At 44.7% G+C, this 72,089-nt stretch overlaps 1 protein-coding gene across 1 annotated transcript; it reads left to right on the top strand.

Moving 5' to 3' along the window:
• The first annotated feature begins 48,897 nt into the window (after positions 1–48,897).
• LOC109760073 (GDSL esterase/lipase At5g33370) lies at positions 48,898–50,704 on the top strand. Its single transcript, XM_020318912.4, has 3 exons — positions 48,898–49,226; positions 49,341–49,468; positions 49,582–50,704. The coding sequence occupies exons 1-3, from the start codon at positions 48,986–48,988 to the stop codon at positions 50,329–50,331; spliced, it is 1,119 nt and encodes a 372-aa protein (XP_020174501.1). The 5' UTR covers positions 48,898–48,985; the 3' UTR covers positions 50,332–50,704.
• Positions 50,705–72,089: the final 21,385 nt, after the last annotated feature.

Here is a 72,089-nt window from a genome sequence, read left to right as displayed (position 1 = left end):
ACCGCAAGATCGAACCAACTACCAAGCACTCTCCCACTGAAACTAAATCGATCTAAGTGGCCCAAATAGGTAGATAGATCGGAGAGCATACAAGGCTACAAAAATCAGACATAATAAAGTTCAGAAAAGACTCAATTACTTTCGATGAATAATATGATCATAATCCCACAATTCATCGGATCCGAACAAACACACCGCAATAGTTTAACTTCGGATTGATCTAAGATGAGAACATGGTATTGAAGATCAAGAGAGAGAGAGAGAGAGAGAGAGATCGATCTAGCTACTCCTATTGACCCATAGGTCCTATGGGAAGTACTCACACATCAATGGGATGGCAGCAAGCGTGATGTAGATTTCCTCCATGATGGATTCCCCCTTCGGCAGAATACTGGAAAAGGCCTCCAAATGAGATCACGGAGGAACAGAGGCTTACGGCGGTTGAAGAATTATTTTGGGTGCTCCCCTAAGGGTTTCTGAATACTTGGGAACTTATAGCGCTGGAATTTGGTCAGACGGGGCAACAGAGGAGCCACAAGAGGGCAGGGTGCGCCTCCTGCCTTGTTGTCACCTCCTTGTTTGTCGTCTGGTCTCCCCCGAAGCTTCTAGGGTCTCTTTTGGTCGAGAAAAAAATCGTCAAAAAGTTTCATCGTGTTTGTACTTTGTTTGATAGGGATTTTCTGTAAAACAAAAAACAAGTAGAAAACAACAACTGCTACTTGGCACTGAGTTAATAGGTTAGTTCTCAAAAATAATATAAAATGGTATGTAAAATATACAAGATGATAATCTATTAGCATGAAACAATAGAAAATTCACACGTCCTAATGAGTTTTTCGCTGAATCGCATATTCTAGAATGGTAGCAATTATAGCATAAAATATAGACTCTTAATTATAAGCATGAAAATAAATAAATAAAATATTATTGCCTCTAAGGCATATTTCCAACATTTTTTTCATCAAATTCAAAATCTGTTAATCAAATACAAAAAAAGTTCATCATTAATAAAAAAATGCTTATAAATTTATTTTCATCAAAATATAAAAATATTCATTAAAATTTAAAAAAGTTCATTCCTCTTACCATGAACATCTTAAAGACTTGGATGTAAGGGTTACAATGGTGAAACGCGCGGCTCAGACCATGGATATTCTGTTTCTTTGGGTTAAGCGAAGCCCAACAAAAAAGCAAGCCGGCTGCAGATATTCCAATTTTAACATTACTATTTCCTGCTAATTAGGCCCAGCTAGTTTTTTCTAGAACAAATGGGAAGTACATGATGCATTGGACTTTGAACTGGGAAATATTTGTAGTACGAAATTTTCTTGCCATGCATGTACCTTGTATTCCTTCCTCTAGAAAGTGCATAGACGAGACAAATAAATTCTGAATAATTTATGTACTACTCGAATTCTTATATTTGCAAATTTCAGACTTGATGTCTGTAGTATCCAAGAAGTCATTGTATCTCGAGGTCTTTTAACAGCACTCTTTACTTGTTTGGTTCAATTGGACGAAAAGTAAACATAGGAATTTTGCGGCTCCGAGACGCTGGTCCTTAGGGGCATGTGCATGAAGACTTTCCGGCTGTCACCGACAAGATCAGACGGCTCCGGCATGGGAGCGGCGACAACGGCACATCGGCGGCTCATTCTAGCGGCGGCAATGGTCGTTCGGTGGTCCATGGACCTCGATGTAATTTTTATTATGTTTAAGGTGTTTTGTATTTCTGGTGAATCTTTATAATAGATCTGATCTTTTCACATAAAAAGAATTTTGCAATTTGTTTGGACCTCTTTTAGAATTCATATGCACAAAGTATGAGCCCGGAGTCTTTAGTGGTATATTGTTATCTTGCTGCCTGCGGTATGTAGCGTCGATACATTAGAGTCCAAGCTTTTTTTTGTTGTTGAAAGAACCCAAATATGTTATAAAGGTTCACCATAAGTAGAGAGCACTGCAAACATAATCACAATTACATTAAGGTCCCTAGAACACCAAACAACCCCTATTGCTGCCAGAACGAGCCGCTGACGTGTCGTTGTCGCCAATCCTTTATCGAAATTGTCCTCACCTTGTAGATAATAGTCAGGAAGTCTTCATGCATTTACCCCTAATTAAGAACCATTGTCCGAGAGCTGCAGCCATTGTGATTGCACCCACGTATTGACTTGAAGATGTTGACACCAAATCTCGTTGTCTTGCATTCATAACAGAAACCCCAACCTCACCACACAAAGACACGACATGAATCTACGTTAGAGATCGTCCCACTCTGTGCCGATGGACGAATTCGAGAAGGATCAAAGCCTGGAATACTACTTAAAAGATGAAGCATTGTTATTCGCCATAACACTACCCCACGAGGATAAAAAAACATAACCTAGACTGCTAGCCTGGCTGAGGCACCGGAACTCCCCTCCCCGCCGCCGGAGCAACAAATAGAGGGGATTAGGTGAGTCCATGGGCTCGCCAACGAAACCTGGAAGAAAGTAAGCTTCTCCCTAGTTGTCACCGCGGGAAAGGAAGGAATATATCGGTTTTCACAAAAAGCATTAGAATCAAAAGCTATATCATAGCTTGCCTGGAAGGTTATACTCCAGAATGGCGGGAGTACTAGCTTGCCTTGAATTGATCATCCCTCCCAATCATTATGGAAAGTGGAAACCCAAAGTTCGGAGGTCGTTGCTTATGTCAATACAAGAGTGTCCGGGATTAAGAAGTTCAATACTAGAAATATAGAGTTTAGCATTTTTAGCATTGTAGAGATAAGAGCAAAACAAGTCATATATTTACATACTTTTTTTGGAACGAAGGCTCAAGAAGAGCCGGCTTTGAACTAACAAGGCCATCAACCGGCCAGGATTACAAACTCGAAACCAATACAAAAAACATAAAAACGACAATATACAAAGGTGCTGGAAAGCAACTCATAAGCCTCACACACACCAAGCTAAATAAGATAAAAAATGGAGACACGCAGCTCGGAGACGTGAAGGTCCTCAATCGCGGACAGGTCACCAGGGGAGTAGGAGAATGTCAGCACAGGAGCAGCACTTCCGACGGCGAGGAAGGGCACGTCGTCGCCAAATCACTAGCGGCCCCGACATGCCATGTCCTCCCAGCTCCACTGTCAAAGAAGGCCCCTGCCTCCTCACCTGGCTCGAAGGCGCCGAACCATTGACAGTGTAGCAGTTCACCCTAGAACCTGGGAGGTTGGACACCGGCAGTGTAACATCCCAATTTTCAATTTGGATGTTATACATAGGTCATCATATGCATATCATATTTTATTTGCATTTTGTTGGTGATCCTAGAAATCTTAAGCAACTCAAGGACCCCAGGAGAGAGTTGGGGATTTCATAAATTTTCATATTTGAATTTTTCTCAAATATTGAAAAGAGGATCAATTTGGTTTTAATAATTTTTCTCTCCGAATATTTCAAATAAAAAAATAATAATAGAGAGAAGATAATATGACTTCTTCAGAAGAGAAATGTTGGGGGAAATTTTTTAAAATCAAATAAATATTCTATTTGGATTTTATTCGTGATTTTATTTGAATTAGAAAAATATGCATTTTTCAAAATTGCATTTTTAGGCCAAAAAAATGTTCAGTTTGTTCTAAATATTTTATTTAGACGGCGAAAATTGTTTTTGGAATTTTTAGAATATTTTATATTTTATTAGGATTTTTGTTTTATCGGCGGAATTTGTTTAAAAAAAAGTTTGGACCGACTGGGCCGCAGCCCAGCCGGCCCAGCAGCCCATCAGGCCGCGCCGCCAACCGCCTTCCGTCGCCGTAGCCGGCACGGACTCCTAGGAGTCCGGTGCGCCGCCGCCGCCGCCCGGCTTTGCCTCCAAGTCGGAGCCCCCCCCGAGGCCTTTATATACTCCCCGCCGCCGCCTCCTCTCCTTCACCCAGCCCCGCCGCCTCCGCTGCTTCGCAGTCGCCGCCGCCGCCGCGCCTGCTCGCCGTTGCCGCGCCGCCGCCCCGCGGAGCCCCGCCGGAGCCGCCGCCCTGCCGCCGTTCGGATCCGCCGCCTAAAAGAACATGCGGTGTCCCCATGTTTGGTTTTGGTAATTGATGACAATCTCTATGGACTAATGGTTTCCTTGAGTTATATTTGAAGGTTTTGTCCATAGGCTTTTCTTGGAATACATGTGTTGGTTTCAAGGAGAGTTTGTGTCGACCAAGGTGCTATTCAAGGAATTACCTTAAGATTGGTCTTGTGAGAGGTTGATCAAGACTAAGTCAAAGAGTGAATCAAGTTGATCAACACACAAAGCGTAGAAGATGTACCGAGAGGGATCAAGCGATCCCATGGTTTGATAAGCATTGTCAATTACGCTTTGTGTACTAACCCATGGTCTTCGTGAGAGTTCTTTGTGGGGTTAGGTTGCGGTGTGCAAGTTCAAGTGATGCATCACGAAGACATCAAGTGCTTGAAGCTTGCCATCCATTGTGGTGAGAATGGATTTGTGAAGATGTGCTGAAGAGTGGCTCACCCATAGTGGAGTATGGGGGAGCAACCTACAAGTCTTCACCGAGCCAACGCAATCAAGAAAGGTGGTCCAACTTGAGGAAGTCAAGATCGTCTTCTAGCTCAAGTGGACTTTGTGCAAGACAAAGGTTTGCCCTTGATAGGTTTTCTATTTTACCGGTCTCATGGTGGTAGTTGGGAGACCGGGTTATAGGATCGATTGCCGTACTATCAAGGGGGGCTCTTGATGAGTAGCTTGATCGTATCGTTCGCAGAGAGCTCAAACCATTGCATCCTTGCATCATCTTTCTTGGTTCTTGCTTGGTTCTCTTTGTGAGTCTTATGGCTTATGGTCATCTTCTTGACAAGCTCGAGTTCATCGAAAACGGGGTTCACATGCTTCCTCTATTGCGTTTTCGGTTGGAGCTTTTACCGGTCTTATTCGAGGAAGGGTTCTCACCATTTTATTATGGAAATTTTCTAATTTGCTTCTTATTGTTATTTCTATCAATATTGTGTTAGCCCTTGTCGCTAGCTTTCACAAACTTGGTTTCGTTGAATTCGGAGTCCGTTTGCAGAAGTTGTGTCAGTTATGGTGTCCTTATAAAGGCTACAGCGGTACTACCGCTCGTTGGAGCGGTACTACCGCTTGGAGGGGATGTAATTTTGTACTACCGCTCTTGGGAGCGGTACTACCGCGGTTACTTCCGTGGCTACTTCCGCTCCGGACCAAAAACTCGTCACAAGTCCAACGGTGGTAGGCACGGATGTATTTTTTTAGTACCGCTCGCAAGCAGTAGTACCACTACCCTTTGAGGTAGTACCGCTACCCTTTGAGGTAGTACCGCTACCCCTAGCGGTAGTACCGTGAGGACGAGCGGTAGTACTGCTCTGTGCGGGCTGTGAGCATAACGGTTGGATTTTTTCCCACCTATAAAAGGGGGTCTTCTTCCCCAATGAACCTTATCCTTTGAGCTCGTGTTCTTCCCCCATTGTTGACCATCTTCGAGCTTGCTAACTCTCAATCCCTCCATGGATTCTTGCTAGTTTTTGGGGGAAAAGAGAGAGGAGATCTAGATCCACATTTCCACCAATCACTTTCTCCTCTATGTGAGGGGAACCCTTTGGATCTAGATCTTGGAGTTCTTTGTGTTCTCTTCTTCGTTCTTCCTCTCATTTTCCTCCCTAGTATTAGTTGCTTCGGTGGGATTTGGGAGAGAAGGACTTGGGCACTCTGTGTGCCCTTGCCATTGCATTTGGTGCATCGGTTTGAGTTCTCCACGGTGGTACGTGGAAGTTACAAGTTGAGAAGCTTATTACTCTTGGGTGCTTGGTACCCTTGAGCTTGTTCCTCTTGGGTGCTTGGGCGCCCTAGACGGTTGGTGGTGTTCAGAGCTCAATCATTGTGGTGTAAAGCTCCGGGAAAGCGTCGGGGTCTCCAATTAGGTTGTGGAGATCGCCTCGAGCAATTTGACGGGTACCGGTGACCGCCCCCAAGGGTTGCCATTTGTACGGGTTCAGTGACCGCCCTCAAGTGTCCCTTAGTGAAATCACGACATCTTGCATTGTGCGAGGGCGTGAGGAGATTACGGTGGCCCTAGTGGCTCTTCTTGGGGAGCATTGTGCCGCCACACCGCTCCAAACGGATATTAGCATCCGCAAGGGTGTGAACTTCGGGATACATCGCCGTCTCTGCGTGCCTTGGTTATCTCTTACCCGAGCCCTTTACTTATGCACTTTACTTTGTGATAGCGATATTGTTTCTTGTCATATGTCTTGCTTAGCATAAGTTGTTGGTGCACATAGGTGAGCCTAGTTGTTGTAGGTTTTGTGCTTGACAAATTAACCGCTAGGTTTATTCCGCATTTGTTCTAGCCTAAACCGTAATTATTTAAAGCGCCTATTCACCCCCCTCTAGGCGACATCCTCGATCTTTCAATTGGTATCAGAGCCTCGTCTCTCTTTATAGGGCTTAACCACCTAGAGAGTAAGGATGTCTACTAGGGGTTTAGGATGATTTGACACTCTTAGTTTCAATGGCACAAATTTTGATGTTTGGGTAATTAGCATTCTTAATCTCTTTAGGGTCATGGACCCAAAATTAGAGCGAATTGTAGATATGGGTTTTTCTCCTCCAAAGGATCCCCAAATATTATCTTTAGAGGATGGGAAAAACTCTTATCTCAATGCTCAAGCTTCTAATGTGCCTTTTGATGCTTTGAGCAATTTAGTTATATTTCAACTCATGTCGTTCCGGGATGCTCATGAGTTGTGGACAAAGCTTCAAGATAAATATGGCGTGTCCAAGTTTTGTGAGGATGATTGTTCTCCCTCCACCTCTGGCCGTGTTGCCTTCTCAACTTCTTCTACTTCACCTACATGTGGATTGCCACAAGGTAATGATATGGTGAGTAGTGGTGTTCATTGCAATGATGATAGTGGGCTTATCGTTGACGATTCCTCATCACTATCTTATTGCAATGCCCCATCTTTGGACTTCAACACTTCGAGCTCTCTAAATTTTTCACATGCTTGTGTTGATAGTCCTTGCATATCATGTAGAAATTGTTTTACTAAATCTCATGATGATATGCTTGCTATGTCTGGTTGCCATGATAAAAGTGCATCTATTTCCTCGAATTGTTGTGCTAACAATGTAGAGGAAACCCAACACCCCATGGAACAAGATGTGGTCTTGAAAGGTGCCTCAAGGGATCCTACATCATCATCGATTGCGTTTTGCCTTATGGCTAAGGCTTCAAAGGTATCTCCCACTTTGAATCCCAATATATTTTGTGATGATATTGATGATGACAAGAATGATGATGATGATGTTGATAGTGATGAAGAGAATGATAATGTTGCCTCCTTAAAAATTAAGGGGGAAATGATTTTTAAAGCTCTTCATAAGAATAAAATTGCTCGTTCCAACTTCATGGAAATCATGTCTAGTGCTATTGAGGGCAAGAAATATATTGATGAGTTGGAATCTCATCTTGAGGAGCATGATGTCACCATTGAGAAAATGGAAGGTCATGAGCGTGATTACGCTAATGAGATTGTAGACCTCTCCCAAGCTCTTGAACTTGAACAAACCACCAAGGAATCTCTTGAGGAGACTTTTGCTCTAGAATTATCTAGAGTGAAGGAATCTCATGATAGAGCTCTTGAGGTGGCCAATGTTTTTGAAACTAAAAATGCTAAGCTTGAAGTTTCTCATGCTAGACTCCTTGAGGATTTTGAGCACCTCGAAAATGGCTCAAGGGTCATCAAGGGTGAGCTCATCAAACTCACCGAGTCTCATGCTCAACTTAAAGCTTCATATTCAAAAGAGCTTGTAAAGTTTCCTTCTCCTCTTGCTTTTATTGATGATGCTTGTGCTACTAACTCTATTACTTGTGAAGCATCTATTTTGAAGGAGAATGTTGAGCTACGGGCTCAACTTGAGTTGCTATCTAGCAAATATGGGAAATTGGAAGAAAGTCATGAAAAGCTCTCAAACTCTCATGATGATCTTCTAGTATCCCATAATGTGCTAAAGATGGCCATGAGGTCATGCTTGCTAAGGTAACATCTAGTGAGCCTCATGTGGATACTAGCACTACTTCTAGTCAAAATGCTATATTGCTATGTGCTAGTCCTTGTAATTCATCTACTCACAATGTTGGTACATCTTGTGATGAATTGATTTCCTGCCTTGTTGCTCTAACGTTGAAGCTTATACTTCCTCTAGTACTTGTGTTGAGACTAACCATGTAGAGGAAATCAAAGAGCTCAAGGCCCAAGTCACTTCTTTGAAGAAAGACTTGGAAAAGTGTCATGAAGGGAAGGCCACACTCAACAATATCTTGAGTGTGCAAAAATCCCCCAATGACAAAGGTGGACTTGGATTCAACTCCAATAAGAAGAAGAAGTACAAGAGCAACAAGAAGAAGGGCCAAAAACAAGTCAAGAATTCGGCCAAGATCATTTGCTTCAAGTGCAAAATTGAAGGGAATCATGTTAGATCTTGGTCTTTGAAGAAGAAGGCCATTAGTGACAAGCAACAAGGGAAGCGGCCACAAGTTCATTCTCATGCTCAACCTCAAGTTGAAGAAAGGCCTCTTCCCAAGAAAACTCAAGCTAATGCTTCTCAAGTTGAGAAATCAAGTGAGAAGAAAGTGAAGAGTAGACGTTGCTACCTATGTCGTGAGAAAGGTAACCTTGCTTCCTCATGCACTAGTGGTAACTTATCCAACCCAATTATTATTGATGATATCTACTCTCTTGGGAAGGATAAGGTTGGCAATGTCTTTGCCAAAGTTGTTGGTACTCAAAGTGGTGTCAAGAAAAGAACCATTTGGGTAGCCAAGCCTATTGTGACTAACCTCTTAGGACTCAACTTGGTTGGGGACCAACTAGCTCAAACTTGATCAATAGGTGTTGATGGAGAGCATTGGAGATTTGTCTACATCATGAAGAATTAAGGGATCTTCATCATTCATATTGTCTCAAGCCAAGTCAATTGGGTTATCAAGTTTCTATCTTGTATCCAATGTGCCTCCTTGCGGTAACTTGTACTTAAATTGTTTACATTGAAAGTTACTTGCCCCTTTGCATGTTTTGGTTTTGTTCCTTGCATGTGGTTGTATATGTTGTGCCTCCAATTTGCTTATCTTGAGTAATCAAGTATGTGTGTGTTGGTTTGCACATCATGTACGTGTGTGTAGTGCGTTGAGCCTTTGCGCATCTTGTTTGTATGTTAGTTGGCTCTTGTGAGAGATTAATGGAACATCCCACTTTGGGGGAGTGATGTGCTTTGTGCACCTCACGGTCCCATAAATGTGTGTACATGAGGAATATCACCTGGTATTGATATTGCAAGCTTATCTAGTCACTATGTGGTATGTCTTCTCATGAGAAATTCAAATTCTAAATAGTCCATTAATTATCTCTTGTTGGATCCTCTTATTGCCTCTTGTTAAGTTTTCTTTAATTGGTATCACATTATGGGGGAGTAATATGCTATGTATATTACTAGCCTAGAAAATGTGTACATTTGAGATATTGTCACCTAGTGTTGATATTGTAGATTATCTTATTCCTAGGTGGCATATTAGCTCTACAAGTTGCAATTTGCTTGTGTTTGGTGTGAAGATGATGTTGGATATCCTTGCTATCTACCAACGGGAATTATTTCCAAATACTTCTTGTCTTATGACAATTGGTACTCACTTATGTGTGGTAGAAATTATTGATCATCTTTACATTGGCCTTTGCTTTTATTTGCCTTATCTCGTGCCTAGGATTGTGTCAACTCCCATTGTATTCCATACCACTTGTGGATCTTGTTATTTCCTTGAGCTTGTCTAGTGTTTGTATAGGTATAGTGAAAGTGGTGATCCCATCTTGTGCTTTTTGTATTCAAATGCAAATTCTCTATAATGCACAATGCTTGGGGGAGCTATCCTATGTTTCTTAGAACGCTCACCTTGTGATCCTTATCAAGTGTATGTTGGTGGAATGCAAACCGTTTCTTTTTGGTACTTTGTGCCATCATGAAACTTTGTAGAGCACTTGGTTTGTTTGGAACCATTCTCTCTTTTGGGAGTTTGACATCTTTCTTTTTCTGTGTATCATTGGATATCTCATTCCTTGATGTATCTTTCATTTGATATCCTCCAAGTGTTGATTTATTCATTTGGTATCTCTTCTTCACTTGGTATTTCTTTGTCAATTGGTATCAGTTCTTGAAAGTATTGAGCATGCATATTAACTTCATGTAGTTTCTTTGGCATGCTTTCCTTCTTTGACCCAATATATAGGGGAAACTCCACTAAGTCTCAAATTGGATGAGATGTGCATGAAATTCATTTCCTTATCTATATGCACATATTTATGTGGAGTTTGTCCTATGTATATTGGTCTTTCTAACTCTTTGGTCCCAATGAGTTTGGGTACCATTTTGTTTGTGTTGTTGTTCTAGGAACAATTGGAGATGCATTGGATGCTCGGCTCACTCACAAGGAAGGTGGTGTCACCATGTGCTTATTGGAGTCAAGCTAGGATGCTCAATGAACTACTATCTACTACCTTCAATTGGTTTCTTCTACATCCTTCCAATGATATCTCGGTAACAAGTATCTATTCATGCATTCTTTTCTTGCATTCAACCTTGTGTAGGTTGCATCTTGGCATGATATTCACTCCATCTTGTGATACTTGTTTCCTTTCTCAAAGCATCGCAACGATGATCTCATGTTGCTAGTTGTGATGTCTTTGATGGGTGTGTGGTAGGAATTCATTTATATACTATAAGACCATATCTAGCCATGTGCTATGCTTCCAAGCAAATATCTTATTGGTATATGTATGACTTCCTTTTGTATATCTTGTTCCTTTGTGTTGTAACTATTTCGGGTGTACATCCTTCTTTGTAGATATATATCATCATGATTTCGTCTACCTAGAACCTTATACACTTGAGAGAAATTACATCTCTAGATGATATCCTTTCTTTCACGTCCACCTTGTCCTTCTTATGTTATTTCTTTTGTGGCTCCGTGAAAGCTTTTGCCTTGAGTGCGTGTCTTATCTCGTTGCATCTTGATGCACTCTTGTGTGGTGAAGATAATTTTCCTCGTGCTTGTCTTTACGATGCTTTTGCCATCTTAATTGGTATCCCTCGTCTTGATGAGGCTTTCATCTTCTATGTTCACCATGGGTTGTCGCAAGCTTTGTTGTTATCTTTTTAGTGAGCTTGTGAACCCATTTGCTAGTTGGGTGTGTGTAGGGAGGACATGTCATGCACCGTGTATCTCATTTATCCAAGACTATGTTGATGCTTAATGCTCATCCTTATTTTAGTCTTATCAAGTGCTTTTCCATGACTCACACACATCATTTTGGTTGAGCCTATTCTTAAGTTGCCTCTTTTACATGTTGCTCAACCATGTGTTTGTTGCTTGTGCTAGGCTTTGTTTGCTACATGCTCACTTACACTTGTTGTGAGTTTCTATTGATTTTCGAGGAGTGGTGATCCTATTTTGTGCACTTGGTATCCTAATGAAAATATTCTAAGGAGTGCACAAATCATGGGGAGCTTCACTAGTGTCTTCAGAACACTCTGTTGCTCTCTTGCACTTGTCGTGAGGTTCTATTGATCTTGGGGAGTGACGATCCTATTTTGTGCTCGGTGCATCCAACATTAAAACTAAATTGTGCACAAATCATGGGGAGCTTCTCTAGTTTCTCTAGAACACTCATTTTCCCATATCATAATATCTTTTATTCATATGGCACGTAGGATCATTGGTCTAGTTGGTTCAATTGGTATCTTTTGATAGCTTGCTTTAATTGGTATCTTTTGATTGCTTGATTGCTTGTTTCTCTCTTTGTTATGTCTTTGTGGCATATCATTCTTTTGCAATCTTTGGGCCTCAATATAGTTTGTCTTCCTACAAGTATTTACCATTGGATATGTGTATTGCATTCCACTCTCTTGTGGAGAAATACACAATTTATGGAGAAACACAATTTATATTGGCCTTCTAAGCTTTTCTCCCATTTTGGCAATCAATGCCAATGGGGGAGAAGTTTCAGAGAGTTTTGTGGAGGAGTTTAGAGAGTCATCTTTTCTTGCTTTGGTTGTGTTCCTAAGCGTTTGCACCTCATATGCATGCATTATTGGTTGTTGCATTGCATGGTGATGCATAATTCCTTGTATAAACTCTCTTGAAAGTGATTGTCATCAATTACCAAAATGGGGGAGATTGAAAGAACATGTGGTGTCCCCATGTTTGGTTTTGGTAATTGATGACAATCTCTATGGACTAATGGTTTCCTTGAGTTATATTTGAAGGTTTTGTCCATAGGATTTTCTTGGAATACATGTGTTGGTTTCAAGGAGAGTTTGTGTCGACCAAGGTGATATTCAAGGAATTACCTTAAGATTGGTCTTGTGAGAGGTTGATCAATACTAAGTCAAAGAGTGAATCAAGTTGATCAACACACAAAGCGTAGAAGATGTACCGAGAGGGATCAAGCGATCCCATGGTATGGTAAGCATTGTCAATTATGCTTTGTGTACTAACCCATGGTCTTCGTGAGAGTTCTTTGTGGGGTTAGGTTGCGGTGTGCAAGTTCAAGTGATGCATCACTAAGACATCAAGTTCTTGAAGCTTGCCCTCCATTGTGGTGACAATAGATTTGTGAAGATGTGCCGAAGAGTGGCTCACCCATAGTGGAGTATGGGGGAGCAACCTACTAGTCTTCACCAAGCCAACGTAATCAAGAAAGGTGGTCCAACTTGAGGAAGTCAAGATCGTCTACATCTAGCTCAAGCGGACTTTCTGCAAGACAAAGGTTTGCCCTTGATAGGTTTTCTATTTTACCGGTCTCATGGTGGTAGTTGGGAGACCGGGTTATAGGATCGATTGCCGTACTATCAAGGGGGGCTCTTGATGAGTAGCTTGATCGTATCGTTCGCAGAGAGCTCAAACCATTGCATCCTTGCATCATCTTTCTTGGTTCTTGCTTGGTTCTCTTTGTGAGTCTTATGGCTTATGGTCATCTTCTTGACAAGCTCGAGTTCATCGAAAACGGAGTTCACATGCTTCCTCTATTGTGTTTTCGGTTGGAGCTTTTACCGGTCTTATTCGAGGAATGGTTCTCACCATTTTATTATGGGAATTTTCTAATTTGCTTCTTATTGTTATTTCTATCAACATTGTGTTAGCCCTTTTCGCTAGATTTCCAACAAACTTGGTTTCGTTGAACTCGGAGTCCGTTTGCAGAAGTTGTGTCCGTTTTCGTATCCTTATAAAAGCTGCAGTGGTACTACCGCTCGTGGGAGCGGTACTACCGCTTGGAGGGGATGTAATTTTTTACTACCGCTCTTGGAAGCGATACTACCGCTTGGAGCGGTACTACCGCGGCTACTTCCGTGGCTACTTCCGCTCCAGACCAAAAACTCGTCACAAGTCCAACGGTGGTAGGCACGGATGTATTTTTTTAGTACCGCTCGCAAGTAGTAGTACCGCTACCCTTTGAGGTAGTACCGCTACCACTAGCGGTAGTACCGTGAGGACGAGCGGTAGTACCGCTCTGTGCGGGCTGTGAGCATAACGGTTGGATTTTTTCCCACCTATAAAAGGGGGTCTTCTTCCCCAATGAACCTTATCCTTTGAGCTCGTGTTCTTCCCCCATTGTTGACCTTCTTCGAGCTTGCTAACTCTCAATCCCTCCATGGATTCTTGCTAGTTTTTGGGGGAAAAGAGAGAGGAGATCTAGATCCACATTTCCACCAATCACTTTCTCCTCTATGTGAGGGGAACCCTTTGGATCTAGATCTTGGAGTTCTTTGTGTTCTCTTCTTCGTTCTTCCTCTCATTTTCCTCCCTAGCATTAGTTGCTTTGGTGGGAATTGGGAGAGAAGGACTTGGGCACTCGGTGTGCCCTTGCCATTGCATTTGGTGCATCGGTTTGAGTTCTCCACGGTGGTACGTGGAAGTTACAAGTTGAGAAGCTTATTACTCTTGGGTGCTTGGTACCCTTGAGCTTGTTCCTCTTGGGTGCTTGGGCGCCCTAGACGGTTGGTGGTGTTCGGAGCTCAATCATTATGGTGTAAAGCTCCAGGCAAGCGTCGGGGTCTCCAATTAGGTTGTGGAGATCGCCCCGAGCAATTTGACGGGTACTGGAGACCGCCCCCAAGGGTTGCCAAAGTGTACGGGTTCGGTGACCGGCCCCAAGGGTTGCCATTTGTACGGGTTCGGTGACCGCCCTCAAGTGTCCCTTAGGGGAATCACGACATCTTGCATTTTGTGAGGGCGTGAGGAGATTATGGTGGCCCTAGTGGCTTCTTGGGGAGCATTGTGCCGCCACACCGCTCCAAACGGAGATCAGCATCCGCAAGGGTGTGAACTTCGGGATACATCGTCATCTCCGCGTGCCTCGGTTATCTCTTACCCGAGCCCTTTACTTATGCACTTTACTTTGTGATAGCCATATTGTTTCTTGTCATATGTCTTGCTATCACCTAGTAGTTTATCTTGCATAGCATAAGTTGTTGGTGCACATAGGTGAGCCTAGTTGTTGTAGGTTTTGTGCTTGACAAATTAACCGCTAGGTTTATTCCGCATTTGTTCAAGCCTAAACTGTAATTATTTAAAGCGCCTATTCAACCCCCCTCTAGGAGACATCCTCGATCTTTCACCGCCGCCAACCGGTTTTCGTCGGTTTATTTCGGTAAACCCTAGATCTAATTAGGTTTTTAGATCGGTTTTCTCGGTTTTTCTTCGATTTAGATCTATACTGCGAACGTTCATTTGTTTGGTTCTTATAACGAACGAATTCGTCCGTTTGTCTCTGTTAGCGGACGTTCGTCCGATAGATTTTTCTTTTTCCGTTTTTTTGCCAGGGACCTATCCACGATTATTTTATCGCAGATAAGCCCTAATCTTCGAACCCTCGCAACTTTTCAACCGTTCGTCCAAATCCAGTGAAACCAACGCCAAAATCTTCGTCTCGAACCCCTCTTTCAAGTTAATCAACTTGAGCATGGTTTTGACAATTTAAAATTTGGTTTCAAGCATATTTGAATTCGATCTTCTTTTGATCGTAGTTTGAGTTTCGTAGCTCTGATTCGAGTGATTCTTTTTGCAAATCGAAGCTCTTAAGTTGAACTTTTAGTTTGTACTTTCTTATCTGAGTTTTACCCTTGCATCTATGCTTGAGTGCTTATGTATGCTATTGTTTGTTTGCGATAGAATTTCCGGAGTGCGAAGCGTGCTACTACGAGTCTCTAGGGTTTGCAGATCGTCAGCAAGGCAAGTAACACTTTGATCATATCCCTTATTACCCAGTATTTATGCATTAGTTTCAATCCTCAAACATTGCATGAGTAGGATCTGTTTAACATGTGGGTATTGGGAAGTAGTTGATGAGGTAGTACCTATTGCCCTTTTATTTCAAACCCTGGGAGTTACTTCTACGTTATGCTTATACTGCTATGCTATCCTCGTAGACGTGGTTTGGTTTGAGTGATCCATGACAGATGTGAGAGATTAATGTTAACTAAGGGTTTATTTAAGGTGGCTACTTTAATACACATCTGGGTGGATTGTTTGTGGGCACCTGGGGAATCCAGTGTTGTGAACCCATGTGATCATCCTATGGTTCGCCACCCAGGCTCAAAGGGATCATAAGATTATTCATGCTAGAAACTTCCGTGTGCAGCCACAAGCCATTATGGGTTCTGGCATAGTTGAGTATGTTGTGTGACCTCTTTCAGTGGTAGGCTAGCAGATGTAGGGGATGTAGGTGGTACGGTCTACCCGTCAAAAGAGTTAATGCTTCTGAAAGACTGTGTCTTCGTCATCCGTTTCTCAAACATCATGTAGTGCGAGAAATCCAACGGAGGAGATCGAGTCTTGTGGGGAAAAGTGCGCAAACCTCTGCAGAGTGTATAAAGTAGTCATGATTAGCCGTGTCCCCCGGTTATGGACATCTTGAGTATCTGGTATTTGAATTATTGATTTGATCTCATCATGTTACTTAATAAATTTGCTGGGTTGTAATATTATTAATTGGGATTGAGATGGGGTTTCCATTCTCAATGTTTATCAACCACCATGATAGTTAAATAAAATATATTCCTATGTTGTAGGATAAAACTAGCTTTATGCAAAATAAACTTAGAGCCTCCACCAGCCATATATGCATGTAGTGTTAGCAGCTATATTGTTCATTGCTCTACAGTGTTATTTTGCCAGCATATTCCATGTGCTGACCCGTTTCGAGCTGCAACATATTATGCTGCAGACTTTTCAGACGAAGAGTAAGCTGTGCTAGGTCATTATCGTGCACTCAGCTATGCCGTTGGAGTTGATGGACTCATTTACCTTCGATGCTTCCACAGTTATCTTATTTAGATGGGAAAATTTTGTTTCTGCCACTCTAGATTTTGCCAATTTTCCTTATGCCACTCCAGATTTTGACATTTCACTTTTGCCACTCTTGGTTTTTGACAATTATCACAATTGCCATTCCTGTGGCAAAAACAAAATTTTAAGAGTGGCAATTGAGATAATTGTCAAAAGCTAAGAGTGGCAAAAATGAAATAAAATTATCTTGCTTTTGCCACATAATGGAAATTGTGATAATTGTCAAAAACTAAGAGTGGCAAAAGTGAAATGTCAAAATCTACAGTGGCATAAAGAAAATTGGCAAAATCTAGAGTGGCAAAAACAAAATTTTCCCTATTTAGATGGCCTTAAGCCATATTATTGTAATAAGTTCTCTTTTGAGACATTCGATGTAATAAGTATGTGATTGCACTCTGTTGTAAATCCTTCAAGTACTGTGTGTGTCAGCATTACCGATCCAGGGATGACACTTATGCACAGAGATTTGACCGTTTGAGGTTGGATCGCTACAAGATGGTATTAGAGCACACGTTGACTGTAGGACGCGACCACTAAGAAAAGCCATATGATTCTCTTCTCTACTCATTTCTGACTCCTCTCCATTTTCCACTCTATAGATGGCGGACCCAAGGAACAAGTTCACTCAATCGGATGAAGACACACCTTTTGAACGACACTTGAAGGAGGTCACTAGGTACCCGAACATCGGAATACCAAGCTACACCGGGACCTACACCGCCACTCTACCAGAAGAAGAGCACTGGGCGATTCGAGTACATGTTCCAGGAAGGACATTCACGCCAGTTACTGAGCCCATAGAGTTTTCTTTTGATGAACCAACCTGGATTCTGGGAAAGAGCATGGCAGCTCACATTGCCATGGGACGCATCGGCGAAGTCTACAACAAGGATCTTAAGGACACCATCTACCAGATATGTGGGCGCCGAGATGAGCAATGGGAGATGATCAGCACCAGGAGGGACAAGTCCATTGCAGCCTACATCTAGGAGTTAAACCAGCACATTCGACGTCAGGAGAACCAGATGTGCGCCAACATGATCGATCTGAAGAAGGAGATGACCAAGAACATGGAGCTTGAAGAGGACCTCAAGTCTACCTGCGATGGATATGAGGAGGAAATCGCAGTGCTACTAGAGAAGAATGAAGACCTGAAGAAGAAGCTAGGAGTATTCATGGGAGACCCCGCGCCAGGAGGAGATGATGATCATCCCGAGGACTACATCATCATCGACGACACCGACTCCGACCCCGACAGTAGTGATGATGCTTATGAAGACGAAGCTGGAGCGGATATCATGGAGTCTTCCACCGATCAAAATTTCTAGTTGACCACCATATTATCAGTAGTATTCCCCCATGTATATACTAGTAGTCCGAGCTTTTTGTAACGGTAGCTAGATCGATTGTATGCCCTTGTTTGAATTGAGTGATGTGATATGATGTGTTTGTCTCATGTGCATATGGGTAGTGCTTTCTCTTTAGACCTCATTCTATTCTAATCTCTTCCCTCTAAACCCATCAGATGCCTCCGAGACGTGACACCGGATTTGTCTTCCCACCGGAGCTCACTCAGTTGATCCAGCAGCAGAATGCCTTGATGCAGTTGCTAGTCCAGAACCAAGGCAACAACAACAACAACAACAATAACCCACCGCCACCACCTCCAATTGACAACTTAGCCCGTTTTCTGAGGTTGAATCCGCCGGTGTTTTCCAGTAGCACCGAGCCGATAGTTGCTGATGATTGGCTCCGCAGTATAGGAAGGGAGTTGACCACCGCAGGATGCACAGATGCTGAGAAGGTGTGTTTTGCCGCACACCAACTGGATGGACCCGCAGCCTCATGGTGGGAGAATTACACCACCACTTTCCCCATAGCCAATGTCACTTGGGATCAGTTTCAGCAAGCATTCTGCACAACACATGTCTCAGCTGGAGCAATGAGCATGAAGAAGTGTGAGTTTCGCAACTTACGCCAGGGAAACCATACTGTGGGGCAGTACGTGGATGAGTTCAGCAAGTTAGCTCGCTATGCCCCAGATGATGTGGCCACAGATGCCGCGAAGCAGGAGAAGTTTATGGCAGGACTGAATGATGAGCTGAGTATGCAGTTGATGGTGGCAACATTTGCTAACTACCAGGAGTTGGTAGACAGGGCTCTTATGATTGGAGGGAAGCAGCAGCAGATAGAGAGCCGCAAAAGGAAGTATGGACAAGGGAAGTACAATTCAGGAGCTCAGCAGAAGCCTCGCTTTACCCTGAACTCGGGAGGACATACCCATCATAACCATGGAGGCCACACCCACAATGGAGGAAGTTCACATAACCACAGTGGCCCCAAGAATGGAAATGGGAATGGAGCAAGTAGCAATCACAACCGTTCCAACCCAGCAACACCCGCTAAGAAGGATCTGATTCATGTCACCTGTTACAAGTGCGGGAAGACTGGACACTACGCCAATGATTGTTCTGAGTTGAAGAATGGAAACGGCAATGGAAGCGCTGGGAAGAAGCCCAATCCCTTCACTAGAGGTCAGGTGAACCACATCAACATGGAGGAAGTTGAGGATCAGCCTGACGCAGTGATTGGTAAGTTTTTGGTTAAGTCATTTACCGCTCTTGTTCTTTTTGATATTGATGCATCACATTCATACATATCAAGGGGATTTGTGGATAAGTTTAAGATACCCACCTTAGCCCTTAGGTCACTCATGTTAGTAAGCTCGCCAGGTGCAGAGTATATGGCCAGCTGATGGTGTGATCGGTTACCCTTAACCATTGGTAGCCACGTGTTTCCCTCGGATCTAATAATTTTGGAGTTACAAGGATTGGATATAATACTAGGCATGGATTGGCTATAGAAATATGGAGGAAACATTGACTGTGCTAGTAAGTCAATTCTGCTCACCACCCCGGAGGGTAAAAGGATCAAGTATGTATCCAGGCATGCACCCAGGAGGACTCAAGTAAATTCTCTCTCGGGAGTTGTTCAAGAGGAAGTGCCTGTTGTGAAAGATTACCCGAATGTATTTCCAGAGGAGTTACCAGGCATGCCACCAGATCGTGATATAGAGTTTCTGATAGAGCTGTTGCCAGGCACCGGACCAATATCAAAGAGGCCATACCGGGTGCCTGCAAATGATCTGTAGGAAATTAAGAAGCAGATTAAGGAGTTATTGGAGAAAGGTTACATTCGACGAAGTTCGTCACCATGGGGAGCCCCAGTGCTCTTAGTTGAGAAGAAGGATGGATCTTTGAGAATGGTTGTTGATTATCGTGCATTGAATGAAGTGACGATCAAGAGCAAGTACCCACTACCTATGATCAACGATTTGTTTGACCAGCTGCAAGGAGCTAAAGTATTCTCCAAGATCGATCGTCGATCAGGTTACCACCAGCTGAAGATCCGAGAACAGGATATACCTAAGACATCTTTTACCACCAGTTATGGGCTATATGAGTACACGGTTATGTCATTTGGATTGACTAATGCCCCTGCCTATTTCATGAGTATGATGAACAAAGTGTTCATGGAGTTCTTGGATAAGTTTGTTGTGGTGTTCATTGATGATATTTTGGTATACTCGAAGAATGAAGAGGAACACAAGGGACATTTGCGATTAGTTCTCGAGAAGCTCGGGGAACATCAGTTATATGCCAAGTTCAGCAAATGTGAGTTTTGGTTGAAGGAAGTTGGATTTTTTGGACATGTTATATCAGGAGAAGGTATAGCAGTAGACCCTACCAAGGTTCAGTCAGTCACTGAGTGGTTGGCACCCACCTTAGTAGGAGAGATCCGTAGTTTTCTAGGACTCGCGGGATATTACCGGAGATTCATTGAGAATTTTTCTAAGATTGCGAAACCCATGATGGAGTTATTGAAGAAGGACACCAAGTTTAAATGGACCAAAGATTGTGAAGCCAGTTTTCAGGAGTTGAAGAAACGTTTGGTTACAGCCCCAGTGCTGATTCTTACGGATATACGCAAGGATTTCCAAGTGTATTGCGACGCTTTTCGCTTAGGACTTGGAGGTGTACTTATGCAGGACGGGAGAGTCGTTTCATATGCCTCACGTCAGCTTTGACCGCACGAGTTGAATTATGCCACGCATGATTTGGAGTTAGCAGCCGTAGTGCATGCGCTCAAGATGTGGAGACATTTTCTTATTGGAAACCGTTGCGATGTGTACACGGATCATAAGAGTTTGAAGTACATTTTCACTCAGAAGGAGCTAAATCTCAGGCAGAGGAGATGGTTGGAGCTCATAAAGGATTATGATATGAAGTTGCATTATCATCCAGGAAAGGCCAATGTCGTAGCAGATGCCTTGAGTCGGGAGAGTTATATCAATACCCTTGCCAGCGGAGGATTACCGCAGGAGTTAGTTGATGATCTCAAGGAACTTCATTTGGAGATAGTTCCAAGAGATTTTGTCGCAGCCATGGAAGTTCAGTCTATGTTATTGGGAAGGATTCGAGAAGCTCAGAAGGATGACGAAGAAATTGCTGAGATAAAGGAGAAAATGAGCAAGGGAAAAGCCAAAGGTTTTCGTGAGGATGAGCACGAGACTTTGTGGTTTGAGGATCGTGTTTATGTGCCCAATAATGCGGAGATCAGGAAGTTAATACTACAAGAAGCTCATGACTCGCCATACTCGATTCACCCAGGAAACACCAAGATGTATTTGGGTTTGAAGGAGCGTTTCTGGTGGACAGGTATGAAGAAGGATATTGCCGAGTATGTAGCAGTATGTGATGTATGTCAGAGAGTGAAGGCAGAACATCAGAAGCCAGAAGGATTACTGCAGCCTATGCCGATACCCGAATGGAAGTGGGACAAGCTTGGCATGGATTTCATCATCGGGTTACCCAGGACACGATCAGGATATGATTCTATCTGGGTAGTAGTTGATCGCTTGACCAAAGTGGCTCACTTTATCCCAGTGAAAACCACCTATACAAGTGCAAAGTTGGCCAAGATATATATGGGCAGGATCGTATGTCTGCATGGAGTTCCGAGGACCATCTTATCAGATAGAGGAACACAGTTTACTTCGAAGTTTTGGAATCAGTTGCACCAGACTTTGGGTACCAGGATAGGGTTCAGTACAGCCTTTCATCCGCAGACAGATGGACAGACCGAGAGAGTCAATCAGATTCTGTAGGACATGTTGAGAGCTTGTGCGCTAGATTATGGATCAAGTTGGGATGATAACTTACCTTATGCAGAGTTCTCATACAATAACAGTTATCAAGCTAGTTTGAAGATGGCACCTTTCGAAGCTTTGTATGGAAGGAGGTGCAGGACACCGTTAATGTGGGATGAAGTTGGAGACCGCCAGTTGTTTGGACCAGATTTGATCAAGGAATCTGAAGAGAAGGTTAAGTTGATTCGGGATAGACTGAAGGTAGCTCAGTCCAGGTAGAAGAGTTATGCCGATACTAAACGCAAGGAGGTAGTCTATGAAATCGGAGACAGAGCATATCTTCGTGTGTCACCGCTCCGAGGAGTTAAACGATTTGGAGTTAAGGGAAAGTTAGCCCCGAGATTTGTAGGACCATACCGAGTTTTGGAACGTATGGGAGAAGTGGCCTACAAGGTGGAGTTACCCGAAGGATTGTCAGGAGTTCACGATGTGTTTCACGTTTCCCAGTTGAAGAAGTGTCATGCAAAGATGGCCGATATTCCTCTGAGAGATACAGTGCCCCTGGAAGCAATTCAGTTGGATAGTGATCTGACCTAGGAGGAGAAACCAGTCAGGATTCTCGAGTTTGCCAGCCGAGTTACACGCAACAAGGTTATCAAGTTTTGCAAAGTTCAGTGGAGCCACCATACCGAGGATGAAGCCACCTGGGAACGAGAGGAAGACCTACGGAAAGACCACCCACACCTATTTTCTAGCCAACCCGAATCTCGAGGGCGAGATTCATCTTAAGGGGGGTAAGTTTGTAACGTCCCAATTTTCAATTTGGATGTTATACATACGTCATCATATACATATCGTATTTTATTTGCATTTTGTTGGTGATCCTAGAAATCTTAATCAACTCAAGGACCCCAGGATAGAGTTGGGGATTTCATAAATTTTCATATTTGAATTTTCTCAAATATTGAAAAGAGGATCAATTTGGTTTTCATAATTTTTCTCTCCGAATATTTCAAATAAAAAATAATAATAGAGAGAAGATAATATGACTTCTTCAAAAGAGACATATTGGGGGAAGATTTTTAAAATCAAATAAGTATTTTATTTGGATTTTATTCGTGATTTTATTTGAATTAGAAAAATATGCATTTTTCAAAATTGCATTCTTAGGCCAGAAAAATGTTCACTTTGTTCTAAATATTTTATTTAGACTGTGAAAATTGTTTTTGGCATTTTTAGAATATTTTATATTTTATTAGGATTTTTGTTTTTTGGCGGAATTTGTTTAAAAAAAGTTCGGACCGACTGGGCCGCAGCCCAGCTGGCCCAGCAGCCCATCAGGCCGCGCCGCCAACGGCCTTACATCGCCGTAGCCGGCACGAACTCCTAGGAGTCCGGTGCGCCGCCGCCGCCGCCCGGCTTCGCCTCCAAGTCGGAGCCCCCCCGAGGCCTTTATATACTCCCCGCCGCCGCCTCTTCTCCTCCACCAAGCCCCGCCGCCTCCGCCGCTTTGCCGCCGCCGCCGCGCCTGCTGCCGCCGCCGCCGCTGCTCGCCGCTGCCGCGCCGCCGCCTTGCGGAGCCCCGCCAGCCCGCCGGAGCCGCCGCCGCTCGGATCCGCCGCCGCCGCCGACCCATTTTCGTCGGTTTATTTCGGTAAACCCTAGATCTAATTAGGTTTTTTTATAGATCGGTTTTCTCGGTTTTTCTTCTGTTTAGATCTATACTGCGAACGTTCGTTCGTTTGGTTCTTATAACGAACGAATTCATTAGTTTGTCTCTGTTAGCGGACGTTCGTTCGATAGATTTTCTTTTTTTGTTTTTTTGCCAGGGACCTATCCGCGATTATTTTATCGCATATTAGCCCTAATCTTCAAACCCTCGCAACTTTTCAACCGTTCATCCAAATCCAGTGAAACCAACGCCAAAATCTTTGTCTCGAACCCCTCTTTCCAGTTAACCAACTTGAACATGGTTTTGACAATTTAAAAGTTGGTTTCAAGCAGATTTGAATTCGATCTTCTTTTGATCGTAGTTTGAGTTTCGTAGCTCCGACTCGAGTGATTCTTTTTGCAAATCGAAGCTCTTAAGTTGACATTTCAGTTTGGAATTTCTATCTGAGTTTTACCCTTGCATCTATGCTTGAGTGCTTATGTATGCTATTGTTTGTTTGCGATAGAATTTCCGGAGTGTGAAGCGTGCTACTAAGAGTCTCTAGGGTTTGCAGATCGTCAGCAAGGCAAGTAACACTTTGATCATATCCCTTTTTACCCAGTTTTTATGCATTAGTTTCAATCCTCAAACATTGCATGAGTAGGATCTGTTTAACATGTGGGTATTGGGAAGTAGTTGATGAGGTAGTACCTATTGCCCTTTTATTTCAAACACTGGGAGTTACTTCTACGTTATGCTTATACTGCTATGCTATGCTCGTAGACGTGGTTTGGTTTGAGTGATCCATGATAGATGTGAGAGATTAATGTTAACTAAGGGTTTATTTAAGGTGGCTACTTTAATACACATCTGGGTGGATTGTTTGTGGGCACCTGGGGAACCCAGTGGTGTCCAAGGAGATCCCGGGGAACCCGTGTGATCATCCTATGGTTCGCCACCCAGGATCAAAGGGATCATAAGATTATTCATGCTAGAAACTTCCGTGTGTAGCCACAAGCCATTATGGGCTCTGGCATAGTTGAGTATGTCGTGTGACCTCTTTCAGTGGTAGACTAGCAGATGTAGGGGATGTAGGTGGTACGGTCTACCCGTCGAAAGACTTAATGCTTCTGAAAGAGTGTGTCTCAGTCATTCGTTTCTCAAACATCATGTAGTGCGAGAAATCCAACGGGGGAGATCGAGTCTTGTGGGAAAAAGTGCGCAAACCTCTGCAGAGTGTATAAACTAATCATGATTAGCCATGTCCCCGGTTATGGACATCTTGAGTATCTGGTATTTGAATTATTGATTTGATCTCATCACGTTACTTAATTAATTTGCTGGGTTCACTACTGGAATCAGCTAATTTGCCATCTTCCAGCTCTTTGCCGTCTGCTAGCTGACGGCAAAGAAGCTCTTTGCCATCAGCTACCCAAAAGCAGACGACAAAGAAAGGGCAGACGGCAAAGAAGCTCTTTGCCATCTGCCAGCTCTTTGCTGTCTGCCAGCAGACGGCAAAGAATCTTTGCCGTCCGCTGGCGGACGGCAAAGAGTGAGGTGGCCCCCACCCCCCGCCCGTTTGGGAAAAACTTAACGGGCCACCTCTTTGCCGTCCGCTAGCAGACGGCAAAGAGGCAAAAAAGCGGACGGCAAAGAGGGGCGGACGGCAAAGAGCTCACTACCTAACGGCCCGTACCCCCCGCCCGTTACTCACTTCTTCTCTCCCTCGCCGTTTCTCTCCTCCCACCCCGCCGCCGCCCGCCGCGCGCCGCCGTCGCCCCGTCGCCCCCGCCGCCCCGGCTCGCCGCCGCCCCGGGGCCCCGTCGCCCCCACCGCCCCGTCGCCCCGCCCGCCCCGGCCCCCCGCCGCCCCGCGCCCCACCGCCCGGGCCCGGCCCCCCGCCGCCCCGTCGCCCCGGCTCGCCGCTGCCCCGGGGCCCCGTCGCCCCCACCGCCCCGTCGCCCGCCGCCCCGGCCCCCCGCCGCCCCGCGCCCCACCGCCAGGGCCCGGCCCCCCGCCGCCCCAGGCCTGGCCCCCCGCCGCCCCAGGCCGCCTCCTCCACCGCCCCGCCCCCCTCCTTCACCGGCCTCCTCCACCCCCCAGGTGAGCCCCCCTTTTTTTTTTTCTGTTTTTTCTATTTTTTTCCTTTTTAGTTTTAGTTTTAGTTTAGATTTAGTTTTAGTTGTAGTTTTAGGTTTAGTTTTAGTTTTAGGTTTAGTTTTAGGTTTAGTTTAGTTTGAGGAAAGAAGAAGAAGAAGAAAAAAGAGGAGAGGAGGAGAAGAAGAAGAGGAAAAAGGAAAGGAAGAAGAAGAAGAGGAGGAGGAGAAGAAAAAAGAAGAAGAGGAAGAAGAAGAAGAAAAAAGAGGAGAGGAGGAGAAGAAGAAGAGGAAAAAGGAAAGGAAGAAGAAGAAGAGGAGGAGGAGAAGAAAAAAAGAAGAAGAGGAAGAAGAAGAAGAAAAAAGAGGAGAGGAGGAGAAGAAGAAGAGGAAAAAGGAAAGGAAGAAGAAGAAGAGGAGGAGGAGAAGAAAAAAGAAGAAGAGGAAGAAGAAGAAGAAAAAAGAGGAGAGGAGGAGAAGAAGAAGAGGAAAAAGGAAAGGAAGAAGAAGAAGAGGAGGAGGAGAAGAAAAAAGAAGAAGAGGAAGAAAAGGAAGAATAGGAAGAAGAAGAAAAGGAAAAAAGAGGAAAAAACCCCGACCCGACACGGCACCCCGACCCCGACCCGGCACCCCGACACGACACCCCGAACCCTAGACCCCGACCCTGACACCCCGACCCCAACCCCGACCCCGACACCCCGACCCCGACCCGGCACCCCGACCCGACACCCCGACCCCGAGACGGCACCCCGACCCGGCACCCCGACCCGACACCCCGACCCCGAGACCCCGACCCCGAGCCTGACCCGACACCCCGACCCCGACACCGACACGGCACCCCGACCCGACACCCCGACCCCGAGACGGCACCCCGACCCGACACCCCGACCCCGAGACCCCGACCCCGAGCCTGACCCGACACTACTTCTGTTTTAATTTTTTTAAGAGAACAATTTCATTGTTTTTGATACTATTATTTATTGTCCACCTTTGTTTCGTTTTTTATTTCCTTTCCTAATTTTTAGAATTTTTTTATTTCTATGTTTAACTCATTTCTGTTTTTAAAATTTATTTTCATTCTATTTTGCTAATATTATTTAGCTGTCCTCTTTTTTTCTTTTTTATTTTCTATCCTAATTTTCAAACTTTTTTTGCAAACATAATAGTATTAATTCGAAAATTCAATTTGCAAACAATAATTTAAAACCACGCAAACACACTCGATATTTCATCATAGTTTTCATAAATATTTTACATAATACTAGAAATTAAACTTGACTAAACTAAACAACATTAGGAAAATAATTAAACATTACTAAACGTTATTTCGAAAATAACCTAAACTAAACTACTCGTCCTCGACGCCGCCAAAGTCCATCTCGTCGTAGAGCCCGTCGCTGTCGTCGCCGTTGTCGCAGCTGCTATCGTCCAGGTCCACCACCGGCGCAGCCATCGAGTCGGCCACAGCGGCGTGGTAGCCGGGGAAGTCCGGCGGGTCCTCTGGGTGGACGGCGACCGGGGCGAGCTGCATGTACTCCTGCACGAGGGGTGGCGGCATCGGCGCGTTCTCCGACTCCCGGATCGCCGTCAGGTAGCCCGGCATGTCCTCCGGGTCGCCGGCCTCCGCCGCCAGCCGCCTGTACTCGGCCAGCAACGCCGGCTCTGGCGGAGGGGCGCAGCTGGACGACCCGGCGCCGTCCCGAGCGCGTGTGCGACGGTCGCCGCTGCCGAGGCGGTCAGCGCCGCGGTCACCATCGAGGGGCCAGCACGGCGCCGGGCGCGGGCCGACGTTCATGCGCGCGCCGCCGGTTTCGCGGGTGGACCGAGCCTCGCCGCGGAGGAACAGCGCGTAGCCGTACCCCGGCGGAGCGGGCACGGCGCCAGCGGCCGCCTGCACGCGGTATGGCGCGACGACCTCCTCGAAGGTGCGCCCGTCCCAGAGCTAATGCCGCCGCGCGCGGTTGTGTTTCGTCGGCGGGCGCGGGCCGGCGTACGCGTGGAGGTGGCGCAGGTGGTCGTCGGCGAGGCGGTCCGCCCAGCCGGGGTTGTTGGGGGCGTACTGGGGGTCGGCGAGTTCCTCCGGCGAGAGGCGCGCCCTGTACAGGCCGACGGCGCGGGTGAAGAGGTGGGTGCCGACCTCGGGCACCGGCGCCACCGGCACGCCGTCGACGCTCAGGCGCCACCTCGCCGGGAGGCGCACGTCGGGAGCGGCGGGGATGACGAAGTGGGCGAGCTCCTCCGCCTCCTCGAGGGTCAAGGTGGAGCGGGCCATCGCCGGCGAGAGGGAGAGGTAGGGCGCAAGAGGGGCGATGCCGGCGGCAGGGGGAGAAGGAGAGGGAAGGCGAGGGGCGGTGTGAGGCGCTTTTTATAGGCGTGGTGGGCGGGGTGGGTGCCGGTGATCAATGCCGGGCCAGCCGAGCGGTCAAGGGCGCAGAAGGCCAGGCGGCGGCGTGCGAATCGGCGCCGGCGATTAATGCCGAGCTGTCAAGGGCGCAGGAGGCCAGGCGTCGGCGTGCGCGGGCAGTCAAGCGGTGGCGTGCGCAGGCGGGCGTCGGGCGGTGGCGTGTGAATCGGCGCCGCCCGCGGACCGCCGCCGCCGACGGGACATCTCACTGCGCCGGCGCCGACCAAGTGGAAAATTTATAGAAAATTCTAAAAGTGGCAAAAAGCCATCAGCGGCAGACGGCAAAGAACCTGCCATCTAGTGACGTGTAGATGACATCATACGGCGGACGGCAAAGACCATAGAAATTTTGCCGTCAGCGGCGGACGGCAAAGGCCTGCCGTTAGCCACTTAACGGACTGACAGCGCAATTATTGCCGTCCGCTCTCTTTGCCGTCCGCGGCAGACGGCAAAGAGCCTTTGCCGTCCGCCGCCAGGAAGCGGATGGCAAAGCAGCTGTTTACCGTAGCCTACTTTGCCGGAGCCTTTTGCCGTCCGCGGCTGACGGCAAAGGCCTTTGCCGTCCGCCGTGGCGGACGGCAAAATAGCTGTTTCCTGTAGTGGTTGTAATATTATTAATTAGGATTGAGATGGGGTTTCCATTCTCAATGTTTATCAACCACCATGATAGTTAAATAAAATATATTCCTTTGTTGTAGGATAAAACTAGGTTTATGCCAAATAAACTTAGAGCCTCCACTAGCCATATATGCATGTAGTGTTAGCAGCTATATTGTTCATTGCTCTACAGTGTTATTTTGCCAGCATATTCCATGTGCTGACCCGTTTCGGGCTGCAACATTTTATGTTGCAGACTTTTCAGACGAAGAGTAAGGTGTGCTAGGTCGTTGTCGTGCACTCAGCTATGCCGTTGGAGTTGATGGACTCATTTACCTTCGATGCTTCCGCAGTTATCTTATTTAGATGGCCCTAAGCCATATTATTGTAATAATTTCTCTTTTCAGACATTCGATGTAATAAGTGTGTGATTGCACTCTGTTATAAATCCATCAAGTACTGTGTGTGTCAGCATTACCGATCCAGGGTTGACACTTATGCACAGAGATTTGACCGTTTGAGGTTGGATCGCTACAGGCAGGCTGCATCTGGAAAGGAACCGAGCTCACCCGACTAGCCACGGAATGCTCACCTAGAGCAGAGCACCACCAAAGCCCACGGATTGGACACGGATGAGAAAGAGATGTCGGAACGGATGAAGAGGACCAACAATAGTGTCCCTGGAAGGCATTGAGAACCTAAGGCCTTGACTGAAAATGGAGCTTAAGCTCTCATGACCGCTGAGATGAGCCAACGGAGGGGAACCCACTACCCTCTCGCTCTGGAAGGCAAGGCACACTTCCTCTGCCAGGAGAGCTTCTGAATGCAAGGAGCCACTAAGGATCTCGCCGCAGTCTTAGAAAGACCAGCTACCGCCGCCGCTGCACACCCACCACATCACCGAGAAGCCCAATGCCCACCTAGCTCCCAAAAAACGACGCCTTCAGGAAGGACACGACACCAAGGGCGCCGCCGCCGCCCAACAGAGTTGTGGTTTTCCCGGGAGACTAGAGGGGGGCAGCAGATCTGACCTGAATGGCGCCTCCAAGGAGGGGAGTGGAATGCTCGAGCGTCGCCGTCGCCAAGACCGGCGAGGCCGGCCTGGAATTTCTCTCGTTCTTTGAATCCCCGCCCTCCATTACCCCAACGACGCGAGATCCGGCAGCCCGCAAAGAAGCAGGCCGGATCCAGCCAGGGCGGAGCTCTCCTAACAGGGGAGGCAGGGGCGGCCAGATCTGGTGCCGCCGACAACCAAAACTGCCGCTGTACCAAGGCTCTCGTCCTCCGATTCACCCACCGTCCACACGGCAAGGAGCGCCGGCCCACGCCCGCGCCACCGCCTGCCGCAGGCCCGGTGACACCGCTCTAACACTAGGGCTACCACCCCGTAGAACACGGCCCCCAGCAGCCGTGGCAGGGCAGCCAGGGCCCCGTCGCCACCTTCCTCGGCGGCGCCCCAGGCTTGCCCGCAGGCGGTCTCAGGCAGCGGCGAGGGAGGAAGGAAGGGGAAAGGGGGGGAGGCGTCAGAGCTAGGGTTTGGACCCCCCGAGTCGCCCTAGCAGAGGCGACGCGAGGGGGGGGGGGTTTAGCGGAAGGTTTACACTAGCTTGCCTTGCAGATCAATTTAAGAGAATTTGTGAGTTGAACAAAATATTTAGAGCATCTCCAGTAGAAGATGTAACTTTTGCATCTTTAAAGCCCAAAACCCCCTCTCCAACAGATGATGAAGATGCAAAAAAAATTACATCTCCGCATCTTGAAGATGTAAAATACAACACCTCGCGTTGCAAGTTTGCATCTTCGCCAACTTGAGATGTAGCTCTACGTTCACATACAATGGGTGCAAGACAGTTTTGCACATGTGGAATACTCAGGTTAAACTTGACGAGCCTAGCATGTACAGACATGGCCTCGGAACACTTGAGACCGAAAGGTCGAACATGAATCATATAGTAGATATGATCAACATAGAGATGTGCACCATTGATGACTACTCCATCTCACGTGATGATCGGACATGGTTTAGTTGATTTGGATCATGTATCATTTAGATGACTTGAGGGATGTCTATCTAAGTGGGAGTTCTTAAGTAATTTGATTAATCGAACTTCATTTATCATAAACTTAGTCCTGATAGTATTTGCAAATTATGTTGTAGATCAATAGCTCGCGATGTAGCTCCCTGTTTATTTTTGATATGTTCCTAGAGAAAAATAAATTGAAAGATGATAGTAGCAATGATGCGGACTGGGTCCGTGATCTGAGGATTATCCTCATTGCTGCACAGAAGAATTATGTCCTTGATGCACCGCTAGCTGACAGACCGATTGCAGGAGCAGATGCAGACGACGTTAGACAAGCTCGGTATGATGACTACTTGATAGTTTAGTGCCCCATGCTTTACGGCTTAGAACCGGGACTTCAAAAACATTTTGAACGCCACGGAGCATATGAGATGTTCCAAGAGATGAAATTGGTATTTCAGACTCATGCCCATGTTGAGAGGTATGAGACCTCTGACAAGTACTTTGCCTACAAGATGGAGGAGAATAGCTCAACCAGTGAGCATATGCTCAAAATGTCTGAGTACTACAATCACTTAAATCAAGTGGGAGTTAATCTTCCAGATAAGATAGTGATTGACAGAGTTATCTAGTCACTATCACCAAGTTACTGGAACTTCGTGATGAACTATAATATGCAAGGGATGACAAAAATGATTCCCGAGCTCTTCACGATGCTGAAATCGGCAAAGGTAGAAATCAAGAAAGAGCATCAAATGTTGATGGTTAACAAGACCACTAGTTTCAAGGAAAGGGCAAAGGGAAAGAAAGGGAACTTCAAAAAGAATGGCAAGCAAGTTGCCACTCCGTGAAGAAGCCCAAAGCTGGACCTAAGCCTGAGATTGAGTGCTTCTACTGCAAAGGGACTGGTCATTGGAAGCGGAACTGCCCCGAATACTTGGCGGATAAGAAGGATGGCAAAGTAAACAAAGGTATATTTGATATACATGTTATTGATGTGTACTTTACTAGTGTTCATAGTAACCCCGGGGTATTTGATACCGGTTCAGTTGCTAAGATTAGTAACTCGAAACATGAGTTGCAAAATGAACAAAGACTGGTTAAGGGCGAGGTGACGATGTGTGTTGGAAGTGATTCCAAGGTTGATAAGATCATCATCGCACACTCCCTCTACCTTCGGGATTAGTGTTGGACCTAAATAAATGTTATTTGGTATTTGCGTTGAGCATGAATATGATTGGATCATGTTTGTTGCGATACGGTTATTCATTTAATCAGAGAATAATTGTTGTTCCATTTACATGAATAAAACCTTCTAGGGTCATACACCCAATTTAAATGGTTTATTGAATCTCGATCTTAGTGATACACATATTCATAATGTTGATGCTAAAAGATGCAAAGTTGATAATGATAATATTTGTGGCACTACCGTTTAGGTCATATTGGTGTAAAGTGCATGAAGAAACTCCATACGGATGGATTTTTGGAATCACTTGATACTTGTGAACCATGCCTCATGGGCAAGATGACTAAAACTCCGTTCTTCGGAACAATGGAGCGAGCCAATGACTTATTGGAAATAATACATACCGATGTATGCGGTCCGATGAGTGTTGAGGCACGCGGCGGGTATCGTTATTTTCTGACCTTCACAGATGATTTGAGCAGATATGGGTATATCTACTTAATGAAACACATGTCTGAAACATTTGAAAAGTTCAAAGAATTTCAGAGTGAAGTGGAGAATCATCGTAACAAGAAAATAAGGTTTCTACAATCTAATCGCGGAGGCGAATATTTGAGTTACGAGTTTGGCCTTCATTTAAAACAATGTGGAATAGTTTCACAACTCACGCCACTTAGAACACCACAACGTAATGGTGTGTCCGAACGTCGTAACATCACTTTATTAGATATGGTGCGATCTATGATCACTACAAGGATACCCTCCATAAAGCAACACATATTCTACAACGTTTTAACTATATGTTGCAAAATTCACCACAGATACGCATATAAGCATTGCACCGTATGCGTTGTACAGTTGTACCTCGTGACCCCATTGTAGTACATGTAAAGCCCAGCGCACTATCCAGCCTCTTTCTTGTAATAGCCCAGCCCAAATTGGCTTTCACAAATAATCTAGGTCGTTCTCTCCCCACCCTCCCCTATTCCTTAGGCTCCCACGCCGGCCGCCGCCCCTCACGGTTGTGACCAACCCGCATCCTGGCGCGCGGCCCCTCTTCACTCCCCCGCGCTCCTCCTTCTCGGCGGCCGCCAGTACCACTCCCGTGTGACCCTACAGCCCGGTGCGCCGCCTCTCGTCACCACTCCCTGCATGTGGTCCTCTCCTCCGTCCCGACACGCCGCCAACACCTCTCCCCTGCGACTCTGCATCCCGGTGCGCCGCCCCTCGTCACCTCTCCCCTGTGACGATTGGCGAATCCAAGGTACGGCCATGAATCTGCTCAAGCCTGCCCCCCAAGTTTGATATTTTTTTTACCACAAGCCCATGAACGGCATGAACAAATGTTTGATCCCTAGGTACGTAGTGAAGGTGGCGGCCAAAGATTTTGATTTTTGTATCTGGTGTTCCTGCATGATGGTCTTGACTCTTGAGAGCTGAGAAGATCTGTTTTGCTTAAGAAAATTCTGTAGTTGTTTCTGCACCTGAGTTCATGGTCAAGGTCTCATGGAGGTAAGCTTCTATATGTTTGTTTGGTAGGCGATCCAATAAGTTACTTAAGCTTGTGATTTGTACCTTTTGTTCTTCATCCATTAGGTACATGACTTAAAACTAGAGACTCATACATGATTGTTGTAGTATTCAGTGCCCACATATTGCTTAGTTGTAGTATCCTGGATAAAGTGGACATGTTATGTTAGAGATCAAAGGTTGTCATTGTCGGAAAATATGTCGTGGCCATTGAAATTCAAATAGACAGTGCACCAATACAACACATAAGTTTAATTGCCATGGATGGTCACCTCAATCAGCATACCTTATAATCTTTTTTTTTTCTCGGCACCAAGTGTGTTGTTCAGTCCAATGGAATATTGAGAATCTTATTTCCTGTGCAGTCCAATGGAATAATGTTGGAAGCCCATGGTGTCCATTGAATTTTGTTCACCTGCTACTAGCTGGATTCCAAGCATTGTAGGTCCTCCGGTGAGAAGTTGATCATACATTGGGTAAATATCATTGAATTGCACAAGCAGTGCACATTCCGGCCTACTGTGCTTATAAATTTAATGCTTCACACCATCTTCTTAATGTTGTATCCATTTTGGAAGAAGCTTTGGTAGTTATGATACTGATATACTTGTGATAGATGATTCATGTATGCTGCTACTTTAGTTTTCAATGCAATAAAAGGACCAACATTTATATTCCTCTGAATAAAGACAATATTTGTACATGGTTTATTGGTTCAATTTTCATATCATAAACAACTTTTGTTGGAGGAAATTCTGAGTCTTGTTTTGCCCTGATTGATAACACTTCTCAGCACGCTTGCTTTCTAGGAAGATTGATTATTTATTCATATCTTGAAGTTTGATAGAGTTGTCCAGCACACAATGATTGTCCACTACTACTATTATAAGAATGCTCTTGCTTTCGTACAAATATCACAACAGACAACACACATTGCTAATTTGAATACTGTTTGCAGTTTTCATCGTAGTAAAGCTGATGAATGTGAATGAAGATTATGGAGAACTTTCTTCAGTCTGTACTCTGTACTGATACATCATGCAGCAACACACTGTTTGTGGTGTTTTCTTGATGATATAGCAAACGATATTACTTCATTTTACTAAATAATAAGCTAGCGAACTTATGTCTTCTCTTTACTTATACTTTTCTCGAGCCGACAAATTTCATAATGCAGGCAGGGGTTTGGAAGTGCATGCACGGTATGATAAACAAAAGGGGAGTTTGGCAATGAAGAAATAAGCTACATACTGTTGGGGAACGTAGTAATTTCAAAAAAATTCCTACGCACACGCAAGATCATGGTGATGCATAGCAACGAGAGGGGAGAGTGTTGTCCACGTACCCTTGTAGACCGAAAGCGGAAGCGTTAACACAACGCGGTTGATGTAGTCGTACGTCTTCACGATTCGACCGATCAAGTACCGAACGCACGGCACCTCCGAGTTCAGCACACGTTCAGCTCGATGACGTCCCTCGAACTCCGATCCAGCCGAGTGTTGAGGGAGAGTTTCGTCAGCACGACGGCGTGGTGACGATGATGATGCTCTACCGACGCAGGGCTTCGCCTAAGCACCGCTACGATATTATCGAGGTGTAATATGATGGAGGGGGGCACCGCACACGGCTAAGAGATCAATGATCAATTGTTGTGTCTATGGGGTGCCCCCCTGCCCCGTATATAAAGGAGCAAGGGGGAGGCGGCCGGCCTAGGAGGAGGGCGCGCCAAGGGGGGAGTCCTACTCCTACCGGGAGTAGGACTCCTCCTTTCCTTGTTGGAGTAGGAAAAGGGAAGGGAGAAGGAGAAACAAGGAAGGGGGCGCCCCCCTCCCTAGTCCAATTCGGACTAGTCCATGGGGAGGGGTGCGGCCACCCTTTGGGGCCTTTCTCTCCTTTCCCGTATGGCCCACTAAGGCCCAATACGAATTCCCGTAACTCTCCGGTACTCCGAAAAATACCTGAATCACTCGGAACCTTTCCGATGTCCGAATATAGTCGTCCAATATATCGATATTTACGTCTCGACCATTTCGAGACTCCTCGTCAAGTCCCTGATCTCATCCGGGACTCCGAACTCCTTCGGTACATCAAAACACATAAACTCATAATATAACCGTCATCTAATTTTAAGCGTGCGGACCCTACAGGTTCGAGAACTATGTAGACATGACCGAGACACGTCTCCGGTCAATAACCAATAGCGGAACCTGGATGCTCATATTGGCTCCCACATATTCTACGAAGATCTTTATCGGTCAGACCGCATAACAACATACGTTGTTCCCTTTGTCATCGGTATGTTACTTGCCCGAGATTCGATCGTCGGTATCTTAATACCTAGTTCAATCTCGTTACCGGCAAGTCTCTTTACTCGTTCCGTAATACATCATCCCGCAACTAACTCATTAGTTACAATGCTTGCAAGGCTTATAATGATGTGCATTACTGAGTGGGCCCAGAGATACCTCTCCGACAATCGGAGTGACAAATCCTAATCTCGAAATACGCCAACCCAACAAGTACCTTTGGAAGCACCTGTAGAGCACCTTTATAATCACCCAGTTACGTTGTGACGTTTGGTAGCACACAAAGTGTTCCTCCGGTAAACGGGAGTTGCATAATCTCATAGTCATAGGAACATGTATAAGTCATGAAGAAAGCAATAGCAACATACTAAACGATCGAGTGCTAAGCTAACTGAATGGATCAAGTCAATCACATCATTCTCCTAATGATGTGATCCCGTTAATCAAATGACAACTCATGTCTATGGCTAGGAAACATAACCATCTTTGATCAACGAGCTAGTCAAGTAGAGGCATACTAGTGACACTCTGTTTGTCTATGTATTCACACATGTATCAAGTTTCCAGTTAATACAATTCTAGCATGAATAATAAACATTTATCATGATATAAGGAAATAAATAATAACTTTATTATTGCCTCTAGGGCATATTTCCTTCACATACATGCTAGATGAGTTTGAATCTTTGTGGTTCTTCTAAAGGTATGCAAGCCACTTGACAACAGGGACTTGAAAGCTACTATTAGACATGAAAGACGACAGATATGCATAACTTAGCTCAAAAGTGTAGGTAATTTATATTTGTGACTCCCCAACTTTGCCTTTTCTTCAAGATATTCAGTATTTATGCACATTTATGAAGCAAAAAGCAGAAGCCACATGTGTGTGTACTGAAAACTGATGTATCTAATGTATTAAAAAAATCACTTCACTTATTTATTTATTTATAGCAATTTCAATGTTTCCTAGAGGGAAAAAATATGCGTAGTAGAATGACCTTACTAGCCTTTTTTCCAATGTTTGAAGAACGGCGATAGGAACTTAAATCACAAATCAAATATTTACAAGCTAAGATTTTGTAATTCTTTCATAGTTACAGTTGCAGTAATATTTATACGTGACTAATATCCTGCCGCTATCACTACTTGCATCATATCAATGCCATATGTGTTAACGGTTCATTTTGTTTTTATGTTTGTAGATTCAAAAGAAAACCCTATTATAAGGGTGCATGGAAAGTCTAGTGCAATGATGATGATGATGATGATGTTACTATTCATGATGAAGATGATGATGGATGCTTTCAATATTAGTTAAGCTATTGGATGATGTTAAGTTTTAGCTAAGTTATAGGGATGTTCATGGATGCTTTCAGTTTAAGTTTCGTTGTCAATAAAATATTTAGATTATGCATCACATTTGGGTGATGTTCCTCCTGTAATATCCAGTATTGTAATCCAACAATTTTATTTGATATACAATTTCTTCCTCCTGTGAGTATATTCTCTTGTTTTTTCTTCACTTGAAATACATAATTTTCACCATTACGTGGAGCATTAATTTAATTGTCGGCAATAAATAAATATGAAAAATAATATTATTCACATTATATATGTACCAACGCTTGAAGCGTTGCATGTTGTTTGTTGCCGAGCAACGGGATTTTGATTCCTGTGCATTAGCACCAACATATATAAGCGTTGCATGATTCTGTTTTATGTGTTGCATTCTTGCAATGGTTCAATTTACCAATGGTGGTATAAGCGTTGCACTATGCTCTAGCAACATTGGATAAGGCAACGCATCCCAAACCATTGGTAAAGGCGCTAACAACGCATATATGAACTTGTAGATACAGATAGATGCATTGCTATAAGGGGGTTCATGTTGTAGTGGATGTCTCTTACCGATTTACCACTATTGTTTCGGGGTTATGCATTAGAGACAACTGCATTCACGTTAAATAGGGCACCATCTAAATCCGCTGAGACAACACCGTATGAACTGTGGTTTGGCAAGAAACCTAAGCTGTCGTTTCTTAAAGTTTGGGGTTGGGACACTTATGTCAAAAGGCTTCAGCCTGATAAGCTCAAACCCAAATCGGAGAAGTGCATCTTCATAGGATACCCTAAGGAAACAATTGGGTACACCTTCTACCACAAATTCGAAGGCAAGATCTTTGTTGCCAAGAATGGAACCTTTCTAGAGAAGGGGTTTCTCTCGAAAGAAGTGAGTGGGAGGAAAGTAGAACTTGATGAGGTAATTGCACCTTATCTCGAATTGGAAGGTAGCACATCAGAGAAAACTGTTCCCGTGATGCCTACACCAACTAGAGAGGAACATAATGATGATGATCATGAAACTTCAGTTCAAGTTACTACAGAACCTCGTAGGTCAACCAGAGCATGATCCGCACCAGAGTGGCACGGTAATCCTGTTCTCGAAGTCATGTTACTAGACCATGGCAAACCTACGAACTATGAAGAAGCTATGATGAGCCCAGATTCCGGCAAATGGCTTGAGGCCATGAAATCCGAGATATGATCCATATATAAGAACAAAGCGTGGACTTTGGTGGACTTGCCCAATGATCGGCAAGCCATTGAGAATAAATGGATCTTCAAGAGGAAGACGGACGCTGATGGTAGTGTTACTATCTACAAAGCTTGAATTGTCGCAAAAAGTTTTTGACAAGTTCAAGGGGTTGACTACGATGAGACTTTCTCACCCGTAGCGATGCTTAAGTCCGTACGAATCATGTTAGCAATTGCCACATTTTATGATTATGGAATCTGGCAAATGGGCGTCAAAATTGCATTCCTTAATGGATTTCTTAAAGAAGAGTTGTATATGATCCAACCAGAAGGTTTTGTCGATCCTAAAGGTGCTAACAAAGTGTGCACGCTCCAGCGATCCATCTATGGACTGGTGCAAGCATCTCGGAGTTGGAATATACGCTTTGATGAGGTGATCAAAGCACATGGTTTTATACAGACTTTCGGTAAAGCCTGTATTTGCAATAAAGTGAGTGGGAGCTCTGTAGAATTTCTAATATTATATGTAGATGACATATTATTGATTAAAAATGATATAGAATTTCTGGATAGCATAAAAGGATACTTGAACAAGAGTTTTTTCAATGAAAGACCTCGGTGAAGCTGCTTACGTATTGGGCATCAAGATCTATATAGATAGATCAAGACGCTTGATAAGACTTTCAACAAAATACATACCTTGACAAGTTTTTGAAGGAGTTTAAAATGGATCAGTCAAAGAAGGAGTTCTTTCCTGTATTGTAAGGTGTAAAGTTGAGTAAGAATCAAAGCCGACCACGGTAGAAGATAGAGAGAGAATGAAAGCCATTCCCTATGCCTCAGCCATAGGTTCTATAAAGTATGTCATGTTGTGCACCAGAACTTTTGTGTGCCTTGCCATGAGTTTAGCAAGGGGGTACAAGAGTGATCCAGGAGTAGATCACTGGACAGCGGTCAAAATTATCCTTAGGTACCTAAAGAGGACTAAGGAAGTGTTTCTCGGTAATGGAGGTGACAAAGAGTTCGTCGTAAAGGGTTACGTCGATGCAAGCTTTGACACTGGTCCGAATGACTCTGAGTCTCAATCTGGAGACATATTGAAAGTGGGAGCAATTAACTAGAGTAGCTCCGTGCAGAGCATTGTAGACACAGAAATTTGCAAAATACATACGGATCTGAATGTGGCAGACCCGTTGACTAAACTTCTCTCACAAGCAAAACATGATCACACCTTAGTACTCTTTGTGTGTTAATCACATAGCGATGTGAACTAGATTATTGACTCTAGTAAACCCTTTGGGTGTTGGTCACATGGCGACTCTAGTGCAAGTGGGAGACTGAAGGAAATATGCCCTAGAGGCAATAATAAAGTTGTTATTTATATTTCCTTATATCATGATAAATGTTTATTATTAATTCTAGAATTGTATTAGCCGGAAAATTGATACATGTGTGGATACATAGACAAAACATAGTGTCCCTAGTAAGCTCTACTAGACTAGCTCGTTAATCAAAGATGGTTAAGTTTCCTAACCATAGACATGTGTTGTCATTTGATGAACGGGATCACATCATTAGGAGAATGATGTGATGGACAAGACTCATCCATTAGCTTAGCACGATGATCGTTAAGTTTTATTACTATTGCTTTCTTCATGACTTATACATATTCCTTTGACTATGAGATTATGCAACTCCCGGATACCGGAGGAATACCTTGTGTGCTATCAAATGTAACAACGTAACTGGGTGATTATAAAGATGCTCTACAGGTATCTCCGAAGGTGTTTGTTGGGTTGGCATAGATTGAGATTAGGATTTGTCACTCCGAGTATCGGAGAGGTATCTCTGGGCCCTCTCGGTAATGCACATCATAATAAGCCTTGCAAGCAAAGTGACTAATGAGTTAGTTGCGGGATGATGTATTACAGAATGAGTAAAGAGACTTGCCGGTAACGAGATTGAACTAGGTATGAAGATACCGATGATCGAATCGCGGGCAAGTAACATACCGATGACAAAGGGAATAACGTATGTTGTCATAATGGTTCGACCGATAAAGATCTTCGTAGAATATGTGGGAGCCAATATGAGCATCCAGGTTCCGCTATTGGTTATTGACCGGAGAGGAGTCTCGGTCATGTCTACATAGTTCTCGAACCCGTAGGGTCCGCATGCTTAACGTTCGATGACGATTTGTATTATATGAGTTATGTGATTTGGTGACCAAATATTGTTCGGAGTCCCGGATGAGATCACGTACATGACGAGGAGTCTCGAAATGATCGAGAGATAAAGATTCATATATAGGACGATGATATTCAGACACCGGAAGTGTTCCAGGGGTACCGGGTACATATCGGGTCACCGGAAGGGGTTCCAGGCCCCCCCCCCCCCCCCCCCCAGCAAAGATATGGGCCTATTGGGCCAAGAGGGGAAACACAGTATCCAGCATGGGCTGCTGTGCCGCCCATGTAGGCCGAATAGGAAGGGGAAGGAAAGGGGGTAAGAGAGAAAGGAAGGGGAGGGATTCTGCCAGGGCCGGTCCTGAGAATTCAGGAGCCCGGGGCGAAACAATAATCCGGGGGCCCTCGGGGCCCTTAGTATAAATGTTTAATAGTAATTAACATATGTTGATATAAAATTGTATTAAAGAAAACAATCAAGTCCATCCAAAATCAGTGTGCGTATAGAATAAAATATTACATAATACCTTCAAAATTCCTTTTAATGTTCCGAGATGTAAAATCGCTAATGATAGTATCAATATCAATTTATCAAGCAATTCTTTCTGGATAGTTTCTGCCTAAGCCTGACATGATGGTTCTGAAATTAAAAGGAACAATTATAGCTTTTAAAATTAGCGCAAAGCTATGTTAGATACAAGATCAATTATAGAAATCTAGGGCATAGTATAGTACCTTCTCTCTAATTTAATGTGGCTACAATTTTATTCTGTGCGTTGGGTGCAATGATTCGAGTGCGAGCGCCGACAATGCGAGTATGCCACAATTCCCTTCCTTGTTCGGTCAATCGAGATTCGAGAATTTAGGATTAGAAAAGAAACAGGGAGAATAAAAAAACAGTACAGGCGAAGGCATAAAGCGTTGGGCGCGACTGCGCAAGGAGATGTGCTCGTACCTGTCGCAGCGGCGTAGCGCTGCGTGCCCGCATCGCCGCCGTTCCACATGATGGGAAGACCAGGAGAGTCGAACCAGGGGTCGAGTCGTTGAAGACGACGAACACTCGAACAGGTAAACGAAAAGAAGAAAGGGACGAGAGTCAAGTAACGATCAGAATCAAGGTTAGGGTCTGATCGATCCCGTGATCCGAAAAACAAGAAAACGAGCGATATTTTTTAGACACAGAAACGAATGATTTGGTTTCCAGTTTCCACGTTCGTCTCTGCCTACATGCGAACATGGGCCACTACGCAAGCCTGGATATAAAAAAATCGTTCTAGACATGGGCCCTAATACTACACATGCATACCTGAGCCCCCCCCCCCCCCTGACTTTTGGGGGCCCGGGGCGGCCGCCCCGTTCGTCCTGCCCCAGGGCCGGCCCTGGATTCTGCCTCCCCCTTCCTTCTCTCCCCCTCCTCCTTCCTTCTCCCTCCGGAAAACATGGTAGGGGGGGCGAATTGGACTAGGCCCCCAAGCAGGATTCCTCCTACTTGGGGCGCCCTAGGGATGTTCCCCTCCCCCTCCCACCTATATATACGTGAGGAGGGGGCATCTAGAACACACACCAACAATTGTTAGCCGTGTGCAGCGCCCCCCTCAACAGTTTACGCCTCTGGTCACATTCTCGTAGTGCTTAGGCGAAGCCCTGCACCGATCACTTCACCATCACCGTCACCACGCGTCGTGCTGACAGAACTCTACCTCGTCACTTTGATGGATCAAGAGTTCCAGGGACATCATCGAGCTGAACGTGTGCAGAACTCGGAGGTGCCGTACTTTTGGTGCTTGATCGGTCGGAACAAGAAGAAGTTCGACTACATCAACCGCGTTGTCAAACGCTTCCCTTTCGGTCTACGAGGGTACGTGGACACACTCTCCCCTTCTCGTTGCTATGCATCTTCTAGATAGATCTTGCGTGAGAGTAGGAATTTTTTTGAAATTGCATGCTACGTTTCCCAACAGAGCCGCGTGCCAACGTTCCAACTGCCTTCAGCGCGACCGCCCGCCGCCTGCCCAACTCCGTCGTGGCCGCCTACCCGACGGCTTCCGGCCCCACCGCGACTCCGCCCCCCGTTCCCCGCCGCTTCCCTCGCCGTAGTACCACGGGCCGCCGCCCGCAGCCATCAATTCCTTTTTGCCCGCCGCTTCAAATCGAAGCTTCTCCGGCGGTCCAGCTGGCGTAATGCCTTCCACGACGAAGTTGTGGATGGGCTAGGCTTCTTCATAGCCAAGACCCCTCCCCCCCGGCCGGAAATAGGGGGAGGCGCACCTTGCCGCACGCCCCGAAGGCCACTCGCCTCGACTTTTTTTCTGGCCGCGTGAAACCGTCTGCCCGCATCGCCGAGCTCCCATCGTCTTCTCTGCCGAGTTGCGGTCGTCCGCAGGTGTTCTGCAGCCGCTCTTCCTTCTCTCTCCATCTTGAATCGCCTCCGCCGCCTCGATTTGTCACTCCTCCGCCCCTCCAACGCTCCTCCACCGCCCCTCGTCCTCCCTCCGCCTCGAATCGCGTCGCGCCGCCGCCGACCCCATGGTCATTGAACTAACTTTACATCTCCATTTGCATCATCTGTTGGATTTGCTCTTTTACATCTCCAATATACATCTTCTGTTGGAGTTGCCTCTTTTTTGAAGATGTAAAAGACATTTTTTGGAGATATAATTTTTTATAACTCCTATTTTACATATTCTATTGGAGATGCTCTTAGGAAAAGCCTTAGGTCCCGCTTGGGAAATCAAATTTATTTTCCACCTATATTAAAATGGGCAACCGTAAACCAAGCGGAAATAACAGAAGGTGTGTTTTATTTTTCCAGGTGGAAGACACTAAACACCCTCTAAACAATTAACCAAGTGGTTGTTTCCACGAAGCATGTACTCCCTTCGATCCATATTAATTGCCATATTTAATTGTTGATGATATTCCTAAGACTACCACAATGGGAGTAACATAGGTAGTAACATCACACATATCTAGGTTAAATAGATGATGTGACATGCAATAAATGAAGAAAGAGATGAAAGTGATAACTTAGCTAGTTACTACTAGTATGAGTAACATCACACATATCAAGGCAAGATGTGTCTATAGCCTAATAAATGAAGTGTTGCATGTTACCACACATATGTTACTCCCCACTATAGAGGTAGTAACATAGACTAGTAACATGGGCATGCTACTAGTCTATGTTACTACCCATTATGGCTAGTCTAAGGCTGGTCGTAATGGGAATATCGTAGGTAGTATCATGCATGCCAACTAAGCAAATTTGTTGATGTGACATAGAATTAAATGAAGAAAGAGAGTGTTGAGTATCATATCATGATACCGTATCATATTAAATGGTGTGCTACTTTGTGTCATGCATGACAATAAATGGAGTCATCCATGATACTCCCGCCGTTTCAGTTTACAAGTCCTACGCGTATACCTAGGTTGGCAATTTTATCACCCTAAAATAAACTATATAACATCAAAATTATACCTTTTGAAAATAGAACATCTGAAGTTTATATTGGTATATTTTTTGTAATATATGACTTATATTAGGTTGGTCAAAATGATGACCTAGGGATACGCGCACGCCTTATAAACTGAGAGAGAGGGAGTACTAACATATGATATTATGCATTACAGATGTAGTATCATACACTAGTATCATATGTATGATACTAGTATATGATACTTGCCATTACGACCAGCCTAAAGACAACTTCTTTTGGACCAAGATACATAGTAATTTGCTCACATTAATTTTTTCATTTCACTCCCAATGCACTCTCTCACATGCATGCAGCCAATGAAAAAGCACGCATGCAATGTATTAATTCCCTGGGACCCTGGCCATGGCATCAACAACAATGACTTTCAATGCAACCAATGAAGTGGTTGCATGCATACACCTTTCCAAAGCGAGACCTTATAAAAGGGAAATACTTGTGCCAACCACAATCCAGTCATGCCCTTATGTCCATGCAAATGTCGCCGAAACACCATCTGTATTTTTTTTAATTCTTTTTTTGTAAAGTTATGTAAAGAAAAACTGCAACAAAAAAATGAAAACGAAGGCATATCGTAGCGGATATCCGTTTGTACTCACGAGGTCACATGCTTCAAGGTGTAAAATATATCCACACACAAAAAGTTAAACAATTTTAAAAAGAAAAGGTTTTGTATAAGAGACATGCTCATGTCTTCTACATGCATGTAAACTAGGAGTACCTTGCAAAAAAGACATATGTTGTGATCTGAACAAGAAAAGAAACACAGTGTGTGCCAAAAAAATGCCTTTGAACTGAACATGCTTTTACCTACAAAAAAACATGCTTTCTCGAAACAGGCTTTCACCCGCTTTATAAATAAAGCCATAACCGAACAGGTACACGGCCGAACGATACAAGGTGGTGAAGTGGCCCTCTTACAAAGCCGATCCTATGGTAACCGGCAACGAAGCCAAAAAAACTACAGGAAGAACTGAGCACAACATCACACTACACCCTAGCACACCTAAACTCCACGACAACACCCTCAAGAGGAAAAACAACGCCAAGCGTCACCACTGCCGCATCCACAACGAACAGAGTTTTAACCCGGAGCCCTGACACGGAGAGAAGAACCACGACAACATCTTCGGGAAGATAGCGGCACCTGCAAGCGTTGGCGTCGTCGGCGTCGAGGTGTAGAGCTTTCGCTCGCCAACTCACCCATGCCACCACAAGCTGTCCAGGACTAGCACGGCGAGGTCAGATCCCCAGATCCAGATCGGAGCGCCGCCACTGAGAAGACAGAGAAGGCGCCGGAGCCACCCGCCTCACCCGTTCTATCGCCCACACGACCAAGACAGAGAGTCACCACCACCACGAGGTTGCCCGCCAGTGAGCCAACCACGTGGACCGCCATCCGGGGCCGCCACCCCAGCATCCATGTCCAAGCCATCATCAGCCGCCTACATCATGATGTACCCACCACGGTAGGAGGGGTAAAAGGGGTCTCCTTTCATCCCTAGCCCGGCCTCAGCCGCGACACAGTAAGGGCGTTGACACCTGTGTCTCCAGCCAGCCCCGGTGGAATGGGGGAGGCACAGCTCCGTGACTACCGACGGCCGCCGGCGAACATGTGCGCACGACGCCATATCCGTGACTCCGACTCCGATCTGCCCGGCGAACACCCGCCGTACCCACAAGGAGAAGCACCGCGACTCCCGCGGGCAGATCACACCACATCCATCGCACCGCTAACGGTCTGGGCGCCGACCGCACGCCGCACGGCGAGAGCTGATTCGAAACTGATCGCGCGCCGGACGCGGAGTGCTGGCAGCGCCCGGCCGGCCGGCCTGCTGTCGCCGTAGCCGTACGAACCACCGACCCTGCATTAAATAGCCGGTGAAACGGCTTCGATCCGACCCGTCGAACCCACCAACTTAATTCGCCACTCCTACCTTCGTTTCACCTGCAGGCTAGCTAATCAGTACTCTGTCTTTTTTTTTCCTTTTTTTTTTGCGAGAAGCCAGTGCTCTCTATGAGAGCAGAAACACGCATGGTAGAGTAACCTCAGAGTGCATTTTATTTTCAGTAAAAACAGCACGAAATTAAAAAGCCACGAGAGTTGGTGCGAGGGTAGAACATGCATGCATGCATGCATGCGTGAGGCGCGGTTGGTGTCTGAATACATGGGCCACATACGTGCACCCCATAGATCTGACTGCCACTGCCATCACTATCACATACGCACGTCGACGCAAACATAAAAAACACATACGTACGTATTTATACAGCCTAGACATGTGTCGTTTACATTCGTACGTATATACCGGCCGGGAAGATGTGGACAAAATTATAGTTGGCGCGCAATTATTAGCTAAGTTCCCAGTATTTCGGGACGCCAGAAAATAGCTAGACATATGACCAAGTACGTAACGTCAGTGACCAATATAAGCATGTCTTCTACTTCTATATATGAACTTCCAATTAAGTAGGTGCGTGCCACGGGTAACATCCCTCTCATCGGCGCATGATGCTCCATTAGTTAGACAGTGACGCCCTATCAACCTCATCATCGATCGATCCAACGACGACAGCTGCTCCTGCTCATTCGTATATGCTGCGCGGCAACATCGTATTCGGCCGCCAAAAGGGAAGAAGACTTGAATGATCGCGGCAATTTGATAGCTGCGTATGTACGTAATTAGCATTAAGGACCGAAACCTCGTAAACCATGCGTCGTTTTCGTTATAGGTAGGAGTGGTCTATACCTTAGCAGCCCATGCAGCGACGTCGACATCCTACTCCGATCCTATACCTGGGAATGTTCAGAGAAATGTGCCAACGCACCTCATTTCCGAGACTTTGAGAAAATGTGACGCAAACGTAGTACTGAAGTTCGAACTCAGAGGGAGGAGCCGACAGTTGAGGAGCACACGCGTACGTGCTCCGTGCAGCCGTAAGGCAAATGCATATTTCAATGAGCTGCAGATACACAAAAGAACATCTCACCGGCAGTGGCAGGCAGTCACTACTCACTACAAGGATATCTCGCCGGCAGTCACTAGAGCGGCAATGGTAACTCGCCGTGGTAACTAGCATACAGTGATCCCTGTACTTGGCCAGCAGGAAGAAGCCAAGTCGGAATCCATGTACTTGACCTGCTGCTTCGGCTCCAGTCCATCTCATCTTATGTCAGAGTTAATTTTGTGTTTCATCCTCCATGGTGTCTCGCCGGGGAGGGAACACCGGAATTCAATGGCCTCCAGAAGAGGGTGAGTGAACCAACCATGGATCCACCCATCCATCCATCCAGCGGCCGCTTATTAACTTCACCAGCCAGGTCACACGTCCGTAATGGTAGAGTACTCCTCTGTCGACGGAGCCCCGCCGGCCCACCCTGTAATACCCGGGCATGTGCACCTGCTAGCTCGAAGCTTCATCTGTCTATTTAAACTGTTTGTAGCTTGGCAGGTTTAATTTCACCCCCATGCCTGCCTGCCTAGATTTAACTGCTGCTGCTGCTCAGACACGCGTACCTGAATTTATCAATAGATGCTATAATAAACTCTTTGTAGCTTGGCAAATGATTTCACCAATGCCTGGCTGCATGCCTAGATTTAACTGCTGCTCAGAGACACACGTACCTGAATTCTGGAGTAAATGCCGCGCGGCTGAGGGTTGGGGGTGGATTGGGCCCCTGCCTACGGCATTGTACCACTGCAATGCAGTACTGCTTGGGCACAGATCTATCCAAATTTTACATATACTATATGGATGGGGTTCCACTTCCACTGTGAAGCTTCCTGAACCATCATCCCTGGCTAAGCTAGAGCCTGGAGGAGGAGACAGGCAATTATATGATGAGGCGGTCGAATGGCCGATCGAGTCCATGGAGGTGGTTCCCAGCCTGCCGTTGGTTGATCACCATTGATGGCGCTTGCATTGTGCTGCCCATTTGGTTAAGTAACGGAGCATAACTGACAAGCTCATGGTGCACTGCAATGGCTACACAACTGGTGTAGATTAGGGCTTTACTTTTATTAGTGTGGGAAGAAAGGCATGGACAGAACAGATGTCATATCACTTGCTTGTTAGTGGCTGATTTGAACATTGTTAGGTTGGGTTGTTACTTGTTAGTACGAACCACGCTCTAGTGATCAAAGTGCATGTGGGCTGTTGCAAGCTCTGCTTCTCACTGGGAAGGTTATAGCAGCTACTACTACTGCTACTGCTACTGCATACAGCTCACCTGAATAACAAGTTGCCTTAGGTCACTCTAGGCGTCATTGCGTAGATGTTAGATAGATCCAACTGCCCTCTTCAATGAATAACAAGTTGCCTTAGGTCACCGTGAATGAAGAAACAACCTTATGAAATGGATCCATCTGACATCATCTTGCTCTTCAGTCGCTCGCTCCACTCCAGAGTACTCTGTCTGAAATTCATAAGCGCTTTGACTTTCTATAACTGAAACGCAGGGCCATTTCATTTCCCTTTATTTTACTGCAGTTCGACTTGATGACGAGTACTAGCTGCACTAAGATCCATCTGGTGTGCAGATATTCGGATAGATCGGAATTCATTCACCCCTAGGGTACTGCAAATCGTTCCACACGTAGTTGAACAGAGCTGCGTGTGTGCTTGGTACTGAACATTGAAATATCTCCCTAGTTTTGATGAACATTGAAGTATCCCCAGGGCACCCTAATAAGAAACCAATTCCAACCCTGCTTTTGGCTCATCATTCATGTGAAACAACGTGCAAAGATCCAATGCACATCTGAAAATGCCCACACTATATCTGGCCATGGGCCGGGCCTGAAAAAGCCCATGGCAGAAAACTGAGGCCCAGGCCCTACCATCGGGCCTACTTCTCAAGCCCAAGCCCGGCCCATCTGGTAAAAAGCCCTGAAAAGCCCTTAGGGCTTAGGGCCGTGGGCCGGGCCTCTTCCTTAAAATGCCAATATGCCAAGCCCAAGCCCGTCCAGGCCCTGCTGGTGGGCTCAAAACTCAGGCCTAAGCCCGGCCCATGGGCAAGCCCATCGGGCCTAGGCCCTGGATTTTAGGGCCGGGCCTGAGATGGCCAGGACTAGCCCACACCAACCAAACCCCAAAACTGGCAAGGAATTACTGTAAACCACGGGACATAATTACCGGAGAATTAAAGGTCCATGCGCAGGCACTGTGACCAGCACAGCAGTGCACCAACCGCACGTCGTACCGGGCCACGCGGAGTAAATTCCGGCGACGACGACATGATCCAAGGAAGAGGCCACTCACTAGATGCACAAGTGCTAGAATGATAGATGCTCTATAAATGGTGACTGCACGCAACGATTCAGTGCATCCACCAAGTGTACACGCATACACTAGCTACAACATCTTACTCTCAGTGGCAACTGGCAGGTGAGTGAGTGGAGCGCTAGCAGCAATGGCGGCCTCCTCGTGGCAAGTGGCCCTTCTCGCCCTCGCGCTCTGCGTGCTCCCAGCCCTGCCGGCGGCGAGCGCGGCCCGGGCCTTCTTCATCTTCGGCGACTCGCTGGTGGACAACGGCAACAACAACTACCTCCTGACGTCGGCGCGCGCCGACTCGTGGCCCTACGGCATCGACACCCCGGACCACCGCGCCACCGGGCGCTTCTCCAACGGCAAGAACGTCGTCGACCTCATCAGTTGAGTAGCGAGCTCATGCATGCATGGATACACATACACTTCACACCGTTCACCAGCCGTTTGTGCAGATTTTAAGACCAACTGATTGATTTAATTAACGATGTTGCACGCAGGCGAGCAGATAGGCTCCGTGCCGGTGCTGCCGTACCTGAGCCCGGAGCTGGACGGCCAGAACCTGCTCGTCGGCGCCAACTTCGCCTCCGCCGGCATCGGGATCCTCAACGACACCGGCATCCAGTTCGTACGTGCTTCCTTCCACCGATCCATCGTTTCATCAATGCACACTTCATTCAATAATTAACTCTACTGTACATCTAATGAATCGATGCTCCGTGCATCATCGTGCTCGTGCAGGCCAACATCATCCGGATCTCGAAGCAGCTCACCTACTTCGAGCAGTACAAGCACCGTCTCGCCAAGCTGTACGGCCCGGAGCGGGCGGCGCGGGTGGTCGGCGGCGCGCTGACGCTCATCACCCTCGGCGGCAACGACTTCGTCAACAACTACTACCTGGTGCCCTACTCGGCGCGCTCCCGGGAGTTCTCCCTGCCGGACTACATCAAGTACATTTTGTCCGAGTACAAGCAGGTTCTCCGCCGCATCCACGGCCTCGGCGCGCGCCGCATCCTCGTCACCGGCGTGGGCCCCATCGGCTGCGTGCCCGCCGAGCTCGCCATGCACAGCCTCGACGGCAGCTGCGACCCAGAGCTGCAGCGCGCGTCCGAGGCCTACAACCCGCAGATGGAGGCCATGCTGAACGAGCTCAACGCCGAGGTCGGCTCCGGCGGCGGTAATGGAGCGGTGTTCGTGGCCGTGAACACGCGGCGCATGCACGACGACTTCATCGCCGACCCCAAGGCGTACGGCTTCGTCACGGCCAAGGAGGCGTGCTGCGGCCAGGGGAGGTTCAACGGCATCGGCATCTGCACCATGGTGTCCAGCCTGTGCGCCAACCGCGACGAGTACGTGTTCTGGGACGCCTTCCACCCCACGGAGCGCGCCAACCGCCTCATCGCCCAGAACTACCTCACCGGCTCCACGGACTACATCTCCCCCATGAACCTCTCCACCATCCTCCATCTCGACCGCCACCTCCACGACTAGAAGATCGATGGTTCAGCCTCGATCATTTGCAGTTCGATTGCTTATGCTTTTTCATACCTGGCCTTCTTGATTTTGTCAAACAAGACGTTAATAATATATTCAGTAAGTACGTGTACGTTATTTCAGCTAGTGTGTCAGGTTGAGGTTCTAGCTAGTTTTGTGATACGTGCTCAGCTAGCTTAGCCAGCAGATAAATCCATGGTTACCATCGAGGTACTTGTGGTGTCATATCCGTGTACGTGTCGTGTATCTAGTACAGCCGGGTGGGTGATAATTGAATCCTGGATATGATCAAGATTCTCGATTGTTCAGTATAGCTAGTTTCATTGTCTGAATCGATTTTTGGCCCCTTGCATATCTGGCCCATGTTTTACATCTTGTTTGGTTGCCCGCGTTTTATAATTTTCGACTATATGCTTTGTTTGGTTGCACACCTTGTGTCTGATGTGATTACCTTGCACCCCGATGTGGTGAGCTTACCAGCTACCACTCAAATCAATGCTTTTACTGCATGTTACAACACAACAAAACTACAATAAAATGGACGAAAATTATGAAGTTCTTCAGCTCACTTAACCCAATCTGACATGCACCCTTGCCTTTCATGATTGCTCTTCTCTTAGAGCACGAACTTGTACTACTAATCCTCTCCCTCCTCTCTAGTCACAAATCCTCTATAGAAACTTTTCTTGTAACCGTTCACCTGTTCATGGCAATGTCTGCCATGAACCATAGATTCCCGGAGTCCTCCCTAAATACATGACATCCACTTCATCTACCAAGACAGAAGAGCAAGATTTCAACAAGCAACATTAGCAACACATAACACAACATATGGAATAGAAGCAACATAAGGATGCATCACTACCAGGGAAAACCCTATAGATAGACACTTAACAACAATGCTGGGTAGGATCCCCCACTATTGTTACTTAGTAGCAACGCGGGGATTAATACCAAGCTACAAATAACAAGTAGTAGCAGCGTAGGCTTGCCAATCCTGCGCTACTACTAAGAGGGTCCAACGATACCCCGGGGCAGGACATATAGTAGCAGGGTGCTCTCTAGGACCCACGCTGCAACTATTAAAGCAGCAGAAGTGTGGGCCGTGTAACCCGCCTTGTTGCTATTTATACACCGCGCCAGGTGGTGGGCCCCACATAGCAACAGCGCGGGCCACCAGACAGGCGCTATAGGTAGCTGCCTTAGCAGTAGCACGGTCCTACACTCCGCGCTACTGCTAAGCTCCGCTTATCCTCTCTCCGTCGTCCCTTTCCTCCTCACTCTCACTTCTTCACTCTGATGTCGCTTCATCTCATGGCCGTCGTTGCCGCCCGCCATTGCCATCGCCGTTGCCCTCGCCCACCGCCACCGCAGTCGCCCCCGAGGTATCTCTCTCCATCTTCCTCCTGCCGCCCTCCTCCCTCCTCCTCCTATCTCCGGCCGCCATCGATCCTCCTCCTCCTGTCTCCTCCCTCCCTCTTCCTCCCGCCACCCTCCTATGGCCGCCTTCTTCCCTCCTCCTCCTGTCTCCTATACCTAGTAATAGAATAGAAAACTTAGAAATAGAGTAGAAAATATAAAAACTAGTATACACTAAAAATATAAAACTAGTAATAGAACGGAAAATTTTCTGTAAAAAATTTAGTAATAGAATATTAATTTTCAGTAAACAAATATAGTAATAGAATAGAAAATTTTAGGCATCGAATAAGTTTTTTGAATACAAAGATGTTTTAGGTTTTGAATAAAATATGAAAAAATTACGTATTTACATTAACCAAATACCTTTAAATATTTTAGGTATCGAATAAAATATAAAAATGTTGTTACCAATTATATTGCGAATTATCTTTATGTCTCTTTTGACTGGAAACTGTGAGGCAACAGCGCCACAGTACTTTATTCATAATCAAAACCCCACAAATACAAAAGTTTATCAGAACTTAAAAGTAAAAACAACTAACACTATTACCTATGTACAACCATACATATTTACTTAATTATAGAGTACAAGCCATCTAGGGCAAGGAGGTAATCCAATTCAGCAAAAGAGAATTATCTTTATGTCATTATCACTTTGTCATCAAAGAATGTTATATGTGATTTGATGATCATTTTTTTCACTCGGTGGAATATGCAGGCTTTCTTGTGTTGCGTCTCCCTCTCCCGCTCGGCCCTGCCCCGCCACCGTGATCACGTCCCTCTCCTCTCTGTTTAGTTTTAGGTTTAGTTTTTTAATATATCTGTAGATGGATGCATGCTTGTTAGATGGATGGATGCATTATTGATTGATGCACTTTTGTTTCATTTTGGAAAAAGCCAAAAAAATGGATGCATGGATCCATTTTGCAGGGAACAAATCCGATTGGCCTATGCTTTGCTGGCATGTTGACTCATTTTCATTCTGGCAATTTCAGGCGCTCGATATGTCCTATTTTTACCAAAGGTCATGCCAAAAAATTTCGTGAATTTTGGCATGACTTGTGCTAGAAAATAGGACATATCGAGCGCGTGGGATTTGACGAAACGGGAATTAAACGGCATTCCGGCAAAACATAGACCATTTTTATGTCATTACTTGATATATGTATTGCTAATTGACTACTTCTTAGGGTTGACTTGGAGTATGTCAGGGCTCCTTGTGTGACTTTCTATCTATTCTTGAAGGAAGGATCCTAACTGTTGTCGTGGGGGTCATTTCCTCCTCTTCTTCTCGTGATATACATTGGTAATGCATGAGAGTAGGGGGGAAGCCACCATCACTGGCAGTCGAAACATCAGTGAGGGAGTGTCCACAATATATGGTCGAAATATCAGAGAGGAAGAATCCCGACTATTGTCATGGGGGTCGCTTCCTCCTCTTCTCCTCAGTGATAGACCTTGGTAATGCATGAGGGAAGGCAGGATGATTCCATCACCGATGATCGAAATATCAGTGAGGGAGTGTCCACCATATACGGTCGATATATAAGAGAGGTGTTGGGAAACGTGGTAGAAAAAAAATCATGCCTACGGTCACCCAAGATCAATATGAAGATGTATAATGGGTTGGGATCACGATCGTTACCATCACTGATTTGCAGCGGAAGAAGAACGTGTCGGTGTAGGTCATACTTGCAGTCCCTCGAACCGTAGATGAACGATCCCTTGTATCGCCCATGAGCATTTCCTCGAACTGAAGAACGAAAGCACAACCTCTCTACTTGGTTGCAAGCATGCAACCTTCACGATCCGGCAACGCTTCGCCGTCTAGAGCTAATCGTCGCCGGAGATTTAGAGGGAAGAGATTAGAACCACACTGAGCTTCTAATTATGAGGACAAGATGATTAGCCACGCTCTAATTAGTCAACTAGGACCAATTAGAACATGAACTAGAAGAACTAAAGGAGGCTGCAAAACTTGTGTATTCAATTATGGCCAATACCTCAAGTATATATAGGTTAGTGGGGAAGAGGAGGGCTGCACCCAAGGAGGGAAGTCTCCTTGGGGCGCCATCCAAAGGGGGGATCCCCCCCCCCACAAGGAAAGAGAGGGAGGGGGGCGCCTCCTCCACTCGGGCCTTCGTGGCCCAAGTTGGCTTCCACCTCTTGGCCTTTTAAGGCCCGTTCATATTTAAATTAAATATAAACTATTCTGAGTACTTCTAGACCATTTTATATATATTTTAACATCTCTAGAAACATTTTCACCTATGTATATAATATTGGTAATACCCGATATTCCCCGAAACCCTTCTGGTGACCCCGAAACGCTTCCGGATCCTCTCGGAACTATTCCGAATATTAATGAAACAACTCCACAAATATATTCTCATCACTCTTGTCCTACTAAACACTCATCATATTGTGATGTCCTTAAGCTTGTGACGCCATAGGTTAGGTAACTCACAGACATGAACGAAACTGTTCATTTAATGACCAAGAGCGGGACCGTGGATGTCCGTATCGATCCCTATGAGCACACGAATGATATTCGAGTGAACCATTGGTTATCATGTGATGTTCCCTTCGCTTAGCGATACTTGACAAAACCCAAGATGTATCAGTGTCCTCATGAGTTATCACCATGATCACTATACCGAAATCCTCATTACTGGTTTTGTTCTTCTTTCTCGTTATTGTGTTCCGGCATATCCCCGTGATATAGTCACTTGTGTCTAGCCAGACGATGATTTATGCCATCAGACCAAGAAGGCCATAAGAATATCTCTCCATCTTCGGAGGAGCAAATCCCACTCTCGAGCTATCTGGCCACTTGTCAAACTTTCCGATGAACCTGCAAGTCATCATTATGATCACCGTGTTATAGATGACGTTTGAGCAACTCCAAAGCCCATAGTATGGTAAGAAGTGACCACGATACTCTCACGCATTAACATTCCGTGTTATTATAATTGAATTTATACGATATTAAATCAATTCATAACAAACAAGATTGCGTCGATTCAATATGATCGTTCTTCCAACGTCATAATCTCAGTGTTGTTTTAGGACTATCGTTAACGATATCCTAAGATCCAGACACCAACAACACTTGAGCTAGTCTTAGAGGCAAGACTAGCAATCTTTTATATACCATTTATCATTCCACACGTGCATATAGCAGTTATAGCATAGAATATAAACTCTTAGGTATGAATATGGAAATACAATAATACAAATATTGTTTCCTCTAGGGCATATTTTCAACAGTCTCCCACTTGCGCTAGAGCCAATAATCTAGTTTGCACTTTTAACTTTGACACCAATGGCAATCCGGTGTCAGTCCATGCTTTGCTTGTGGTATAGATTTTGTCATATCGAATCTGACAACTTCAGATCCATGTGTATCATTTGCATTTCATTGCATCCATCATGCTTTCATATACATTTTTAATTTGTGTGAAACAAGCTTAGTATATATTGAATCATCGGTAAGACCTTTGATTCCTTAGATTGAGCTACTGAACCACTATATGAGAACAATGTTCTTTTTGCACAATCATCTAGAAACCATACCAAGTTCGTAAGTGAACCTTTGATTTATCACCCTCTATTGTTGCTTCTAAAGCAACAATATACTTAACTTTCTGTTATAGAATTCACCAGAGTAACTTTCTTGGACCAATTCCAATTTACTGTGCCACCATAAATCATTTAAATTGAAATTTGCTTGGAGCACCAATTGAAGATTTTTTTTGTCGATGTACTACTTACATCAAGCATGTATTGATGTAACTCATTACAACACTCTCTTCATTCTCTCCATATGCGAGAAACATGTCGTTAATACTTAACGATATTTTCACCGTTGTCCTATGATCAACATATTTACCATTCTGGTAACTTTACTCACAACTTACTTGGAGTACTTGGACATATCTGGTTATTTACATACCATGGAATTAACACAAGTATGATTGAAATCATGTATTTCACTCATCCGTATTTCAAGATACCGATTCTTGCTAAGAACTCCTTCCATGTGACTTTGACAAGAAAACTCTTCTTGACATTTTTCATACTAAACTACTTTAGTACTTTTGTCAATATGTATTTTGGCTATGCCCGATTAGACACTACTATCTCCATAGATTATTATGTCTATTACAAGGACTATATTTCCTAAGTACTTTACTGAAAAACTATTTTTAATAAAGTCTTAATCCGTGTTAAGAAATTTATATAATTTCCAATCAATAGTGTGTCATGTACACACAGTGTTTAGAAATATTATCATGCTCCCACTTACTTTCTTGTAAATACAAGCATCTTTGTTCCTATCGATGAAATCATATTATTTGATCAAATCATCAAAACAAAGATTCCAAGTCGACTATGCTTGCTTCAGATCATTACTGGATCTCTTGAAGTTTGGACATTTACTAGCATCCTCTGGATCGAGAAAAATACCTTGGACCGTATAAAATATACATCCTTGGTCTATTTCCACCTCATTGGAATCATTTTGACATCCATTTGTTCTTTCTCATAACTGAAATATTTATTAATTGCTAGTTTAATCTGAACTAACTTTAAGTATTATTATGATGAGACAATCTCGTCATAATCAACTCCTAGATCTTGTCATGAACTATTTGCAACAAGCCAAACATTATAAAACATTTTTTATCTTTGTCAATTTATAGATCCATCACTACACTTTAGACCTTAAGTCTTTTAAAGGGTCTATCAAGTTCTAAACTTGAATTATGTGTATTGATATTGTTGGAGTCTCGGAGCTACATCCAAGAACTCTCCAAGAACTAAGGTTCAAACTCTGGGGGGGCTTCGCTTGGCAACCTATGACCCGAGAGCAATGATACGTCTCCGTTGTATCTACTTTTCCAAACGCTTTTCCTCTTGTTTTGGACTCTAACTTGCGTGATTTGAATGAAACTAACCTGGACTGACGCTGTTTTCAGCAGAACTACCATGGTGTTGTTTTTGTGCAGAAATAAAAGTTCTCGGATTGGAACGAAACTTTGCGAGGCGCGCCCAGGTGGGTTGTCCCCAACTGGCCGCCCCGCAGACTCCAACCATGATACTATAGAATCACATATTTCCAGAAAAAATCAGGGAAAAAGAATTAACGCATTTCATGAGACGGAGCCACCGCCACCTCTTGTTCTTCATCGGGAGGCCAGATCTGGAGTCTGTTTGGGGCTCCGGAGAGGGGGATCATCGATGTTCGTCATCACCAACCCTTCTCCATCGCCAATTCCATGATGCTCCCCACCGGGAGTGAGTAATTCCTTCGTAGGCTCGCTGGTCGGTGAGGAGTTGGATGATATTCATCATGTAATCGAGTTAGTTTTGTTAGGGCTTGATCCCTAGTATCCATTATATTCTGAGATTGATGTTGCTATGACTTTGCCATGCTTAATGCTTGTCACTTTGGGCCCGGGTGCCATGATTTCATATCTGAACCGTTTATGTTATCACCATTAATTATATCTATGTTCTAGACCCGATCTTTCAAGTTATAGTCACCTACTACGTGTTATGATTCGGCAACCCGGGAGTGACAATAGTCGGGACACTTCTCGGTGATGACCGTAGTTTGAGGAGTTCATGTATTCACTATGTGTTAATGCTTTGTTCTGGTTCTCTATTAAAAGGAGGCCTTAATATCCCTTAGTTTCCAACATGACCCCACTGCCACGGGAGGGTAGGACAAAAGATGCCATGCAAGTTCTTTCCATAAGCACATATGACTATTTACGGAATACATGCCTACATTATATTTATGAACTGGAGCTAGTGCCGTATCACCCTAGGTTATGACTGTTATATGATGAATATCATCCAACGAATCCACCGATCCAATGCCTACGAATTTCTCTTATATTGTTTCTGCTAGGTTACTGCTGCAGCTGTTACTATTACACTTGCTACAAAATCATTGCTATCACTGTTATCGTTACTATTGCTGTTGTTACTACTATCAAAACTATCATACTACTTTGCTACTAATCACTTTGCTGCAGATAATTAATCTCCAGGTGTGGTTGAATCGACAACTCAGCTGCTAATAGTTGCAAATATTCTTTGGCTCCCCTTGTATCGAATCAATAAATTTGGGCTGAATACTCTACCCATGAAAACTTTTGCAATCCCTTATACTTGTGGGTTATCAAGACCTTTTTCTAGCGCCAGCCGGGGAGCATACCTATATTTGTGGAGTCACTTGGAATTATTATCAAATTATCACTATGAAGATTCTGAAGGACGCTAAGACTAAGATTTTCCCCTCCAAGACGAGGGAAGGTAAGGACTTGCCATCTAGCTCTGCACTTGATTCACCTTCTATTATAAGTAAACTTGCAACACCACCGCATGCAATTAATCCTGATATGTTGAAAGTTATTGATGATGCTACCTCTGCTGTGAATTATATTTATGATGATGTTAGTACCTTGCTTGATGATAATGTGCCACTAGGTGAATTTGTTGATAAACAACTTGCTAGAACTAAAGCTTTTGAGAATGCTGAAACTACTGAAATTGTTGAAACTGATGAAGAGCTTGAAACTGAAAATCTTGAAACACCTATTAGAACTAGTTCTCCTATATGAATTGCTAAAGGTACCGGAAGGTCATGTTATGGATGAGGAGATAACTAGAGATGTTCTTGCTTGCAAAGATAGAGATGATCTTAAGAAATTATTATGCAAACTGAAAGAGAAATCTTTGAACGCTAGAATGAAATGTGATCCTAAGTTTGCTACACCTATCTTTGTTGATGATAAGGATTATGAATTCTCTGTCGACCCAGAGTTAATTACTTTGGTTGAATCTGATCCTTTCCATGGTTATGAAACTGAAACTGTTGTGACACATCTTACTAAGTTGAATGACATAGCCACCCTTTTTGCTCATGATGAGAAAATTCGCTACTATTAAATTCTCAAATTATTTCTGTTCTCATTAAAGGGTGATGCTAAAACTTGGTATAATACTCTTGCTCCTGGTTGTGTGCGTAATCCCCAGGATATGATTTATTACTTCTCTGAAAAACATTTTCCTGTTCATAAGAGACAAGCTTGCGGGGGGGGGGGGGGCTTCTCCAATTACTTAATGCTTTGCCTGATCATCCTCTTAAGAAAAACAAAATACTTGATATCTTCTATAATGGACTAACCGATGCTTCTAGGGATTTCCTAGATAGTTGTGCTGGTTGCCTTTTCAGGGAATGAACTATTGGACAAGCTGAAGAATTATTGAATAACATATTGAAAAATTATGATGATTGGACTCTTCCCTAACCACCGCCTAAACCTACTCCGAAGAAGAGGGGTATCTTATATCTCAGTCCTGAAGATATGCAAGTGGCAAAGAAATCTATGAAGGAAAAAGGTATTAAGGCTAAGGATGTCAAAAATTTACCTCGTATTGAAGAAATACATGGGCTTTGTACACCACCACCACCACCACCTAAGGTGGTTGATGTCTACTACGCAACTTTATTCTTATAGACACGTGTTGGGCCTCCAAGCGCAGAGTTTTGTAGGACAGTAGCAATTTTTCTCAAGGGGATGACCTAAGGTTTATCAATCTGTGGGAGGTGTAGGATGAAGATAGTCTCTCTCAAACGACCCTGCAACCAAATACAAGAAATCTATTGTGTCCCCAACACACCCAATACAATGGCAAATTGTATAGGTGCACTAGTTCAGCGAAGAGATGGTGATAAAAGTGTAATATGGATGGTAGAAATATATTTTTATAACCTGAATAAATAAAAACAGCAAGGTAGCAATCGATAAAAGTGTGCACAAATGGTATTGCAATGCTTGAAAATAAGGCCTAGGGTCCGTACTTTCGCTAGTGCAATCTCTCAACAGTGCTAATATAATTGGATCATATAACCATCACTCAACGTGCGATAAAGAATAACTCCAAAGTTCCTACTAGCGGAGAACATAGCACATAATTGTTTGTAGGGTACGAAACCACCTCAAAGCCATTCTTTCCAATCGATCTAACCAAGAGTTTGTACTAAAATAACACCAAAGCAAATTCAGATTTATAATATTCAATCCAACACAAAGAACTTCAAAGAGAGCCTCAAGATTTCTACCAGAGAAACAAAGACAAGAACGTGCATCAACCCCTATGCATAGATTACCCTAATGTCACCTCGGGAATCCGTGAGTTGAGTGCCAAAACACATATCAAGTGAATCCATATGATACCCCATTGTCACCACGAGAATTCATATGCAAGACATATATCAAGTGCTCTCAAATCCATGAAAGTATTCAATCCGATAAAACAAAATCTCAAAGGGAAAACTCAATTCATCACAACAAGATAGAGAGGGGAAAACACCATATGATCCAACTATATTAACAAAGCCCGCGATACATCAAGATCGTGACATCTCAAGCACACAAGAGAGAGAGAGATTAAACTTATAGCTACTGGTACAAACCCTCAGCCCCAAGGGTGGACTACTCCCTCCTCGTCGTGGTGGCCACCGGGATGATGAAGATGGCCACCGGTGATGATTCCCCCATCCGACAGGGTGCCGGAACGGGGTCTAGATTGGTTTTCGGTGGCTACAGATGTGACGGTGGAACTTATGATCTAGGTTAACCCCGAGGGTTTTTGGAATATTTGGTGATTTATAGGGCAAAGAGGGGGTGCGGGAGGCCACTGTGGTGGGCACAACCCACCTGGGCGCTCTTGGGCCCCCTGGCACGCCCTGGTGGGTTGTGCCCCCCTCAGGGCACCCCCAGGTGCTTCTTTGGCCCACTGGATGTCTTCTGGTCCATAAAAAAACCACAAAAAGTTTCGCGGTGTTTGGACTCCGTTTGATATCGATTTCCTGCGATGTAAAAAACAAGCAAAAAACAACAACTGGCACTAGGCACTTGGTCAATAGGTTAGTCCCAAAAAATGATATAAAGTTGCTATAAAATTATTGTAAAACATCCAAGAATGATAATATAACAACATGAATACTTCATAAATTATAGATATGCTGGAGATGTATCAGCATCCCCAAGCTTAATTCACTGGTGCGCGTTGGTCCTAAACAAACGGTTTTTAACCCCTTTCCGCGACAGCATTTGGAACCGTCGCCAAGTGAGTGTGGTGCGATAGGGTGTCCTTCCCACCCGACCCAAAAACCATCGGGGATATGGAGCAGTGATCCAGAGGCCTTCCAAAATGTAATCGTGTGCAATGCATCACACACTAAATTCTTTCGCACGTGTGGTATCGGAAATTAAGCGTTTCTAGTGACGCAGTGAAACCATACGGTCTGTCATAACGAACTATTTGGGAAACAGTATGTAAGGCACATGGGCCAACATATGTACTGTGTGCGATTTGTGCCCTATCGCACACGAGTTTTTTGCGTAACCCATCTGCCATGCTAGACTCCATCGCACACGTTTTCCAACAATTATAGTCTGTGATAATGTTCTATCACTAACGGTCCAGGAGCCCCTTCGCACACATACAAGTGCTGCAGACCATTTGTGATTTGTTAGGTATGACTGACTGTTGGCGCAAGAGTGACGTGTGCTTTTCGTTTGGGATCCCACACGTTTCCTGAAAAAATTATGACTGGGACTGTATTTTGCATTGGGCACGGTTTACTCCCACTTCTCGTGTGCGATAACGCGATATCACATATGGTTCCGGAGAACCTACACACATGTAGTAGCGCTGCAAATCGTTTGCGATCTGCTGTGTATCACCGACGGTTCCGCTACGATTGACGTATGCTTTCCGTTGTGGATCGCACACACTCATTTAATTGAACCGTGTGCGGAGCAATTGCCAGGTTAAAACAAAAAATACCCCATTTTGAATCGGCACACAAAAATAAAATTCGCCACAATATTCAATTGAACAAATAAAAAAATATCCCATTTTGAATCGGCACGCAAAAAGAAAATTCGCCACAATATTCAATTGAACAAATAGTGTCCACAGGAAGAACATTCATCAGATTTCGCAACAATTGCAATTGAACATATGGTAGCTAAATTCCAATGATTTGTCCACACATATATGCATTACATAATTAATCATAGTGTACGAAATACGAAGACCTCATCAGATGGAAAACAATGGATAGATGCGTTATATGTTTAGCGGCTAACTCTTACTCAATGTTTCAGGAGAAAGCATGCTGAAATCTTCATTATCACTAGTGGGATTGATGTAGTGATCCAGAAGAAGTCGTTGATAAATCTCTGAACCATCAACAATTCACCAGCCGGGAGCGGTTCAGGGATCCTCGGTTTTAAGATGAGCTGCAGTATTTTTAAGATCAGAATGTGCCATTTGAGTGGAGTAGAAGATATTAATTAAGATAGACTTACAGGTGCTAATTCGCGAGGATCGTCACAACTATCAGCAGATTTGCAGATGGAGATCATGTGTCTGCAAACATAGTATCCACAAAGGTTGGTCCCTGTTTCTTGCTGAGGACACTGAAATTTTTTGTACAAAATTAGTCATGTATGTGTCCTGTTAGGAACAACCTAACCGGTGTTAGATGTATTATTTTTTGTTTGGAAAAAAATATAAAGAGGTTTATTTAGAAGCTTGAACATTTGACTAGCGTAAGGAAAGACATTTGCAGACTGTTGGATAAATTTTCCGAAAATAATGGATTTCGGTGTGTTACCGGAGAAACGATCTCGTGCTGCAGAGGTAATTTCCTCTTGAACAGGTTCCCTGGTTTAGTTAGCCACAATGCGAGCACACTGCAAATGATAATGAATTTTGACAACATCAATTATTGAACCAGATATGAATGCAAATTAATTTCAACATCATAGAATTCAATACCTATCCAAGAATTGCTGAAGATGCGTCAGATCCTGAGCGTTTGTTGTCTCTCTGAGAGAATCGATGTAGTAAACTGTGTTCTTGTTTGGAACAATGAATACCAATATCCAGTGATTGCTACATATTAAGAAAGCCATGAACTTACGAATGATGTTGAAATCTGAAAGACAATCAGTGTATGCGTGGTTGTTTACTTGACTTACCGTTCATGATATGGCGAGAGAAATGATTCTGCATGCATGGGACGTGTTTTCGAAGATACGGACGATCGTGTTAACGGCCCAGTCCCGTCGGTCCTTTTCATGTATGTTGTGCCATTTGCTAATGCAGGATCTATGAAATACACACTCTCACTTTGTCTTCTCTGCGCGTTCAATCCCCTGAGAGGAATAAAATGTAGTGAATTGTTTATCATTTATAGCCTTGTATGGAGAAGTTGATCAGAGTTTGTTAAGTACTTACAAAATCACGCATCTAATAAGAGTGGCAACGAGCACGTTGAAGTTGAAGAAGAGATGTAAGTCCTCGAAACTCACAATGATGGAACCAACATCGTGTCGGAAATGATCTCTGTTGTAGTGGACTAGAAAATGGTGATGACCTTCTGACATTTGATCCATGCAATATTCATGTAACTCGCGGCAACTGGAGCTGCACTCATCAAAGTATACGCCAACAAGAAATGGATGGCCATGGACGTAATTGTGTGCTTCAAGTACGTCTGCTTTTCTTTTAGCAAGCAACAATTCTACTCCTTCATCATCCATGGCGTCAGAAATAATATTACTAGTGCTTTAAGTAAGAGGCAATCGTTCTCTTTCCTCTTCACTTTCCCGCTGCGCTTGCTCGTGGTCATGGGTGTAGACTTTTTGGCCACTTCCTTCTTGGTACTTGAAGCATTTCTGGCAGAACGTCTGGTTGCCTGCACGGTAGACTGCCGAGCAGATGGTGAAGCTTAGACGGACTTCTTAGCAGACTATTTATCTATGCCGGACCGCTGAGCTGGCGGTGCTGCTGTGACGAATTGCTGGGCTGTAGGAGCAGAGGCATCAGACTGCTGACCATGCGTTGAAGCTATGTCGGGTTTCTGCGCAGGTGGTGCCAACTTGTCGGTGTGCTCAGGAGGCCGTGCTAACGCGTTGGTTTGCTGAGCAGGAAGTGCTGACGCATTGGTATGCTGATCACGCGCCTGCGGACCGACAGACTGATGAGCAGTCGGTTCTGGACTTACAGACCGCTTAGCAGGCGGTTCCGAAGCATCAGACTGCTTAGCAGTCTGTTCCACCAGGTTGGTCTGCTGAGCATGTGCTGCAGCTGGGTCTCCCCCTGCTGCTTCAGCGGCCGGCATCTGAACCGGTGGTGCATCATCAGCAGTTGTAGGCCTTGCCACTGGCTGCTTTGGGGCGGAGGATGACATGGCCTATACGCCACAGAGTCGGTTCGGCTGATCACAGGTTGATGCATTAGCCCGCGAGAGCTGCTGTGGCAAGGAGAGCGTCACCGGTTGAGGGGCGACAGTGGTTGCTCTTGGCAGGGCTTCAGGAATCTCATCAATGAACTCTATTTCCTTTCGTGGCCACTGGATGTGATGTAACAGTGTTTCTCCCAAGGTCCTTTGCTCATCGAAGTCTCCTAGGACATTCTTCAGGGCAAATTCACTGAATCCAGGCTTTACTTCAGTCACGTAGCACTTCACACAGCCCGGCTTCAATGGCACATTGTCCAAGAAGAGGCCATCTTCCAAGAAGGATGGGCAAACCCAGGCTGTTGCACATTTTAATGTACCTTCATAATGTGTAAGCATGCCCTTCAGTCTATCTTTTATTCCAGATAGATCAGATATAGCATCATCACAAGCAGCTACAGTCTCAGTGTCGCTGGGGTCAGCTGATGCACAGCTACTCTTGTGCAGTGTTGTCGCGCAATAAGCAACATCATCCATGCCCGCCTCCCCTCCCATCTGCTGGCTATCTATCAGTGTTAGAGTCTTCTACATCATCATTGACTCCTCAACATCCTTTCGAACAACCGGATAAATCTCCTTCTTCAACTTTTCAAACAATGCATTTTTCTTCATTTCACTCCTCGTTTTTTTCATGCTGAGCCTCTCTTCTTTGCTGAGTGTGAAAGCCCTCTTGTGCGGGACATTAACACCTATACCCCTTGCACGACCAGGGGGATCTTTTGTGTCCAGAGCAATGGACAGAATGTCACATGGCCCCGAGTTGCTGTAGAACCTTCCAGGGATCTTGGAAGCCTCTACCATCACTTCATACAGTTTGGCGTCACGTGCGTTTTCAAAGTAATAAGTTCCGTCATCACGCCTCTGTGCACCTGCCCGCAAGTAGTCTCTAGCGCGTTCGCCCCTGATTTCACTAAAGGCCGGATTCCCACACGCCGCTACTGCTTCTTTGTCCTCCTGTTCCCATATCAGTTTCATGCCGTAATATCCTGCCACACCCATACGGTGGGGGTGTATGTTCTTCTTCTGAAGTTCCGATTGCTTGAAACTCTTCTAAGCAAACTCTAGAGTTGCCCTGACCCTTTTGAATTCTGCCCAGTCTGCCTTTGTAATTTGGGGGTATGCGGGGATTGGGTCCTTGCCTTCACTCAAGTACTTCTTGTACAACACATGCTTCCAGTTTCTCCAAGCATCCCTAGCCTTCTTCAGTGCAGCGTGTTCCACCTGCATTCTCCACTGCTCTGGAACGTTGAAGTGATCCATGATCTCCCGGACTATCCTTCGCCGTGTTTCTGTGTCAGCCTTCCGAAACCCCGGTAGATTAATGTTGAGCCTTGCCCTGCAAACAAATCCACACACACTCCTGAACCTCATGCATGCTTTATCTGGTTTAGTTGGAGCCCAGGACTTTAAATCAATCTCGGTTACTTCATATACACCTTTAGGCTGGTGTGTGGGCTTCCTTGGAGCGTTCCTCCGTGTCCTGACCGGAAGGGTAATTGCTGCAGCTCTATCCCATTCAAGACTACTTGATCCCTCACAATCTGCTGAAGACCAAGGGTTGTCCGAATCATATGAAGATACATGGCCTGAATGAGTGACGTCGCTGCTACTCAGCATCTACAGAGAACACATGCGAAACTCATAAAAGGATGATAAGCATAAAACTAACAACTTGGTATCAAGCTTTCTAAACATGTCATGCAATAATTTAGAAAATGTACGGCTAATTTGTTAAGTTTGTGTGACTCGGGCACCCGCGATCTGTAAATAGGCAGTAACTTATAGGAACAAATACATCTTATATGTAGTAAGGAAGGTAAATAATGAACATATATACGCTCTCTGTTATTTTATAGCCAATTTGGGAACATACAGAACAAAATTGGAAGAGGGATTGCGAGGAAATATGCCTCACCGCGATGGTGAGCAGTAACTAACAGGCTTCTTAATGCAAACCTGGCCGGACCACAGGAGAGGCGAGGGTTACTGCATCGATATGCTCGAGGGTGGCTGGCGAGCAAATAAAGACGGCGAGGCATGGGCCACCGTGTGTTGTGAACGGCAGTGGAGGTAGGCTTGACGCCGAAGAGCGGGCACACGACCAGGGTGAGCACGGCGGCGCCAGAGAGGGTTCTGCTGTGGATCTGGGGGAGGGGGGAGCTGGCGAAGGAGATTGGGTGGACTAGTTGAGTGAAACGCGGGCGGACGGTGGGGGGGGGGTGTTGGTGGCCTAGGTGAAAAGGGTGAAAAATATCCCCGGTCGCCGCGCGCGCGGAAAGGCCTATGCAAACGGTTGCCTCTAAGCGCTCGTGTGCACAAACAGAATAATTTCGTTTGAAATGAAGACGTACTAATTTTGAAATGAAGACATGAGTTCATCGTTTCGCCTCTAAATTTTTCGCACGTAAACCAATCACAATTTTACCACGGGTTTGATTTGCTGGCGCATTTCAGGTCTCGTGTGCTATATGTAAGACATTTTTTGGCATTTACCGTGCATGTTGGCATATAAATCAATTCCTAGCCGGACTGCATTTCCTGTCGAAAGGGATGAGGATTGCCGTTCGTTCTAGGAGCATCCAACGGTGCAGACGTACGATCCGTGGGGTTTGGGTTCTGGCCAATCAGAACACATGACTCAGATCACACGCACAGCGAGGGGGGGCATCTGCCATGGTTTGGTAGGCACACGGCTTTCATGTGTGAACCGTGTGCTATTTGAAAACATTTTTTTGGAGGGGCTATTTGAAAACATGTACATGTGTGGTCGAAAGGGATGAGGATCGCCATTTGATCAAGGAGAATCCAACGGTGCAGACGTACGATCCGTGGGGCTTGGGTTCTGGCCAATCAGAATGCACGACTTAGATCGCGCGCGTGGCAGAGGGGTGGGGGGGGTGCATCGACCATGGTTTAGTGGACACACGGCTTTCGTGAGTGAACCATGTGCTCTTTGAAAACATTTACATTACCTAATATCATATTTTTGTTCGAATGAAAACATGAGTTCATCGTTTCGCCTCTAATTTTTTTCCATGGTAAGAAATCATGAGTATAGTGGAGAGTGTCATATACTAGTATCATGAATATACAGTACATGTGATACTAGTGTATGATATACCTTTAATTAATTATATCGCATAGTATAATACATAGAGCATAGTATCATATATAGATCATATTTATTGCCATGCATGACTTAAATTAGCATCGCATTTAACATGATACGGTATCTACCTACTATATGTTACTCTAACCCTCTTTAGATATATTTAATTCTTTGCCACATCAGCATACTTGCTATTTCTGAGTGCATGACATCGTCGGCTATGATACCACCACTATGGCCAACCTTATATAGTGGGGAGTATCATATACTATATATATAGTATCATGCATATGATAGTAGTGTATGATACTACGTATGTACCTTCATAGTGCATATATAGTATCATAGAGTAGTACTAGCTCCCTCTGTAAACTAATATAAGAGCGTTTAGATTACTAAATAGTGACCTAAACGCTCTTATATTAGTTTACGGAGGGAGTATATATCATAGATGACCGTATTTATGGCCATGCATGACACAAAGTAGTATAGCATTTATTATGTATATATGTTACGGTATCTACCTATGTTACTGCTTCTTTGCCACATCATCATATTTTCTATTCCCGGGTGCATGATACTGGCTATGATACCCCCACTATGGCCTCTCTAATAAGGTTGGTCGTAATATGGGAGTATCAAGCGGTATGATGCATGCCAACTAGACTTTTTGGATGATGTGGCACATAGTTAAATGATGAAAGAGAGGGTATGTGGTATCATATCATGATACCGTATCATATTAAATGTTGTACTACTTTGTGTCATGCATGGTAATTAATAAGGAACCTAAGATACTAACTTATGATACTATGCATGCGCGCATTACAGAGGTATTGCCGATCATATACTAGTATCTTGCATATATATTCCCTCCTTTCCGGTTTATAGGCTTATCTCAAAATTTTAGTTTTTCCATTTTATAGGGCTCAATTTGGTTGTTCACCATCACATGTCCAGATTCTAAGGTGCATTAAATCATTGCATGCAAGTATTAAGAGAAAGTTGATCAATGCATGTACTTTATATATGCATGCATGTATTGCAATTAATACATTGGAAAACATAATTTTTTTAGGAAAACAAAATCATTAATTGGATGTTTTTGCAAACTACAAAAAATATTCCACCACTCACCATCTACCTTGGTTTGTGAGATTTTTGAATTGAGCCCTATAAGGCTGGTTGTAATGGGGAGTACAAAATATACTAGTAGTATCATGGATATATATGATAGTGTAGCTAGGATACTACTTCCATAATGCATAGTATCATAAGTTAACATCTTAGGTTGCCTTACTAATTGTCATGCATCACACAAAGTAGGATTACACCATTTAATATGACAGTGTATCATGATATATACCACATCCTCTCTTGTGTGCCACATCATCCAGAAAGTCTAGTTGGCATGCATGATACCGCTTATGATAATACCATTACAACCAGCCTAAACCGGAAAGGAGGGAGTATGAGACTAGCCACAATGGAGAGTAGTACACTAGTAACATACACATATCCCTAGACTATATATGTTACTACCTTCATAGTGGGTAGTAACATAAGTGTAATGTCATGCAAAGCTTCATTTCTTAGGTTACAGACTCATATTGCATTGGGACATGTGATGCTACAATAAGTAGCTAAGTTACTGAAACTATCTCTCTCCTCACTAACTTATTGCCACATAAGCAAGTTTGCTGAGTTGGAGTCGGTGTTACTGCTGAAGTTACTCCCACTGTGGCTAGTCTGATACTAGCTAGTCGTCTATGATATACTAGCTACCTCACTAAGAGCATGGTTAATAATACAACCAAGGGTCGGCTATAAGTTGCCATGTCATATATATACCGCCAACCTCTTAGGGAGCATGTACAATAATAAGTTTTATATACGTACTAGTTTATCAATAGTTGGCCCACCTTACATCCTCACAAAGTGTCTTGGGTCTCGTGTTGCAGCTGACTCTACTAACCAAGCGCCCGCTTCTCTTCTCTTTCCTCCAACTAATAAGCACATATATATTATTCTATTCCTTATATATAGCCAGACTACCCACAGTGGGAGTAACATCACACATATCTAGAGAAAATAGATGATGTGGCAAGCAATAAATGAAGAAATGGAGGAAAGTGGATATGTGTGATGTTACTACCTATGTTACTCTCACTGTGGGTATAGTCTTACTATAGTATGAGACTACCCACAATGGGAGTAACATAGGTAGTAACATCACACATATCTAGATAAAGTAGATGATGTGGCAAGCAATAAATGAAGAAAGAGAGGAAAGTAGTAACATAGCTAGTTACTAGTAGTATGAGTAACATCACATGTACATATCAAGACAAGATGTGTCTATAGTCTAATAAATGAAGTGTTGCATGTTACCACACATACATGTTACCCCCCACTATAGAGGTAGTAACATAGACTAGTAACACATGGGCATGTTAATAGTCTATGTTACTACCCATTGTGGCTAGTCTGAGTAACATCACACATCTCAGGGCAAGATGAGTCTATAGCCTAATAAATGAAGTGTTGCATGTTACTACACATATGTTACTCCCCACTATAGAGGTAGTAACATGGACTAGTACCATTCTATGTTACTACCCATTGTGGCTAGTCTTATGTCACTCTATTGTGTACTTACTTGCTCTAATGCATAGTATCATATGTAGTACTTTATTTATATTGTCATGCATGACACATGGTAGCATAAAATTTATTATGATACGGTTTCATGATATGATACTTAACCCTCTCTTTCTTCATTTAATTAATTTATGACAGCTCATCAAAATTGCCTAGTTGGCATGCATGATACTAGCTATGATACCCCCTTACTATCAGCCTAGCAAAGGTGTACAGATCATTTGTGCGTCACTTTGTGAGTTTTCATCCATTTGTTCGAGAAGCGGGGAGAAGTTTCAAACATTTCGGCCACGAGGTGCGGCCACTGGCGTAGGCCTAGTTGGTATTTTAATTACAGAATTTCAGATGGAGTTCGGACATCATCAAAATCAATGTGTGCCTGTGGCGTGCTCTCATGACCCCGTGGAAAAAATTGGTAAAGTTTGGCACAAGTTTTGATAACCGCTCCTTCCAAACCGGAGCATCTCGCATGAAGGATCATGGTTTTCCAAAAGGAGACGTGTCAAGTCAAACTCCTGTGGCCGGTGACTTCATCGTTTGGCCTCATAAAAATTTCCACAGTCCGCAATCACCATTATACCACGGGTTTGATTTTTTTGGCACATTTCAGCTATCGTTAGCTATATTTAAGACATTTTTTGAGATTAACGTGCATTTTGTGCATAAAAATAAAATTACAACCGAAACTGCATGTGCTGTCGAAAGGGATGAGGATCGCCGTTTGATCTGGGAGCATCCAACGGTGCAGACGTACGATCCGTGGGTTTTGGATTCTGGCTAAGCAAAAAGCACGACTCGGATCGTGGGCGGGGTGGCGGGGTTTGGTCGGCACACGGCTTTCATCAACGAACCGTGTGCTATTCGCAAACCAGATTGCATATTTTTGTTCACACATACTGTAGTGAGATCGATTGAGTGTGCTACCACTATGATCTAATAATAATAATAATACTAATAATAATAATAATAACAAAAAAAGTTCATATTCATTGCCTGAGCTGACAGCATATCAAGGTCAATATATTAATGGTTCTTACATCAACAGAAAACCGGGCATAACTCACAAATTCAGTACACGCGACAGTTCTAAATTGAACGAATTAAGTTGCAGGGTAGGCAAAAAGACTAGTCTCACGGCTTAATTCCCATGTACATGGGAGAACTAGGATCATTAAGTTGACCCCGAATGAACTTGTGGTTTTTGATGATTTTACGCTGCTCTGTTGCACGGGTGCAGTGATTCCTTGGTTGGCAACTCATCCAATTCATCATACTCGTCCTCATCGGCAACATCGTCACCCAGTACCCTTCTCTTCCCATGCATCGCTAAATGGCCGTTCTTATGCAAGGGGTCTTCCACAAAGAAAATCTGGGTAGCATTGCTGCAAGAATGAATGGGTCTGCGTGATATGCCATCGTTGTCCTGTTAACACATGTCTTCCTGTACTCATCAATCCTTACCTGACCAAGAGGGATCCATGCGCACCTGAATAATGCCACCTTAACTTTAACATAGTCAAGCTCCCAAATCTCTTTGATGGTTCCATAGTATACCCTTTTATCAGCTTCATTTACAGTCATGCATTCTATTTGAACAAAGCTATTCTGATACGAGGTCTTCTTATCACGTTCCTCAGTGTAGAACGCGTATCCATTTATGTCATATGCTTGGTACGTCAACACCGTAGGTGATGGCTTTTGTGCCAACCATGTAGCAATGTCATCGATGGATCCTTGTGCCAAATGATTCTTCAGCCATTCGGCGTACTTCTTAGTGTGCTCCTTCATCTCCACTTCTGATGAAGGCACCATTGGTAAGAAGCTTTGGCGTATCTCCGCCAAGTGTTCTTCGGCATAATCGATGAGAACTGGGCTGTTAAGAAGTACCATCAAATGGGCTTTCTCTGCCAATTCTCCGGGTGCAGCCATTTGCGTGCCAGCAAGGACCGGCTTACCTTTCAGCCTTCCCTCGTGGGGAGAGAGGGGCAAACCTATAGGTCTTTGTTTCATGTATTCGGTGTAAAACTCAACCACCTCATCCGCGGTATAACCTTGTAGGATGCTTGCCTCTGGATGGTTTCGGTTCCGACAAAAGCGCTTTAGTATTCCCATGACCGCTCGAAGGGATACATGTTGCAAAAAAACACAGGACCACAATACTTTATCTCGTCGACAAGGTGCACAGTGAGATGGACCATGACATCAAAGAATGACGGTGGGAAAAAC

Source organism: Aegilops tauschii, chromosome 6, assembly GCF_002575655.3.
Source record: "Aegilops tauschii subsp. strangulata cultivar AL8/78 chromosome 6, Aet v6.0, whole genome shotgun sequence".
Classification (NCBI taxonomy): domain Eukaryota; kingdom Viridiplantae; phylum Streptophyta; class Magnoliopsida; order Poales; family Poaceae; genus Aegilops; species Aegilops tauschii.
Note: the sequence above shows the minus strand (reverse complement) of the source record. Positions and strands in the feature narration are given on the sequence as shown.

Coding starts and splice junctions, on each gene's coding strand:
- LOC109760073 (XM_020318912.4), top strand. CDS start 48,986: ATGGCGGCCTCCTCGTGGCAAGTGGCCCTTCTCGCCCTCGCGCTCTGC. Junction 49,227..49,340: donor GAACGTCGTCGACCTCATCA/GTTGAGTAGCGA, acceptor TGTTGCACGCAG/GCGAGCAGATAGGCTCCGTG. Junction 49,469..49,581: donor ACGACACCGGCATCCAGTTC/GTACGTGCTTCC, acceptor GTGCTCGTGCAG/GCCAACATCATCCGGATCTC.